This window comes from Ornithorhynchus anatinus, chromosome 7 (genome assembly GCF_004115215.2).
Source record: "Ornithorhynchus anatinus isolate Pmale09 chromosome 7, mOrnAna1.pri.v4, whole genome shotgun sequence".
Taxonomy (NCBI): domain Eukaryota; kingdom Metazoa; phylum Chordata; class Mammalia; order Monotremata; family Ornithorhynchidae; genus Ornithorhynchus; species Ornithorhynchus anatinus.
In genome coordinates this window covers 67,312,264-67,383,437 of record NC_041734.1, presented here as the reverse complement: position 1 = coordinate 67,383,437, position 71,174 = coordinate 67,312,264, and the positions used below count along the sequence as shown (strand labels likewise).

General features: G+C 50.2%; 1 protein-coding gene across 4 annotated transcripts; it reads left to right on the top strand.

Moving 5' to 3' along the window:
* Nucleotides 1-19,605: 19,605 nt before the first annotated feature.
* IP6K3 (inositol hexakisphosphate kinase 3) lies at nucleotides 19,606-70,828 on the top strand. Of its 4 annotated transcripts, none has more exons than XM_029069904.2 (9): nucleotides 19,606-19,721; nucleotides 24,054-24,131; nucleotides 27,658-27,813; nucleotides 47,104-47,189; nucleotides 47,404-47,530; nucleotides 58,539-58,749; nucleotides 62,070-62,248; nucleotides 63,961-64,136; nucleotides 69,685-70,828. In XM_029069904.2, exons 5-9 carry the CDS (start codon nucleotides 47,416-47,418, stop codon nucleotides 70,135-70,137), a joined length of 1,134 nt encoding a protein of 377 aa, XP_028925737.1. In that variant the 5' UTR covers nucleotides 19,606-19,721; nucleotides 24,054-24,131; nucleotides 27,658-27,813; nucleotides 47,104-47,189; nucleotides 47,404-47,415; the 3' UTR covers nucleotides 70,138-70,828. The 4 variants fall into 4 exon arrangements, with proteins under 4 accessions (XP_028925737.1, XP_028925735.1, XP_028925734.1 ...); XM_029069902.2 differs by having other exon boundaries at nucleotides 47,310-47,530; XM_029069901.2 differs by adding an exon at nucleotides 35,252-35,297 and having other exon boundaries at nucleotides 47,104-47,530.
* Nucleotides 70,829-71,174: the final 346 nt, after the last annotated feature.

Sequence of the window (71,174 nt, the reverse complement as noted above, 5' to 3'; positions counted from 1 at the left end):
GCAAGGCCGGGAAGGGTAGGGCAGGAAACGGCTAGACTGGGAGCTCGTTGTCTAGACTGTGAACTCGATGCGGGCAGGAAATGTGTCTATTTATTGTTAAATTGTACTCTCCCAAGCGCTTAATACAGTGCTCTGCACACCGCGAGGGCTTAATAAACACGACTGGACGAATAAATGAAAACGGCTTTATTTACCAAAACCATCTACGCTGAGCCACGTATTCCGCACACATCGTTTCGCCTTGATTTCTTGAATGGAACCTCCAGAACGGCAGCAATTCGTTGCAAACGCTTCCCCGGCTCTCGGCAGAACAGGAGAAGCGATTAGTACCCAGATGAAATGGAAACTGAGGGAATTCACCGGCAAGAATAGGAGGAGCGCATTAAGTCGAGATGATTTTCACCGACATCAGAAGGCGGCTTACGTAAGAGGCTCATAAATGTTACAGATGCATTGTTTAAAAAAGGTTAAAAATAAGATTTAGCGGAGAAAGCGATCTTAAATATTGATGGGCCGTAATGGTGTTTTACAAGCACCCCGCTCTTTATTTTACAGATTAAAAATTCACAAAGAATCCGTCTCCTTTCATCTTTCCTGGGGAAAGTGCTTGTGGTACTTGTTATGAATTTTCATAAAGATGGGGCGAATAGGAGTCGACGATAAAGAGCCCCGTTACCCCGCCGTTAGTTATGATAACCGCAATGGGGAGATATTAATATTTCAATAAACTGTTCCATTCTTCCTCTGGTTTTGGCCACTTGGAGCTTGCGAGGAAGGAGAAGGCTGGGATCATGCTTCCTCTCTGCAGAAATCCCTCCCCGTTTTAAGGGTGAGACTAAGGGTGACCACGTGTCCAGTTTTACGCTGGACAGTCCATTTCCAGGAGGCCCGTCCCCTGTCCGCTACCAATCCAGTCCCGGCCGTCTTTACGCCTGGTATTTTTATTTCTATCACCAGCCTCCCTCTCCTGTGTTCGTGGAGGCCCTGGGGAAGGTGGATGTGTCTGACGGGGGAGAGGATCAGAGGGCTCTAGGAGAAGGGCTCAAGATTCGGTGGGCTCTGAAACTGGGTCAGGGATGAGACTGGATTAGGATTTGGGTTGGATTGGGCAGGGGCAGGGTCCGGGTTAGTCCACTCTCCCTCACCGCTCCTTGTCCAGCCGCTGCCTCACCCTAGGTGGCTGGAAACGGTGGGCTTCCTTTACCCCCCTCCCACGTCCCACGGCCGGGAAGGCGCGGTTGACTTCCCTAGACTCTAAAATGGTTGTGGGCATAGTTTATTGTTATACTCTATTCTCCCAAACGCTCAGTATAGTGCCCTGAACGCGGTCAGCGCTCAGTAAATACGATGGACCGACTGAGGCAGCCAGCCGGAAGCCTGTGATCAGGGTCGGCAGCGCACGACCAACCATAAATCTAAAACTAGGGCCGTGTAATCCTAAACAAGTGCGACCGAGAGTGTTTGCCGAACACCTACTGTGTGCAAAGCACTGTTCTGAGCACTTGGAAGAGTTCAGTAAGGGAAAGGGGCATGATCCCTGTGCTCAGGAGATTATAATATGACAGGGGAATGATAGATGCAAAAAATACGTCTCTTTCTTTTTAGATACAAGCAAATCAAATTGGACACAGCCCATGTCCCGCAGCCACAATCCCCATTCTACAGATGAGCACCTGTGGCCCAGAGAAGATAAGTGACTTGCCCAAAGTCACCCAGCAGGCAAGTGGTGGATCTGGGTTTAGAACCCAGGTCCTTCTGACTCCCAGGCCCGTACTCTGCCAGACGGTGCGGTTTTTCTTTTTTTATGATGTATCTTGCTTGCTTTTGTGGACCAAGACAGGATAAGTTCATCACCTGCCTTCATTTCAAGTGTCTCACCATGACTTCTCCATGATTGCCACGCTGTCTCGTTTTCTAATATGACATCAAGGCCCCGGCTCAGAAATTCAGCGCTTAGTGCGTGGCCAGAGATTGTGAAGTTGGGCCGGGCACCTGGGGAAGGGGATGGGATTTTTTTTAACGGCATTTGTCAAGCGCTCACTATATGCCAGACACTGTACTAAGCTCTGGGGTCTTGTCTTATGCCTTTGAGTCGCCTCCGACCCACAGCGATGCCACGAACACACCTCTCCCACAACACTCCACCTCCGTCGGCAGTCGTTCCGGTAGTGGATCCATAGGGTTAAAATTACGGAAGCGGTTTCCCGTCGCCTCCTTCCGCGCAGGAAACCTGACTCTCCACCTTCGACTCTCTTCCTTGCCGCTGCTGCCCAGCACGGGTGAGTCTTGACTTGTAGCGGATTGCTTTTCACTCTCTAGCCACTGCCCCAAACCAGGAACGGAACGGACAGGCCTCTGCTTGACTCTCCTTCCCGTAGCCGGGACTGGCGGAGGACGGGAAACTCTCCAGGTGCGACCCTGAGAGGGGAAGCTCTGGGGTAGATACAAGCTAAGCAGATCCCACGTGGGGCTCACCGTCTTAATCCCCATCTCACAGATGAGGTAACAGAGGAAGTGCAGTGACTTACCCAAGGTCACACAGCAGACAAGTGGCTGAGCAGGGCTAGTGATTTAACTTCCGTGTCTCGGTTTCCTCTACTGTACAATGGGGATTCGATACTTGGTCCCCCATCCACTAAGACTGCGCACCCCCGTGTGGGACGGGAACTGTGCCCGACCAAATTAACCTGTAACTACCTCAGTGTTAAGAACAATGTGTAACACACAGTAAGCGCTTAACAAAAATCAGTCATTCATTCAATCATATTTCTTGAGCATTTACTGTGTGCAGAGCACTGTACAAAACACTTGGGAGAATACAGTATAACAATAAACAGTCACATTCCCTGCCCACGATGAGTTTACAGTCTAGAAAAGCAGACGGACATTAATATAATTGAATATATTTATGCCATCGTGGAAAGTGGAAAGAGCCCGGGCTTGGGAGTCAGAGGTCATGGGTTCGACTCCCGGCTCTGCCCCTTGTCAGCTGTGTGACTGTGGGCAAGTCACGTAACTTCTCTGTGCCTCGGTTACCTCATCTGTAAAATGGGGATGAAAACTGTGAGCTCCACGTGGGACAACCTGATCACCCTGTATCTACCGCAGCGCTTAGAACAGTGCTCTGCACATAGTAAACGCTTAACAAATACCAACATTATTATTATTATCCTTCATCATCGGCGGATCAAAACTCATTTATTTATTCATTCATTCAATTGTATCGATTGAGTGCTTACTGTGTGCAGAGCACTGGACTAAGCACTTGGGAGAGTACTATACGGCAACAAACAGTCACATTCCCTGCCCACATGGGCTTGCAGGCTAGAGTTGGGGAAACAGTCGTCAATACCAATAAATAAAATGACAGGTATGTGCCTAAGTGCTGTGGGGCTGGGAGAGGAGGGAAGATCAAAGGGAGCGCTTAGTACAGTGCTCCGCACATAGTAAGCGCTCAATAAATACTATTGAATGAGCATGTCAGGGTGATGCAGAAGGGAATGGGAGATGAGGAAAAGTGGGGTTTAGTCTGGGAAGAACAGAGGTGCCCCTGGGCTCCTATTTTTTGGGTCCCTCCGATAGTAGCTATCGGGAAGCAGAGAAATCTGCTTTTAGCCATGTGGTTTTTGTTAGAGTTCGTCACGGGATGCAATGCGTGATCAACTGAAAATCCTCGGCTCCATCCCGGCCCGTGAATCCTGGACAGGCCCACGGGGCTGAGATGGAGGGACTGCTTTCCTGCATCCTCTCTGCCTGGGCGGTTGGACCAGCCCCGCACTCCGCATCTCGCTTTCTGAGCACCGGCACCATCAACAACATTAAAAGACTAGGATGGTATTTGTCAAGCTCTTACTATGTGCCAGGCACTGTATTAAGCACTGGGGTGGATACGCACAAACCAAGTTGGACACAGCCCTTGTCCAAGTGGGGCTCACAGTTTCAATCCCCATTTTCCAGATGAGGGAACTGAGGCCTGGGGAACTGAAGTGACTTACTTAAGGTCACACAGCGGACAAGTGGCGGAGCGGGGATTAGAACCCACAATAATAATAATGATGGTATTTGTTAAGCGCTTACTACGTGCCAAGCACTGTTCTAAGCGCCGGGGGAGATACAAGGTCATCAGGTTGTCCCACGTGGGGCTCACAGTCTTCATCCCCATTTTACCCATGACCTTCTGACTCCCAGGCCCGTGCCCTACGCCACACCGCTTCTCCACTCTACTCACAGTAAGCGCTCAATAAATACGGTTGAATGAGTGAGCGCTGACTTCTCGTGGAGCAGTGTACTGAGCGCTCGGGCGGGGGGCACCCTGGAGGCATTTCCTTTTTCCAGGAAGTCGGGACTGGGGACCCCAGGCTCCTGGAGCAACCTCAGGGGACCAAGGCATGTGCGGGCACGTTGGGGGCAGGGGCAGAGCTGGACGCCCATCGGTCTGGGCCACGGAGACGGCGCTGCTGTTCCTGGAGACACCGGTTGCCCCCCTACCCCACCCAAGAAACCCACCCGCCTTCCACCCACCCCCCTCCCCCCTGCAGAGATCCAGACCTGTCATCTTCGTCATCCTCATCTTCGTCAGCATCATCAGATTGTGGTATTTGTTAAGCTCTTTCTATGTGCCAAGCACTGTACTAAGCGTTGGGATATTCATTCATTCATTCATTCATTCATTCAATAGTATTTATTGAGTGCTTACTATGTGCAGAGCACTGTACTAAGCGCTTGGGATGAACAAGTCAGCAACAGATAGAGACGGTCCCTGCCGTTTGACGGGCTTACGGTCTAATCGGGGGAGACGGACAGACAAGAACAATGGCACTAAACAGCGTCAAGGGGAAGAACATCTCGTAAAAACGATGGCGACTAAATAGAATCGAGGCGATGTACAATTCATTAACAAAATAAATAGGGTGACGAAAATATATACAGTCGAGCGGACGAGTACGGTGCCGTGGGGATGGGAAGGGAGAGGTGGAGGAGCAGAGGGAAAAGGGGAAAATGAGGCTTTAGCTGCGGAGAGGTAAAGGGGGGATGGCAGAGGGAGTAGAGGGAGAAGAGGAGCTCAGTCTGGGAACGCCTCTCGGAGGAGGTGAGTTTTAAGTAGGGTTTCGAAGAGGGAAAGAGAATCAGTTTGGCGGAGGTGAGGAGGGAGGGCGTTCCGGGACCGCGGGAGGACGCGACCCGGGGGTCGACGGCGGGATAGGCGAGACCGAGGGACGGTGAGGAGGTGGGCGGCGGAGGAGCGGAGCGTGCGGGGTGGGCGGTAGAAAGAGAGAAGGGAGGAGAGGTAGGAAGGGGCGAGGTGATGGAGAGCCTTGAAGCCTAGAGTGAGGAGTTTTTGTTTGGAGCGGAGGTCGATAGGCAACCACTGGATAGATACGGGATCAACGTGGGGCTCGCGGTCTAAATAGAAGGGCCCACGTTTTGTAGGTGATGATGACGATGATATTTGTTAAGCGCTTACCATGTGCCAAGCACCGTTCTAAGCACTGGGGGAAATACAAGGTGATCAGGTTGTCCCATGAGGGGCTCACGGTCTTCATCCCCATTTTCCAGATGAGGTAACTGAGGCACAGAGAAGTGAAGCAGTGGTGGGGTCTGAGCCCAGAAAGTCACCCAGCAGACAAGTGGAGGAGCCGGGATTAGAACCCACGACCTCTGACTCCCAAGCCTTTGCTCTTTCCTTCTCTAATGAGGGTACTGGCCCAGAGAAGTGAAGTGACTTGCCCAGGATCAGTCGTCGGACAAGTGCCCAAGCCGGAATTAGAACCCAGGGCCTCTGACTCCCAGTTCTGGGCTTTTTCTACAAGGCCACCTGCTTCCAGTAGTGGTGATGGAACATACCGAGTGCCCTTTGGGGGCCGTGCACTGTACCGGACGCTTGGGAAAGTCATAGAGGTCCACTAGACCCTTGCCAGGCTCCCAAAAAACTTCCACTCTAGTGGATTTCTGGGTTTAGACTCCACCACCGCTTGACACCATCAGAGGCTGGAACTCAGGGATTTGTAGACTACCGACTTTCAGCTCCTTGAGGGCAGGCACCTGGTCGACCGGCTCTATTACATCATCCTCTCCCAAGCACTTAGTACAGTGTTCTGCGCACAGTAAGCGCTCGATAGATATGACGGGTCGATTAATCAGAGGGGCCGGCGCATCTCCCTCCTGCCCCTGCGAGAGGAGAAAAACCTACAGTATCGCGGTTCCCGGCCACGAGGGCAGGGAGGGTTTAAGAATTCAGGGCCCAAGCAGCATGGGGTATGGAGAAGGGTTTGGGACTGAGACAATGAAACTCGGACGAATAATAATAACGGTAACGGTAATTACGAAATTACAGTAGTATCTGTGGAGTGCTTACTATTCATTCGTGCTGGGGTAGGTGTAAGATAATCAGGTGGGACACAGTCCCTGTCCCACAGGATGCTCACAGTCTCAGGAGGAGGGAGAACAAGTCTTGAATCCCCATTTTACAGATGAGGAAACTGAGGCACAGAGAAGTTGAGTGGCTTGTCCGAGATCACGGAGTGGGCAAGGGGCAGATTAGAAATCAGATCCCGTCACTTCAAATCCTGTGCTTTATTCACTAATAATTATAATAATGTTGGTCTCTGTTAAGCACTTACTATGTGCCAAGCACTGTTTGAAGCTCTGGGGTAGATATAAGGTAATCAGATTGTCCCCCATGGGGCTCACAGTCTTCATCCCCATTTTCCAGATGAGGTACCTGAGGCACAGAGACGTTCAGTGATTTGCCCAAGGTCCCACGGCTGACAAGTGGCAGAGCCGGGATTAGAACCCACGACCTCTGACTCCCAAGCCCGGGCTCTTTCCATTAAGCCGCTCTGCCTCACTAGACCGTGCTAAGCGGCGTGGCTCAGTGGAAAGAGCCCGGGCTTGGGAGTCAGAGGTCACGGGTTCGAGTCCCGGCTCTGCCACTTGTCAGCTGGGTGACTGTGGGCAAGTCACTTCGCTTCTCTGGGCCTCAGTGACCTCATCTGTCAAATGGGCCTTAAGACTGTGAGCCTCACGTGGGACAACCTGCTGACCCTGTATCTACCTCCGCGCTTAGAACGGCGCTCTGCACATAGTAAGCGTTTAACAAATACCAACGTTATTATTATTGTTATTACTTCTCAATGTGTGTGGGTGTGAAGGGGTGAGCGGGAAGGGTGGAGGGAGGAGAGAGAGAGAGATCTTCAGGAGCGGAGGATGACAAAATCGGGGGGAGACAGAAAGAAAGCTGTCAGAGACGGATCCCAGAGACACAGAAGCAGGCAGGCAGGCAAGACGGAGTTACAGAAAGAGACCCGGGCAGGTGAGAAACAGAGACACCAAGTAGTCCCAGAGAAGCACAGAGACAGTGGCCCAGAGAGATGGAGAGACCAACGCCCCCCAAAAGAGAGAGACCGTGACAATCTTCTTGATTATACTCTCCCAAGTGCTCTCGGTACAGTGCTCTGCACACACCGAGTGCTCGGTCATCACCGCTAATAATAATGTTGGTATCGGTTAAGCGCCTACTATGTGCCGAGCACCGTTCGAAGCGCCGAGATAGAGGGTGATCACGTTGTCCCACGTGAGGCTCAGAGTCTTCATCCCCATTTTACGGATGAGGTCACTGAGGCACCAAGTGACTTGCCCAAGGCCCCACAGCTGGCAGGTGGCGGAACCGGGATTAGAACCCATGAACTCTGACACCGAAGCCCGTGCTCTTTCCACTGAGCCACGCTGCTTCTCTACGAATACGGACGGAGTCAGTGAGCCGGTTCCAAAGAGGCAGCAGGGTCAGCGGTCCTGAATTCAGTTTGTAGCCTCGCCCGCGACGTGCGTAATTTAGAGATTAAAGAAGGGCCCAGGCTGGTTTGATGACAAATGGACGACATCAAACAGGAAAATGAAAACCTCAGAAAGCTGTAATTACCAAAGAATCCCAACCCAGAGTAAGACCAATTAAAATCCCGCCACTGAACAGTGACCGGGGAGCAACTGCTCTCTCCTGCTCTCACATAACGTTAATAATAACAGTGATAATAATAACTGTGGGGTATTTGTTAATCACTGACTATGTGTACCGTCCTAAGCGTTGGGGTAGATACGAGTTGAGCTTGATACAGTCCCTGGCTCACGGTCTTAGTCCCCATTTTACAGATGAGGTAACTGAGGCCCAGAGAAGTGAAATGACTTGGCCAAGGTCCCACAGCAGAAACGTGGTGGGACCGGGATTAGGACGCAGGTCTTTCTGACTCCCAGGCCCGTGCTCTATCCACTAGACCACCCTGCTCTCCCTCCAGCTCTCCTGCTCTCTCCCGTTCTCCCCTGATCTCTCCCGACCCCCTCTGTCCTTTCCTGCTTTTCCCCGCTCTCCCCTCCTCTCTCCCATTTTCCCAGCGGCCTCTGGAACTCTATGCAGCTTGGCAGTTGCACATTTTCAGGGTGAGGGTCCTTAGTGAGAAGCAGCGTGGCTCAGTGGAAAGAGCACGGGCTTTGGAGTCAGGGGTCATGAGTTCGAATCCCAGCCCTTCCACTTGTCGGCTTGCCCACGGTCACGTCACCACTTCTCTGGGCCTCAGTTACCTCATCTGTAAAATGGGGGATGACGACTGGGAGCCCCACGTGGGACAACCTGATTCCCCCGTGTCTACCCCAGCGCTTAGAACAGTGCTCTGTATATAGTAAGCGCTTAACAAATACCAACATTATCATTATTATTATCTCAACCCTCTAGTCCTGATTTTTCCACCTCTTTCCCTTCTTTCTAGGCCCCCCACCTTGGACCCCCTCACCGCAACCCCCCGCACCACCTCTCATGGCCAGCTCCCACCTACCATCAACCCCTTCCCCGACTGGTTTTCTCCCCGCCGTCCCCCAGGCTCCCGGCTGGCCCGACTCCCCCGACACTTCCTGCCCTAGCCTCCCCTCTCATCCCCATCACCTGTCCAATTCTCCCACCTACTCCCACTCCATTCCCAAATCCCTCCGTCTCTCTCTGCCCTACCAGGCCCCCCACTCATTCTCTCTTAGGGAGAAGCCAGGGCCATCCAACACCAAGGTGGGTGGAGGCGCCTGGCCCAGTCAGGCTGCAGAGCCAAAGGCCGGAGAAAATCCAGAAGGAACTGTAGCCGGGGGCCGAGGACACCACCTCAGCCCTAAGATCACCAGGATGCATTTCAGGGCAAATGGACCAAGGCTTAACAAATGGGGAAGCTGGGAGTATTTTTGATTCGTGTGGGAACAAATGGGCACTTTCTGGAACAGAGGGGAAACTAGAGAGAGCTTATAAAACCAAAATGTTTTCTTTTATGGCCCGGGCCTCTCTCCAGGAGCAGAACAATAATTGGCAATTAACAACATTTCCTGTAAAACATCTACGAAACCGGCCAAGCCAAACGGCAGCACAAACCTCGGTGGATACTGAGCAGTAGCTGACCCGTGAAAATCAAGGTACCTTTTTAATCCATCTCGGAGAGAAAACTCAAATGATCCCAGGAGAGAGAGAGAGAGATCGCCCAGAAGGAAAAGACTGCCCTGCTCCATCATTAGACCCCAAAGCTCAGAGGCCTGGAAGAGAGAGGCAGTGAGGCCCAGTGGATGGAGCACGGGCCTGGGATTCAGAAGGACCTGGATTCTAACCCCTGCTCTGCCATCTATCTCTGTGACCTTGGGCAAGTCACTTAACTTCTCTGCAACTCTGTGACCTCATTTGTAAAACGGGGATTAAGACCGTGAGCCCCATGTGGTTACTTTGTATCTATTCCAGCTCTTAGAACAATGCCAGGCACAAAAAAAAAATCTTCCTGAGGGTCTCCGCTGGGTTGAGATTTTACCTGTAGAAAATTTGGGTGATAGATCACTTTATTTGGCTAGAAACATCCTCGATGCTTTAGCAACAGGATCTGTGTGACATATCGCTTTACTGTGGGCTGGGAAGTTTTCTCCAGAGAATCCGTACGGTCGACTTCATCTTTCTGCCCTAAAACACTTGTGATGTTTTACTTATCATCATTAGGGAATTCTTGTCTATTGCTATTATGTCGTGTCTTTTTGCTATTTAAAGTTCCATAAACAGTGACTGTCTTCCATCCTGACTCCCGGATTTCGGAGAACGGGCGGGAAACCGGGAGAGTCACAAATAACAGTGTTATGTTTATTCGGGTAATGAAAGGGAAGGAGGGGCTAAGACAGGGAAGGAAAGAGGGGGAAAAGAATGAAGGTGGGGGAGGAGAAAGAGGGGGAGAGATGGAGGAAGAAGGGAGAGAGTCCTGAAGGGAGGGAGCAGGAGAGAGGGAGGCAGGGGAGGGGAGAGAAGGAGGAGAGGGAGTGAGTGAGGGGAGGGAGGAGTAGAGAAAGGAAGGGAGGTAGAGAGGGAGGTGAACTATTTGGAAAGCCCAGAATTTGGTCCTATTAATAATAATAGTTGTGGTTATTGTCAAACACTGGTTATGTGCCAAGAACTGTACTAAGTGCTGGGGTAGATATGAGATAATCAGATCCCACATGGGGCTCACGGTCTAAGCAGGAGTGAGTAAAGGTACCGAATCCCCATTTAGCAGATGAGGGAACTGAGGCCCAGAGAAGTAAAGTGATTCGTCCAAGGTCTCACGGCGGGCAAATGACCATCCTCAGGGAAAACAGGAAGGGCAGGTGAGCAGGCACTGAATGATGGCTCTGATGCACAGCTGTAAAGGTCTAGAGAACAAGAGACAGCTGGGGAAATGGCTTCAGCCAGTTGAAAGGGTTCCAGGCCCGCAGGTGATCAGCTCTGGGCAGGCTGTCTGCAAGGCTTCAGTCATCAGCTGCCAGTTTCTCCGGGGGTGGGAGGTGCTGTGTGGAAACTTCTTTCTATTTTACGGACTCCCCTCTTGCCAGGCCTTCCCATTCCTCCAGACCCAAGATGAAGATCCTCAATGGCTCCCTGGGGCTGCAGAGAGAGAAGAGATGAGGTGATTTGGGACCTGGTCTGTCCTGGGCCCAACTGTAGTAAAGATAATGATAATAATGATAATAATGGTATTTAAGCACTTACTATGTTCCAGGCACTCTTCTAAGTGCTGCGGTAGACACAAGCTAATCGTTGTTGGACACAGGGCTCGTAGTTTTAACCCTCATTTTACACTGAGGCCCAGAGAAGTGCAATGACTTGTCCAGAGTCACACAGCAAGCGGACAAGTGGTGGAGCCGGAATTAGAAGCCAGGTCCTTCGGGTTCCCGAGGCCGTGCTCTATCCAGCAGGCCACACTGCTTCTCTTTAATGGGGAGCAGCGTCAGTGGACATCTCTGGGGTGGGGAGGGGTGTTTCTGACCGGGACTTCCTTCTGGGTGGAGAATGTGACCGCTAATGCTGTTGTAAAGGACTCTCCCTAGTGCTTAGTACAGTGTTCTGCATATAGTAAGTGCTCAATAAATACCATTGATTGATTGATTGATTGACCTAGATGTGGAAGGAACTACTTCTTACTGTGGAGAGAAGGTGGGATCTGGGGGAGAGACACAGAGAGAGAGTTAGAGGGAGAGGCAGAGATACAGAGAGACAAAGACAGCAGGAAAGATACAAAGACACGGAGAGGACAGAGATAGTGAGGCAGAGAGAAACAGATACAGAGAGACAGAAAGTGAGACAGAGAGAGGGGGGTCAGAGACAGAGACAGACAGAGAGACAAAGAGAGAAGAGTCAGAGAGATTGAGATAGAGAGAGGGAGACAGAGACAAAGAAAGAGGAACAGAGAAGGAGAGATAGAAGGAAAGAGATAAATGGGGGCAGAGAAAGAGAGAGAGGTGAAGAATGTAACAATAATAATAATTCTGGTATTTGGTAAGCACTGTACTAAGCGCTGGGGTGGATAGGAAAAAATTGGGTTGGACACAGTCCCTGTCCAACATGGGGCTCACAGTCTTAATCCCCATTTTACAGATGAGGAAACTGAGGCCCGCTGAAGTGATTTGCCTAAGGTCATACAGAAGACAAGTGGTGGAGGCAGGTTTAGAACTCATGACCTTCTAACTCCCAGGTCCACGTGTTACCGACTATACCATGCTGCTTGGAGACAGGGTGCTGGAGGAAAGCCCCATTTCAAAGCAGCAGAAAAATTGTAGGGCAGGGCAGGGCTGGGGCAGGATCAGGACAGGCTCACTCTCCCTGAGAGCACAGAGATTCATTCATTCAATAGTATTTATTGAGCGCTTACTATGTGCAGAGCACTGTACTAAGCGCTTGGAATGGACAAATCGGCAACAGATAGAGACGGTCCCTGCCCTCTGACGGGCTTACGGTCTAATCGGGGGAGACGGGCGGACGAGAACAATGGCGATAAATAGAGTCGAGGGGAAGAACATCTCGTAAAAAACAATGGCAAATAGAATCAGGGTGACGTACAGCTCATGCCACCTGGAGTAGGATCAGTAGATGAAGCAAGGACGATGGGAGTCAGTCCCATCCCTAGGGCCCGGTCCAGGGGCTCAGGGGCACCAGTCCTGGCCCGGCGGCCCAGCTGATGGGGCCCCACCCTTCCGTACCAGCCCAAGGATCTGGAACCAGATCTCCAGTCCCTATCCACCACCCCAATGACCTTCCCTTCCCTTCTCTCTCCCTGCCCCGGGCCCCAGGGTGGGCTCCCCAGTTTCTGTGGGCCTGGGACTCACCCACCTGTGCTGTGAAGGTTGGGATTGATTCTAATTCTCTGTTTCCTGAAGCCTTTTGCCCCCTGCCGGAGTTCAAACGGCGGGCAATCATCAGTCTAATGAGGCTTCCAAGACCCTCCGACCCCGCCTGATGAAGCACTGGAACACGGAAAAGATCCCTTGAGTGAGTGGGCGCGGGGTGAGGGAGGGGGCGACTTGACTTTCTAATTAATTCCCCCAAACTGGCATGGAGTAAACATCCCCTTGGGTGAGGAGCTCGGAGCAGGCGGAAGAGGGGACCTTCAGAAGTAACCGAAAATGAATTGTCCTTCTTACAGATGGTCAAGAAGGCCACTGTGTGTGCGTGTGTGCATGTGGGCAGGCCCTCTTGCGAGCAGGCTTCTGTGAGAGAGCTGTTTTAGGCTGGCAGCCCCCCGAAGGCAGGAAAGCTGGCAGTGGCCGGGCCAGAACAGGCGGACTCGGCCGCTTCTACGGCGACAGCACGGGGCTGCTTGCGGTGAAGGAGAGGAAGACAAGGAGATGACTGGGCCTTCTCTCCCACATCCACTTGGCACCATGTCTACATGCCCTCAGTTTTTGGATCCCCTGCCCCTTTCCCCTACCTCCCCTGCCCTTCTCCCTTTCTTACTTTCCCTTCTTCCCTCCCTGTCTCTTCATTCCTCCCTCACTTCTCCCTCCTTTCCTCCCTCCTCCCAAGCAAAAGCAAGGTCCAGTTGGTGACCCCGCTAGACCTTTCGGGGGGACAGGGTGGTCTCTGCAACCACCGTGGCCTCTCAGGCCCCAGTTCCCAGGGGTCCCGTGCCAGGGGGTCCCACCAGGATGTCAGGAAGCTCTAGGCCCCACGGGGAACCGGACCAGGGTGGGCTCCTTCAGGTGGGCTCCCTCCCTTTGGGGTTCCTCCCTGCCTCTTAGGGGGCATCTTCACCTCCCCGTAATGGAAGGGCAGCCCTGACCCAGACATTTCAAGGCCTTTTCTGGGGGGTGCTTACTATGTGTCAAGCACTGGACTAAACACTAGGATAAATAACCAGGTCAGGCACAGTCCTTGTCCCACCCGGGACTCACAGCCCAAGGAGGAGGGGAACGGGTATTGAATCCCCAGTTTACAGAAGAGGGAACCGAGGCACAGGGAAGGGAAGTGACTTGACTGAGAAGGTACAGCAGGCAAGTGGTGGAGCCCGGAAACCCGGGTCCTCTGACTCCCAGGCCCGTGCTCTTTCTACTACTACTACTACTGATGATGGCATTTATTAAGTGCTTACTATGTGCCAAGCACCGTTCTAAGCACTGGCATAAGTACAAGGTTATCAGGTTGTCCCCGTGGGGCTCACAGTCTTAATCCCCATTTGACAGATGAGATAACTGGGGCACAGAGGAGTTAAGTCACACCGCAGGCAAGTGGCGGGGCCGGGATTAGAACCCACCACCTCCGACTCCCAAGCCCGGGCTCTTTCCACTAAGCCGCGCCGCTTCTCTGCTACTAGGCTATGCTCCTTTTCCGCAGGGGCGGTGGGGGCTGGGGAGGGACCCCAGGCCAGGGTTTGAGGAAGTTATTTTGGGGCTGGGCTGGCAGATGGGGTCAGATGGCCTATTCTGGCCAGAGGCCCGTCCCGGGGCCAAGCCGAGGGGGGCGGCAACGGATCCTGACAGATGGTCCTCCGAGGCTGAGCCGAATGGCCTCTCTGGAAGCCCGGACCCGAGTTTAGCCCCCGGCGGTCCTGACGTGCCGCCCCAGTTCAACACGCAGCTGAGCCCGTTCGGGCTTCGGGGACGAGTTTGATTTGAGAAGAGAAAACCCAGGAATAAAAAGGTCGGCTCAGTCTTTACAAAAGGTCTGGGTGGCCAACTGAAAATATTGTTATTATTATGGTATTTGTTTAGTGCTCACCATGTGCCGAGTACTGTTGTAAGCACTGGGATAGATACAAGGTTATCATGTTGTCCCATGTGGGGCTCACAATCTTCATCCCCATTTTACAGATGAGGTAACTGAGGCACAGAGAAGTGAAGTGACTTGCCCAGTCATATAGCTGAGAAGTGGCGGAGCCGGGATTAAAACCCATGACCTCTGACTCCCAAGCCCGTGCTCTTTCCATTAAACCTCGCTGCTTCTCTCAGCGGTAAATCCGGAAAGCTCCCTGAGAGTCCACTGGGCTGCCCACCCATGGGGGCATCTCATCACAGGGGTTGCCCACTTCCTAGGAGAACACTTTTTTTTTTAAGGTATTCGTTCAATCGTATTTACTGAGCGCTTACTGTGTGCAGGGCTCTGTACTAAGCTCTGGGGAGAGTACAGTATAACAATAAACAAACACATTTCCCTCCCACAACGAGCTTGTTTTAATAATGTTGGTATCTGTTAAGCGCTTACTATGTGCAGAGCACCGTTCTAAGCGCTGGGGTAGACACAGGGGAATCAGGTTGTCCCACGTGGGGCTCACAGTCTTAATCCCCATTTTACAGATGAGGGAACTGAGGCCCAGAGAAGTTAAGTGACTCGCCCACGGTCACGCAGCTGACAAGTGGCAGAGCCGGGATTCGAACCCATGACCTCTGACTCCAAAGCCCGTGCTCCTTCCACTGAGCCACGCTGCTGTCGAGTCGCCTCCGACCCATAGCGACGCCATGGACGCATCTCTCCCGCAACGCCCCGCTCTCCATCTGCAGTCTTTCTGGTAGTGGATCCGTAGAGTTTTCTTGGTAAAAATATGGAAGTGGTTTACCACGGCCTCCTTCGGCGCGGTAAACTTGAGTCTCCGCCTTCGACTCTCTCCCGTGCCGCTGCTGCCCAGCACGGGTGAGTTTTGCCTTGCGGCAGATTGCCTTCCACTCGCTAGCCACTGCCCAAGCTAGGAACGGAATGGATATGCCTCTACTTGATTCTCCCTCCCGCAGTCGAGACTGGTAGAGACCGGTAGAGCACTAGAAATTCCCCAGTTGCGATCCTGAGACGGGTCTGGAAGGGGAGACAGCCATTAATAAAAATAAATTACAGATATAAGCTCTTACTCTCTAGGGTAGGTACGAGATCATCAGGCTGGACGCAGTCCGTGTCCCACGTCTTAATGCCCGTTTTACCTACGAGGTAACTGAGGCACAGAGAAGCAAAGTCACTTGCCCACGATCACACAGCTGACACATGGCGGAGCTGGGATTAGCATCCAGGTCCTTGTGACTCCCAGGCCTGTGCCTGGATCAGAAATGACTCAAAGGCATTTGATGATGATGATGATGATGATGAACCCGGAGTTCAGTACAGTGATTGGTAAAGTAAGCCCTTAACAAATACCACAGTTATGTCCAGCGTGGCTTAGCGGAAAGGAGCCCGGGCTCGGGAGTCAGAGGTCGCGTGTTCTAATCCCGGCTTCGCTACTCGTCTGCTGTGTGACTTTGGGCGAGTCGCTTCACTTCTCTGTGCCTCAGTTCCCTCATCCTCTACCCACTAGGCCACACTATTTATTGAGCACTTTCTTTGTGCAGAGCTCTGTACTAAGCACTTGGGGAGTACAGTATAACAGAGCTGGTAGACACATTTCCCGAGGTGAGAAACTGATCAGGAAAGGCCTCCTGGAGGAGAGGTAGTCCCCTGGATGTGATGTGTATATCTGCATGATTCCGTCTATCTTGATGATGTTGTTTTGTTCCGTTTTGATTTGCTGTCTGTCTCCCCCGTTTAGACTGTGAGCCCGTCACTGGGCAGGGATTGTCTCTATCCGTTGCTGGATCGGACATTCCAAGCGGTTAGTACAGTGCTCTACATAGAGTAAGCGCTCAGTAAATACTATTGAATGTATGAATGAATGAATGAAGGGGAAAGAGCTCCAGGCACGAGCGAAAGGTCCGTGACGAGAGAGCCGAAAGCGAGGCCCCGGGAGTAGCTTGGCTTGATGGGAGACCGGTAAAGGTGGCCAGTTCATTGTGAAAAGAACCGTGATATGTTCCTCTCCATTTGGAAACAGTGTGTCCTAGTGGGATGAGCACAGGTTTGGAAGTCAGAGGACCTGACCTCTAATTCTGGCTCGGCCACTTGTCTGTTACGTGACCTCGGACAAGTCATTCGCTTCTCGGCGCCTCATCTGCAGAATGGAGATTCAGTATCTATCTTCTCTCCTACTTAAATATGAGCACCATGTAATAATGTTGGTATTTGTTAAGCGCTTACTCTGTGCAGAGCACTGTTGGAAGTCAGAGGACCTGACCTCTAATTCTGGCTCGGCCACTTGTCTGTTACGTGACCTCGGACAAGTCATTCGCTTCTCGGCGCCTCATCCGCAGAATGGAGATTCATGTTCTCCGTGGAGAATGGAGATCTATGTTCTCTCCTACTTAAATATGAGCACCATATAATAATAACAACGTTGGTATTTGTTAAGCGCTTACTCTGTGCAGAGCACTGTTCTAAGCGCTGGGGTAGACACAGAGAAGCAGCGTGGCTCAGTGGAAAGAGCACGGGCTTTGGAGTCAGAGGGCATGGGTTCGAATCCCGGCTCTGCCACTTGTCAGCGGTGTGACTGTGGGCGAGTCACTTCACTTCTCTGTGCCTCAGTTACCTCATCTGTAAAATGGGGATTAAGACCGTGAGCCCCACGTGGGACGACCGGATTCCCCTGTGTCTACCCCAGCGCTTAGAACAGTGCTCTGCACCTAGTAAGCGCTTAACAAATACCAACATTATAGATACAGGGGTAATCAGGTTGTCCCATGTGAGGCTCACAGTTAATCCCCATTTTACAGATGAAGTAACTGATTATCTTGTATCTAACCCAGAGATTCTCTCCTATGAATCAACACCTTATCGTGGCAGGAGAGTCTGTGTATGCCAGTGAAGCTTAGAACTAAGGGATTGAGAATTATTCTCTCTCCAGGGTTACCCGTAATGGAAAGGTCTAAGCCAAAGGAACAAAGTCGATTCGCCTGTGCTGGGCAGCAGCAGCATGGGAAAGAGTCGAAGGCGGATGATCAAAATGTCGATCAGAGAAAAAGGCAGAACCTTAAGTTTTTACTGCACGGAAGAAGGCAACGGTGAACCACATCTATATTTTTTACAAAGAAAACTCTATGGATACGCATGCCAGGACGACCTCAGAAGAGTAACGGTAGGGCGTTCTGGAGAAAATACACCCATAGAGTTGCTATGGATCAGAAATGACTCAACGGCATTTGACGATGGCGATGAACCCAGAGTTCATTAATAAGAATAAAATAATAACGATGGTATTTGCTAAGTGCTTACCGTGTGCAAAGCACTGTTCTAAACGCTGGGGAGGATACAAGGTGATCAGCTTGTCGCACGTGAGGCTCACAGTCTTCATCCCCATTTTACAGATGAGGCAAGTGAGGCACAGAGGAAGTGAAGTGACTTGCCCAAAGTCACACAGCAGACAAGTAGCGAAGCAAGGATTCGAACCCGTGACTTCTGACTCCCAAGCCTGGGCTCTTTCCACTGAGGCATGCAGTGATTGGTAAAGTAAGCCCTTTACAAATACCATAGTTATGCCCAGCGTGGCTCGGTGGAAAGGAGCCCGGGCTTGGGGGTCAGAGGTCGGGTGTTCTAATCCCGGCTCCGCTACTCGTCTGCTGTGTGACTTCGGGCGAGTCGCTTCACTTCTCTGTGCCTCAGTTCCCTCATCTGTAAAATGGGGATGAAGACTGTGAGCCCCATGTGGGACAACCTGACTACCTTGTATCTACCCCAGTGCTTAGAACAGTGCCCGGTGCGTAGTAAGCGCTTAACGAATGCCATCGTTATTATTCTTATGCCTGCCAGAGGTGGGACCGAAGGACATGCTCAGAAACCGCAGCGGAGGGATAGCCCTCTGAGAAGCTGGGCTGCCTAGTAGAAAGAACCCGGGCCTGGGGGTCAGGAGGACTTGGGTTTTAATCCCAGCTCTGCCATGATTTTTAATGACTTTTATTAAGCGTTTACTAGGTGCCACACACTATTCTAAGCACTGGGGTAGCTACTAATTAATCAGGTTGGACGCAGTCCAGGTCCCACATGGGGCTCACGGTCTTAGTCCCCACTTTACAGATGAGGAAACTGAAACTCAGAGAAGAGAAGTGACCTGCCCAAGGTCACACAGCAGACAAGCGGCCGAGGCGGAATTAGAACCCGAGTCCTTCAGACTCCCAGGCCCGTGCTCTATCCATTCGGCCACGCTGTTTCTTGTCTTCTCTGTGACCTTGGGCAAGTCCCGTTAGTTCCCTGTGCCTCAGTTTTCCTCCTGTAAAATGGGGGTTAAGAGTGCGAACCCCATGTGGGACAAGGACTGTCTCCTACCTGATTATCTTGTATCTACCCCGGCGCTCAGTAGAGTGGCCGGCACGAAGTAAGTGCATAACGAACGCCGTTAAAAAGAAATAAAAGAAAAAGACATTAATCAAGAGTGCCGGAAGGAGCTTCGATGTCCAGTTGGCCGTCCCACACGCCAGAAACTCTGAGGAGGAGGGGCAGGTGAGAGAGATCAGTAAACTCTCTTCTCTTGCTGGCAGCCGCCATCAGGGGGAATGCCGAAAAGACTGACAGAATCCCTGTTTCTCAGCCCATGGAAAGGGAGGACGAGGCCTTCGTAAAACAACCGTTTCCCCTTCTTTATGTGGCAGGACATTCCCCCCAGAAATCCAGGAGGCGGAAGGATGTTCGGCAAACGCTGTTCCTGGACCTTTAAACAGCTAAAAGACTTACGACTTAATAGCGGTGGACAAGAATTCCCTAACGGTGAGTTAAATATCCCAGATGTTCTAGTGTCAGAAAAACGATACAGCCCCGACAGATTCTCTAGGGAAAGATCCCACGGCCGACAACTGGGCAATGTCAGACGAAGCCCGGAGAGGGTGTGGGTGGTTCAGGGCAAACCATCCCCTTTCCTGCGGAAACAACTCCAGCCCGTGGCCTGCTGGCGATGGGGCGGACGTTTCCCCTCTGAGAAAGGCGCTGCTCCCAGAATGCCCTGGGCCCGAAGGGTACCCAACTGTATTTCCATGGGAACAACGTGCAACCGTGCAAGAGATTCTCCCAGGCCGGCTCAGGGGTGCCACCTCTCCATCTAGAAGGTTCCCGTTGCTGCTGCTCTGGCTAACAGTATAAGGTAGGTGCCGTTATCCCAGTAAAATAATGGATCTCATGGTTCCCCTAGAAGCGGAACGTTCAAGAAGGTCCTCCTTGATCGGGCAACGGAAACCGGCCTGCCTCGCCCTCCTGAGCGATCTCTCTGCCTGTCCCAACTCGGGCTCACTGGGGTTTTACTCCAAAACCGGCTCAGCCGGCCCTCAGAGATCCTTCGATCTTCCGGGGGGCGATTTCTGCTTAGCGGGTGCCATTTGGCTTCATTGGTTTGACGGGTGTTTTACAGGGGTTATTGCTTATTACCAGTTATTGCTCCATTCTCAGAGAGGGGTCATGGCTGCTTACTGGGCCTCTTAGGGAAAGCGTCCTGTTAATCTGTACGCAAATATCCCCAGACGATGGGAAGCAGCCGTGGCCTAGTGTATGGAGCAAGGGCCTGGGAGTCAGAAGAGCCTGAGTTCTAATCCCGACTCTGTCACTTGTCTGCCGTGTGACCTTGGGCTAATCCTTTCCCTTCTGTGTGCCTCATTCACCTCATCTGTAAAATGGGGATAAAGATTGTGAGCCCCATGGGGGACTGGGACTGTGTCCGGCCCGATAAGATTGTATCAACCCCAGTGCTTAGTGCAGTACCTAGAACATAGTAAGAGTTTAGCAAGTACCATAAAAAAAAACTGTTTCTGTAAACTATCCTGCCAAACCCTGGCACCAGCAATCAGTCAAGCAACCAGTGGTAGTTATTGAGCACTTATAATGTGTGCAAAACACTGTACTAAGCGCTTGAGAGAGTACAGTTTAACAGAGTCGATAGACATGCTCCCTGCCCACAACGATCTTACAGGGTAGAAGACCGTTAGCTGTTCGAAAGCACTGTGGCCCAGTGGATAGAGCATGGGCCTAGGAGTAAGAAGGACCTGGGTTCTAATCCCAGCTCCACCACTTGTCTGCTGTGACCTTGGGCAAGTCACTTCACTTCTCTGCGCCTCAGTTCCGTCACCTGAAAAATGGGGCTTGAGTCTTTGAGTCCTATGTGGGACAGGGACCGTGTCCAACCCAATTTGCTGGCATCCACCCCAGCATTTAGTACAGTGTCTGGCGCAGAGTAAGCGCTTAACAAATACCAAAATTATTGTTATTATTATGACAATTACAGGCAATAGCAATAATAATAGTAGTGGCATCTGTGCCAAGCACTCTTCTAAGCGCTAGGGTAGATATAAGGTAATCAGATTGGACACAGACCCTGTCCCACGTGGGGCTCACACTCTTAATCCTCATTTTACAGATGAGGTAACAGAAGGCCCAGAGAAGCGGTGACTTTCCCAAGGTCACACAGCAGACAAGTGATGGAGCCGGGATTGGAACCCACGTCCTCTGACTCCCAAGCCCGGGCGCTGGCCATGCTGTTTTTCGATAGCTCACCGGAGACTGTGGTGTGAAGGCAGAGCTAGAGGGAGAAGGGAGCAGGGTAGTCAGGTTGAGGTGGGGGAAATGGAAGAGTTGGGGAGGTTGGAGATGGGGCAGGGTTTTAAAAGCGGTGGCCTAGTGGGTAGAGCACGGGCCGGGGAGTCTGCCATATGTCTGTTGTGTGATCTCGGGCAAGTCACTTCACTTCTCTGTGCCTCGGTTACCTCATCTGTGAAATGGGGACAAAGACCGCGAGCCCTATGTGGGACAAGGACTGCATCCAACCCAATTAGTTTGTATTTACTCCGGCATTTAGTACAGTGCCTGGAACCTAGTAAGCACTTAACACATACCACAGTTATTATTATTTCCGCCCATAACCCAGGAGACCACCAAGAAACCAGGCAGCCAGGCAGGACCCCCCCCCCCCCCCCCACACTTAACGAGGCTGGGCCCCTTGAAAATTGTGACCTCACTGGGGGCTGAGCCGAAAGCAACCAATAGCAGCTCAGGGGGCAGTTCTGAAGAAATATAGAGGATTCGAAGGTGGCCCGAGACCTGGGTGGAAACGATCACAAAATGCTAGCCTTCGAGATCCTAAGGAACGGAAGAAACTAAGATGGCAAGAGCGAAAAAAGTGAACTTTTAGAAAAAACGATTTTGACAAGTTTAGGGCACCAGCAGGAAGGAGCCAGTGAGAAGGCAGTTCCCGATGAGATCAAGAAGCCCGGCAAGGGGGTACGGTACACCATCGTGGGGACCCAAAGACAAACTCCCCCTATAGAAATGGGGTAAAGCCTCCCGTCCTTAATGACGCTGTGACCCGGGGTGGGTTGGGAGGTGGGGGACCCCAGGTGGACCGCAGATCCGCAGGTTCTGGGTCAGCACTGGTTCTCCTGCCGTGCCCCAGGCCGCCTTTTCTCTAACTCCTTTCTCCTTCCCCGCGGCTAGGTGAAATAGCGGCACAGTGCCCGTGTCCTCAAAGGACCCAGGAGCCTCTGGGCAGATTCATTCATTCAATCGTATTTATTGAGCACTGACTACGTGCAGAGCACTCTACTAAGCGCTTGTCTGGCCTAACCTGGGCCCTGCCTGTGACCCCAAGTTCTGGGGTCCCCGGACCTCACCCTGGCAGGGGCTCTCAGTACAACTTGGCATGCTGCCTTCTGGCCTAGAACGTAAACTCCTCTGGATTGTAAGATCCCCTAGATTGTGAACTCTAGCACATCATCTGCGACTCATCTGTCATCATCTGTGACTCTTCTATATTTGATATTAGCCCTTCCCAACCCCGCTGCACTTATATACATATAGATTGTGAGCTGGTAAGATACCTTAGACTGAAAAGTCCTCTAAACTGTAAAATCAACTAGACCGTAAACTCTTCCAGATTGTAAACCCCTCTCGATTGCAAGATACACTAGATTGTGGACTCCTTTAGTTTGTAAAATCCTGTAGACCGTACAATCCTCTAGAATGTCAACTCCCCCGAATTGTAAAATCTACTAGATTATAAAATATACTAGATTGTAAGATTCACTTGACTGTAAACTTCCCCAGATGGTAAACTCCCTTAGAGAATAAAATCCCCTAGATTGTAAACTCCACTAGTTTGCTTTGTAAAACTGACTAAGTTGTAAGCGTCTCTAGAATGAAAACTCTAGATCGCAAACTCCGCTGGATTGTAAAATCCTCTAGATTGTAAATTCCACTAGATTGTAAAATCCACTGCATTGTAAAATCCACTAGGTTGTAAACTCCTCTAGAATGAAAACTCAAGATTGTAAACTCCACTGGCTTGTAAAATCCACTAGATTGTAAACTCCTTTAGGGTAGGGATCTATTAACTCTATGGGACTCTCCCAATACAAACAATATAACGGACCCATTCCCTGCCCACAACGTGCTTGCAGCCTAGAGGGGAGTAGATTCCAAGCAAACGGAGTGGGGTTGCTTGGAAGAAGGATAAGAGAGAATTCCAAGGGACCAAATCATTTAGAAAAATGGGTCATCGATTAAAGAATGTCGTTCCCATCACTGTAGTCAGCACCGTCATCCTCCCTAACCTCGGCGTTGTCCTCGACTCATCTCCCTCATTCCCCACACCTATTCAATCCATCGTCAAATCCTGTTGGTTCAACACTGCTAGAATCCGCCCTTTCCTCTCCATCCCAACCGCTACCGTGCTGATCCAAGCACTTCTCCTATCCCGCCTTGACTGCTGCATCTGCCTTCTCGCCGACCTCCCGGGCGAGAGTCTCTCCATACTCCAATCTGTATTTCACTCGGCTGCACGAATCATTTATCCACAAAAACGATCAGTTCGTGTCTCCTCACTCCTCGAGAACCTCTAATGGCTGCTCGTTCACCTCCGCGTCAAACAGAAACTCCTTCCCGTTGACTTTAAAGCACCCAATCAGCTCACCCCATCCTACCTCACCTCACTAATCACTTACTACAGCCCAGCCCGCACACTACACTCCTCTAGTGCCAGTTTACTCACTGGGCCCCGATCTCTTCAATCCCCTTTCCCCTTTCCCAGTTCCTCCCCCTCCATATACACCAGACCACCGCTCTCGCCACCTTCAAAGCATTACTCCTCTAAGAGGCCTTCCCCGATTAAGCCCTCTTTTCCCCGGCTCGCTCTTCCTTCGTCATCATCTTTGACTCTTCTATATTTGATATTAGCCCTTCCCAACGCCGCTGCACTTTTATACATACCTTTAAATTACCTATTATATATTTCTCATTTATTCATATTCATATCTGACTCCCCCCCATGTCTGTAATTTCGTCAGGGGCAGGGAATGTGTCTGCTAATTCTCTTGTACTCTCCCGAGTGCTTGTACAGTGCGGTGCCCATAGTAAGTGCTCAATAAATAGGATCGACTGAATGAAGTTCGATAAGTTAAAGGTTACTCACTTGGAGACGAAATGTCTTTCATAGATTGCAGATGTGGAAAAAAAGCCGGGCTCAAGTGACGAAGAAGAAGACCCGGCCGTCAGAGTGAACTACAAGTTGAAAGTGAGTGAGTTCTCTGGGGCCCTTACCAAAAACAGACAACGATCCTGAGGTTCAGTGAGAGGCGTCTATTATGCCATGCTTCCAGCTTACCCTGAATTGATCAGATCCTTAGAAAATAAGAATATACGTTCTGGCCTGCTTCATATTAGTATCGAATGCCTAAATGGAGCAATGCGCTACATGAAGCAGCTTGGCCTAGCGAATACAGTACGAACCTGGGAGTCAGAAGGAACTGGGTTCTAATCCTGACTCTGCCACTTGTCTGCTGTGTGACCTTGGGCAAGTTACTGCACTTCTCTGGGCCTCAGGTGCCTCATCTGTCAAATGTTAATTGAGATTATGAGCTCCATGTGGGACATGGACTGTAATCAAACTGATTAGTTTGTATTTACCCCAGTTCTTAGAACACTGCCTGGCACACAGTAAATACTAAACAGATAGCATTTAAAAAAAAATAAAACTAAATGCTCGGTAGCTACAAAATGTAACAATAGCATGTTCCTGGCCCACAAGGAGCTGATATTCTAATGGACCAAATGGTCTGTCCAGCTTTGCTTTCCCAAGAAGGCTAAAGAATTACCCTCTTGGACAGCCAATCTTGTGGATGCCCCTTGTAGACTGTGAGCTCGTTGTGAGCAGGGAATGAGTCTGATTGCTATATTTTACTCTCCCAAGCGCTTAGTACAGTGCTCTTTACACAATAAACACTCAATAAATACTAATGAATGAAGGAATGAACATTCATTTTCCCCTTCCGAGACCTACTGTCTGCTCTCTCATCCCTGAATTTAACCAAACCTTTTGGAACCGACTCTCGTCTTTTTTTGCCTGTACAACTTCCTGAGGTAATTTATTCCATACACCGAGGCTCCGGGCTGAAAGAAAAAGTCTTTGTTTCTGTTGGCTTTGAATCTACCGCTCTTGAGCTTTAGTGATTTCAAGGGATTCCGTTGTTCACAGCTCCTGTGATTTTGTAAAGCTCAGTGAGAATTAGTAATAATGGTGATACTTGCAAAGCACTTACTCTGTTCCAAGCACTGTTCTAAGCGCTGGGGGCGGATACAAGTTAATCAGATTGGACGGAGTTCAACCAATCGTGTCTCTTCTCAGCCTGTATTCCTAGACCTCCATTTCATATTTTCAGTTTGCCCACCAGAAAGAAAGCTTCTTCAGCTCCGTTGTGTCTTAAGAGAAGGCGTGTTACCTAGTGGAGAGAGCACAGGTCTGGGAATCAGAGGACGTGAGTTCTAATTCCAGTTCTGCCATGTGTCTGCTGTGTGACCTTGGGCAAGACACTGAAGTTCTCTGTGCCTTGGTACTATATCTGTAAAACAGGGATGAAGACTGAGAGCCCTATCCGGGGCAGGGATTTTCTTATATCCATCCCAGTGCCTGGCACATAGTAAGCGCTTAACAAATACCATAAAAAGAGACATGCAATGAGAACTGCACGCGGAATTCCAAAGGGAGATGAAATAAGGTCTGGTTCCATTTTCTAGAATCTACGATCAATCAGTCAATTAATCAGTGGTATTTATTGAGTGTTTATTATGTGCAGAATGCTGGACTAAGAGCTTGAGAAAGTACAGTAGAACAGAGTTGGAAGATAAATCCCTGCCCACAAGGAGCTTTCAGACTACAGTACTTTCCTGAGAATGCTCAGCATTTTGTTGGTCATTCTGCTTCCTGCCTGACACCGAACTGCAATTTGAATGAAAGTTGGTAATAATTCCCAGATCTCTTTCCTGAGTCACATGTGAAAGCTATAATGATAATAATAGCAATAGTATTAAAATGGCTTTTGGTAGGTGCTTACTATGTGCCAAGCACTCTATTAAGTGCTGGGGTAGATACAAGATCATCAGGTCCCATATAATAATAATGATGATGGTATCTGTTAAGTGCTTACTATGTGCCAAGCGCTGTTCTAAGCACTGGGATAGATACCAGGTTATAATAATAATGTTGGTATTTGTTAAGCGTTTACTATGTGCAGAGCACTGCTCTAAGCGCTGGGGTAGATACAGGGTAATCAGGTTGTCCCTCATGAGGCTCACAGTCTTAATCCCCATTTTACAGATGAGGTAACTGGGGCCCAGAGAAGTGAAGTGACTTGCCCACAGTCACACAGCTGACAAGTGGCAGAGCCGGGATTCGAGGTTATCAAGCTGTCCCATGTGGGGCTCACAGTCTTAATCCCCATTTGACAGATGAGGGAACTGAGACACAGAGATTTAAGTGACTTGCCCAAAGTCACACAGCTGACAGGTGGCGGCGCTGGGATTAGAACCCAGTTCCTCAGACTCCCAGACCCATGCTCTTTCCACTAGGCCACGCTGATTCTCCTTTTACCGGCCCCTCCCCGGATTGATATTGGGAGGCTTTGGCTCGGAAGGCCCTTGCGCAGGTGGAGTTTGGATCACCTTTCCCTAGGAAATATTTCTGATGGATGGCCCATGTTTTATTATTTGACAATTGTTTGACTTGGGCTCCCAGTATGGTTTGTTATTAAGCAGCCTCCAGGCTTCTAGGGGGCTACTTTTTACTTTTCTCTTAGCTACTCCCTGCAGCTTTATGCTCACTAAAGTTCGTAGTTAATCACGGTTATCTATTTCAAAAATGTAATATCCTTTCTTTCCCCGTAAAGAATGTGAAATGCAATTGTGTGCGATCACTACGACCAAAAGACTTTCCCGCGTAGCCTTCCCGTACCAGATGCTGCAACTGAATCAGAGTGAAATCCCGTACTTTAACTTTCCCATTAGGTTCTAGGGGCAGTTATTCCACAAAACTGAACCGGATCCCATCCACAAACCCGATCTCCCCTTTCCGTCTGACCGGCCTATTGAGCCAGTCCCCGAAAAGACATTCTGGACCTGGAGAACGAACAGATCGGTGACCTTGGGCAAGTCACTTAACTTCTCTGTGCCTCAGTTACCTCATCTGTGGAGATTAAGACTGTGAACCCCACGTGGGACAGCCTGATCCCCTTCTATCTACCGCAGCGCTTAGAACAGTGCTTGGCTCATAGTACGCGCTTAACAAATACCATCATCATTATTATTATTATTATCTATCCACTAAGCCACACAGCTTCTCAAGCTGGATTTGCCATTGATCAAATCCCCCGACACCGGGATGAGGAGGGCAGCAAGACCACCTGGAAGAAAAGCTCCGTCAGCCAGGGGTGGGAAACACCACGGCCATCGTTGCGCAGGCTGAAGACGCTGCTAGTTTCGAGGGGGGGGCTTGAGTCACTTGGGACCAGAGAGCCGGTGACTGGGGCCTGATTCACCAGCCCGCCTGGTTGTCCCCATCACCGTGGGATGGGTCTCACCTCTCTTCCCCTTCCCCCTCTGGAGGAACGAGCCGCCCCCTCAGAGAGGCCGTGGCTCGGTCCGGGTCAGACGCCTGCCCGCCCCGCCCTCCGGCAACCTCGGCTGACAGCTGAACATACCCGAGGCCTTGCCAACTATTCCCCAGAAGGTCAGGTGACGTCCCTTCTCCACCTCCCCATGTCGCCCAGCCCGCCTGGATTATCCACCCGGAGGAAAGCTACGGAGCAGAGCGCAGCCCGCAGCCCGCGCCGGAGCACGGATCGACCCGCTCCCTTCGGCCACCGGACGGGAGCACTCCTTCCCCGCCCACGGGCACCGAGCAGCCTCCGCCGGAACAAGTTGGGGTGAGTGTCGTCCCTGGCCCTCACTGGGCTGGGCATAATCAGAAGGGAGGGCAGGACGGGGGAGTCCGGCCCCTCTGGGCCTCAGACTGAGTCACCGGCCTCTGTCCGGTTGAGCGGGGGAGACCAGTCCGGCTCGCCAAAGGGACGGATCTTGTTTCTGCTCCCGGACGGTTGCCCTGCTGACACGCAGGTGGACGGGACTCAGTTGGCCTGGATGCAGGGTGCCTTGGGACCTCACCTGCAGGAGCAGAGTGATGTCACTTCTTTCTTCCCCCATGCCCCGGGTCCCTCAGGACTGCCTTTCCAATGTCCCACTACCGCCGAAGTGCTCTTAGAGCCTCGGGGGCCCCAGGCGGCAAGAAGACCCGCTGGCACTGTGCCGAATCCAAGAGATCCCCGTTGGCTCCCGATATCTAACACCCCACGGGTGCTAGAGCTGAGGGCCCGGACGTGGGAGGTGGATGGCGTGGCTGGCCCAGATGGCTTCTCCAGGGTAGTTACTGGACTTTAAAATTGCCGCGTGTTTGGGAGAAAGAGGAGGCGCCCGCTGGGACAGCGTGTCCTGTCCCCACCTTACCGCCACAGGAGGGCACAGCAGGAAGGCAGACGGACGGTCGGCGGGGTGGGCGCCAGGCGGCCGAAACGGGAGCGGCAGAGAGGGCTCTGGCCAGTTGCCCCTGGGTGCGGCCAGGCCTGCCCCGGACCCCGAGGAAAGCTGCGGGGTGTGAGTTTCAGGGCTGCCCCGGAACCTACCCAGGAAACCAGCTTTGGCCACTCAACTCCCAACCGGTGTGTGGGTAGGTTGGGGGTGTCAGCAGAGGAAGGCAGTGCCAGGCTGAGATGGTCTCTCTGTCTCCTCTCAGTCTCTGTCTCCTCTGTCTCTCTGCTTTCTCTCTGTGTGAGTGTCTCTCTGGATCCCTCACTCTGTCTCTTCCTTTTGTTTCTCTGCTTCCTCCACCTGTAGTTCTCTCCTATCTCCCTCACTCTATCTCTCTCTCCCTCTCTGTCTCCCTTTCTCTGTCTCCCTCTTTCTGTCTCTCTCTCTCTTTTCCTCCTCTCTTTCTCTCCATCTCTCTGACTCATTTTCGGTCTCTGTCTCTCTGTTCTGTCTCACTTTCTCTATGTCCCTCTCTCCTGCTTTCTGTCTCTCTCTCCCTCCCTCCCTTCCTCCCTCTCCATCTCTCTACCTCGCTCTCTATCTCTCTGTCTCTCCCTCTTTCTGTTTCTCCCTCTCTGTCGCTGTCTCTGCCTCTTATTTTTTTCCCTCTGACTGAGCAAGAGAGCTGAATAAATCATTCCCCTGCAGAGACCTGTATCTCGGGGATCTGGTTCATCAGAGGCTAGAGGACCAACAATAAACTTTAGGAACATTATATTCTTCCAAGGGAGGAAATCCAAGGAACAGCCAGGGGGGCAGGCGGGCGTGGTGGGCCCAGGATTTATGAGAGGGCACCGGGGAGCGCACGGAGCGTTTCATTCCGAGGTACTCTGCCACACGATACAATTATTCTTTGCCATCGAGCCAGATCCCGGGAAGGCGGAGAAAAGCCGCGCTTTCAAATTCACCGAGAAATAACGTGGTGCCGGCTGAGGGAGCGGAGCGTGCGGAGGTGAAAAGATGGGAGGGAGGGAGGGATAGAGGCAGGCAGGCGGGAGCGGCCGTTAGATTCATCGAGCTGGGGCTGTTTGGCCGCGAGAGGTGGGTCTCGATGGGCAGGAAGGAGTCGCAGACTGCATGAGATGGCGGGAGACCGGTGACAACTGCCTCTTTGTGGTTCTCGTCAATGGCGTCATTTTAATAATGTTGGTATTTGTTAAGCGCTTACTATGTGCAGAGCACCGTTCTAAGCGCAGGGGTAGATATAGGGTAATCAGGTTGTCCCACGTGAGGCTCCCAGTTAATCCCCATTTTACAGATGAGGTAACTGAGGTCCAGAGAAGTTAAGTGATTTGCCCACAGTCACACAGCTGACAAGTGGTAGAGCCGGGAGTCGAACCCATGACCTCTGACTCCCAAGCCCGGGCTCTTTCCACCGAGCCACGCTGCTTCCCAATAGTTCTGTGAGGCAGGAGGAGGCAGGTATCGTCATCCCCATTTTACAGATGGAAAACAGGAGGAGGCCGCTTGGCCTAATGGTAACAGCGTGGCCCAGTGGATAGAGCGCAGGCCAGGGAGTCAGAAGGACCTGAATTGTAATCCCAGCTCTGCCACTCGTTTGCCGTGTGAGCGAGTCAGTTAACTTCTCTAGGTCTCAGTTACCTCATCTGAAAAATGGGGATTAATACTGTGGGACGTGACCTGTGTCCAACTCGATTGGCTTGTATCTACCCCGGTGCCTGGTACAGTGCCTGGCGCGTTCGCTCATTCATTCAGCCAGTCATATTTAGTCATCCAGTCATATTTATTGAGTGCAGAGCACTGTACTAAGCACTTGGGAGAGTACAATACAACAATAAAGAGACACATTCCCTGCCCACAATGAGCTTGCAGTGTAAGGGGAGAAACAGACAATATAAATAAATAAATTACAGATAGGTACATAAGTGCTGGGGGGTTAGGAGGGGGCAGGAATAAAGGCACAAAGTGCTTCACAGATACCATTAAAAAAATAAATAAAGCGCCCAAGACTGGGAAACCAGAAGACCTGGCCTTAGTCTCAGCTCTGCCTCTGTCTTGACATGTGCCTTTGGGCAAGTAAGTCACTTAATGATAATGTTGGTATTTGTTAAGCGCTTACTATGTGCAGAGCACCGTTCTAAGCGCTGGGGTAGACACAGGGGAATCAGGTTGTCCCACGTGGGGCTCCCGGTCTTCATCCCCATTTTACAGATGAGGGAACTGAGGCACAGAGAAGTGAAGTGACTTGCCCACAGTCACACACAGCTGACAAGTGGCTTAACCTCTCTGGGTCTCGGTTTCCTGCTCTGTAAAATAGGAGTCAGAACGACTGCTCTCCCTCCCCCTTAGATCGTGAGCCGGGAACGGAGTCGGGACCGATTTTCTTGTATTTATCCTAGCACCGGTCTAGTCAGCGTACTTCATAAATACCACTGCTGTGGCTAATACCTGTCGCAGGGAGAGGCGGGGACCCTGCCTGGAATCAGACCGAAGCGGGGAGGCAGAGCTGGGACTGAGGCAGAGGTCGTTTCTTTCCCATCCCTGCCAGCCCAGACCTAAGGAGGATTTCTTAAATCCTACAGACCTCCGGGGACGGAGATTCCCCAGCCTCCCTAGGGATTGAACTGTGTGTCTCTTCTCCAGATTCTGCCCCTCTCTTCCGAGGGCCGGTGGTCCAGTCGGTTGAGCGGCTAGAACTGGTCAGAGCAGCCCGGTCCGCACCACCCCCTTCACACCACCCAAGGGATCTGACAGGTTGGAGCAGGTCCCGCCGCCCGCCCCCATCTCCGTTAGGTTAACCACCCCGCAGCACCGAGGCGTATCTGGGCGTAGAGAAACACAGCAAGACCGGTGACTCTGTGGCGATCTTTAACTTGGCCATCAAAGCAGGTTAGCGATGGCTCTGGCCGGTTAGCAGGAAGGCAGCGGAAAACATGTGTTGGCTCAGTGAAAGAGTCCGGGCTTGGGAGTCAGAGGTCACGGGTTCGAATCTCGCCTCTGACCCTTGTCAGCTGTGTGACTGTGGGCGAGTCACTTCACTTCTCTGTGCCTCAGTTCCCTCAGCTGTAACATGGGGATGAAGACTGTGAGCCCCACGTGGGACAACCTGATGACCCTGTATCTACCCCAGCGCTTAGAACAGTGCTCTGCACATAGCGCTTAACAAATGCCAACGTTATTATTATTATACGTCGGGCCGGGATTGTCTCTATCTGTTGCCGAATTGTACGTTCCAAGCACTTAATGATAGCGGTGGTATTTGTTAAGCGCCTACTATGTGCAAAGCAAGGTGATCAGATTGTCCCACGTGGGGCTCACAGTTTTAATCCCCATCTTACGGACGAGGTCTCTGAGGCACCGAGAAGTTAAGTGACCGGCCCCAGGTCACACCGCTGTGCTCTGCACGCAGTGAGCGCTCAGTAAATAGGATGGAATGAATGGACGGATGAATCTGGGCGACTGCAAGGAGCCCGACTGTGTCGGGAGGAAGGACTAGGCCCGAAGCCATCGATTGACCGATCGATTTGATTGACGAAATAAGGGCTCTCTTGGGGAGAAATTTTCCGCAGTGTCTGCTGCTGCTCTCTGCTGGACAGAAGCCGTCTCAGGCGTCCCCGTGGGAAACAAAACTTAGCTAGACGCCGCTCAAGCAGGGGGCACCTTAGTAGACGCCCAGAGACGTGTGTGTGTGTGTCCCCAGCTAATGGCCTTCCTCCATTAGGAAAGCCATTTCCCTCGGTAGAAACCCCTTTGTGCTCCACCTCAATAAAACTCAATACTAATAATACTAACACGAGAAGCAGGGTGGCCCAGTGGAAAGGGCTCGGGAGTCAGAGGCCGTGGGTTCTAATCCCGGCTCCGCCACTCGTCAGCCGCGTCACCTTGGGCAGGCCACTTCACTTCTCTGGGCCTCAGTTCCCTCATCTGGAAAATGGGGATATAGACGGGGACCCCCATGTGGGACAAGCTGCTTACCTCGTGTCTACCCCAGCGCTTAGAGCATTGCTTGGCAAGTGGTAAGCGCTTAACAAATACCGTAATTCATTCAACGGGACTTGGAGTCGGAGGTTCACGGGTTCTAATCCCGGCTCCGCCACTTGTCTGCTGTGCGACCCTGGGCAGGTCACTTAACGTTTCTGTGCCTCAGTCACCTCATCTGCAAATTAAGACCGTGAGCCCCATGTGGGACAGCCTAATTACCTTGTATCCCTCCCACAGCGCTTAGAACAGTGCTTGGCACGTAGTAAGTGCTTAACAAATGCCATTATTATTATTATTATTATGCGCTTATGCCAAGCACTGCCAAGCACGGGATTAGAACCCGTGACCTTCTGACTCCGAGATCTATCCACTAGGCCATGCTGCTTCATCTCTGTTCCCCGGACCCCCACTGCTAAACAGGTTGCAGTTAATATTGCCCCATGAAGTGGTCACAGGGAGTATTTTGAACCTGGTGTTTTGCAATCTCTGAGTCCTGGGATACCTTCGAGCGCTTGGCGAGGTCAGGGCACGGTTGCGAACGGGAATTCCTTCGCAGGAGGAGACTTGGGTAGGTTGGTCAGTGACACGTCCTCCCACCCCGTGTCCCCGGCCCATGCCCAGTGCTGTCTCTTCAGTTCTGCGGGAGAGGAAGGAAGAATGAAAAACCTCTCCTCGCTTGGGGTATTTAGTGTTTCACGTCATGTCCCCACTGTGGCCTTTTTTGTTTGTTGTCTTAACGGTATTTAAGTGCTTATTCCGGGCCAGCCCCCGGGGTAGTTACAAGCTAATCATTTGGGCACAGTTCATATCCCACATGGGGCTCACGGTCTTAATCCCTGTTTTACAGATGAAGTAACTGAGGCACCGAGAGGTTAGGTACTTGCCCAAGATCACTCAGCAGACAAGTGGCAGAGCCGGGATTAGAACCCAGGTCTCCGACTCCCAGAACCGATCTCTTTCCACTAGGCTGTGCCGCTCCTGGCCACTGAGGCTGTGAAGTCAGAGCCCTGCTCGCTCTCTAAATGCCTCTGTCGACTGCTGCAGGACCCCTAAACTAATAATCACCTTATTCGATCACCCGATTGATTTGTAACTACCCGAGTGCTTAGAATAATGCTTGACGCGTAGTAATCGCTTAACATGAGAGGAACACGGCCTAGTGGAGAGAGCGTGGGCCTGGGAGTCAGAAGAACTGGGTTCTAAACCCAACTCTGACAAATGCTTTCGGTGTGACCTTGGACAAGTCACTTAACTTCTCTTTGCCTCAGTTACCTCCCCTGTAAAATAATAATAATAATAATTATGTTGGTATTTGTTAAGCGCTTACTATGTGCAGAGCACTGTTGTAAGCACTGGGGTAGATACAGGGTAATCAGGTTGTCCCACGTGAGGCTCACAGTCTTCATCCCCATTTTACAGACGAGGTAACTGAGGCCCAGAGAAGTGAAGTGACTTGCCCACAGCCACACAGCTGACAAGTGGCAGAGCTGGAATTCAAACCTATGACCTCTGACTCCCAAGCCCGGGCTCTTTCCACTGAGCCACGCGGTGAGGCCCGTGAGGGACAGGGACGGTGTCCAATCTGATTAGGCTGCATCGACCCCAGTGCTTAGAACAGTGTTCGACACATAGTAAGCGTGTAACAAGCACCATTATTATTATTACTTCTCTGTGCCTCAGTTCCCTCAACTGTAAAATGGAGATTAAATGCCTGTTCTCTCTCCTACTTAGACTGCGATCCCCACGTGGGACAGGGATCGTGTCCAAACTAATTAACTTATACCTACCCCAGCGCTTAGAATAGTGTTTGACACATAGTGAGCACTTAACACATACCATAACGGAAAAAGAAAACATAAAAAAAAAATCACATTTGGACTTCAAGCTCTGTAAACATTTTTAGACTTGAAGTTTTCTATATTAAAAAAAGGAGCAACCTCCCCAATTTTCAAGGGATAGAACAACTGCGGATTACATTTCTGCCACTAAGAGATAGCGAGCGTGCCTTTACACTTCTGGAGGAGGTATGATCTTCCCAGAGAAATAAATGTGCTGCCAACTTCTTGGGGGAACCATATGTTTGAGTGCTTGGTTGGTGATGCCCAATGTAAAAGTGTTGACCCGCTGGGTATTCTGGCACTCCCTGGTGCTGGGGTGGGGTCCCCTGAAAAGGAGAAAAGTCGGGGGGCATCTGGGGGCCCTGAGGAATCTTTAGGACGTCTTGGAAAACTCGATTTTTGCGCTGAAAATTCTTCTCCTTCCCCCCGACCCCCGCAGCCCACGCCAGGATGATGCACGGGTGTGTGCTGGTTTGAGAAATTTCTGAACTCTCCTCCCCATTACGACCCAACCAGCTTTAACTGGTTTTGAGGGGGAGCTGCTGATCTCTAATAGATTAGAAATGCTCCCTTGGGCACTGCAAAGACACCGAACGGTATTTGTACGAAATCTTTGAGCCTGGAGAAGACACTGAAATGTGCATTAGCGGCTCCGTTCCGAGTGGGCAGGCCATAAAATATCCAGCTTTTGAATTTTGTAGCCTGACACATTTTATATTACAGCCTTCCTTTGCTACAAGCTGTTTTTCGGTGATTTTCCTTTACTTGGATTTATTAGGAGGACACGGTTCAGGAGGGTTCGGGGGGGACTGTCGATAACGCTGCATTCTCAGTCCGCCTTGGATGGTTTTACCAGCTTTAATTGCACGCTCCCTTAATGGAGACACTCTCATTGACTTCCCTGTATAGCAGCGAGTCCCAAGGTCTGGTGGTAAGAGAATAAGGCATCTCAGGTTCTTCTCTTCTGAGTCGGTGTCTGGTTTCTTCCCCCTCCGAGAAGGTTCACCGCTCCTCGATCCAGGCTCCAACCTCGGATGCCAAGACCGGTAAAGGAATTTTACTTATTTATATTAATAACTGTCTCCCCTATATTGTACTCTGCCGAGGGCCTCACACAGTGCTCTGCACACAGTAAGCGCTCAATAAATAGGATTGACTGACTAAAGAAAGAGGAGCAGAAAGATGATGCACTTCAAAAATGAAACCCACCATTACAGAAAGAAAATGTTGTGGTTTTTTTTAATGGCATTTGTTAAGCCTTACTATGTGCCAGGCACTGGGGTAGATACAAGATAATCAGGTTGGATACAGTCCCTGTCCCAGATGGGACTCACCGTCTTAATTCCCATTTTACAGACGAAGTAACTGAGGCAGAGAGAAGCAAATTGACTTGCCCAAGGTCACACAGACGACAAATGGCAGAGCCATTATTAGAACTCAGTTCCTCTGACTCCCAGGCCCGCGTTCTTTCTGCTAGGCCATACTTCCCAGAGGAGAGAGTTAAGGCTATTTGCAAATGCTTCAGAGGGGAAAAACCACCACTTTCTGTTCCCTCATTCATTCATTCAATCAATCGTATTTATTGAGCACTTCCTGTGTGCAGAACACTGTACTAAGCGCTTGGAAAGTATACTACAGCATTCACAGGCCACCCAGCTTTCCCTCTGACTGGCATTAGGATTTATTCTTCTAGACTGTAAGCTCGATGTGGGGAGGGAATGTGTCTGTTATACTGTACTCTCCCGAGTGCTTAGTACAGTGTTCCGCACACAGTAAGCGCTTGATAAATATGGTCGATTGATCCCTCTGTCATTTGGATATTCAGATCAAGTGCCAGTCACCTCCCCTCTAATTCCGCTAATCAATCAATCCATCAGTGGTGTTTATTGAGAGCTTTATGTGCAGAGCACTGTACTAATCTCTTGGAAGAGTACAATAAAACAGAATTTTTTTCCAGGTCTCTCCTGGAAAATTGAGCAGTTAGAGAAGGATCTAGAGAAGGTGGTAGGGATTATGTCTCCCAACTCTACTGAACCTTTCCTTCAAAACAGCAACAGTCTCTCTTTCCACACACACACACACACCCACCTCACCCATCCCACTCCCCTACCCCAGGAAGGCTGCTGCTTGTCTCCTCAATAAGAAAATCTATTTCCCTTCCAATACCCATCTTCTTGCCTTCATGAACAATCCAGGGTTTCCCGGCCGAGTCCTAGCTCTCACCCCTAAGGCTTTTTCTGCCCCTCTTGGCTCCGGCCAGTCTTCCTCCATCCTGTATTTCTCTGCTTTCGGTCCCCACGTCCACAAACTTCCACTTGTATTCCTTCTGGGGTAATTTTCTTTCTCATTTATCAAGATCAGCTAGGATTTTATTCAAAGAAATATCGTTTCTGTCGGTGTGATCAAATAAATATTGCTACTGTCGGTGATGATGCAGATGAGGGTCTCATTGTCCGAAGAAAGGACGGTGCCTCTTTCTGAAAAATGGCATAGGTTTCTGTGAAGGAGGAAGCTGCAGTTAAGAGAGAAGAGTTAGTGGGAAGGCAATTTAGTGCCTAAATTGAAAGTCCGTCCCTTCTTTTTCTCACTTTCTTCTGCCTGTTGGGCTCTTCTGGGAAAATGACGAGGAGAAAACTCCTGGAATTTTTAAGTGTCTGGACTGAGGAGAGCAATGGTGATTACTTCCTTCCCCAGCCACTGTTAGATCACGCACTGAAAGAGGAGAGCAGCTCGGCCTGAGAGTCAGAGGACCTGAGTACTAATCCTGGCTCCACTGCTAACCTGCTGTGTGACCTTAGGCAAGTCGCTTCACTTCTCTGTGCCTCAGTTTCCTCATCTGTAAAATCCCTGCTCTCCCTCCTCTTAGACACAGTCCCTGTGCCTGACTTGATTATCTTGTTTCTACCCCAATGCTCAGTACAGTGCTCGGCACAGAGTAAGCACTTAACAAATACCGTTATTATTATTATTAGAGATGGGGGCGGTGGGTTGGAAAATGCAGCCCATGTGGAGCGTGCCCGGTTGGAATGTGTGACAGATAACGGGCCTCAGGGGGATTTGAAGCAATCAGGCTTAACAGATTTGGCTAATGCTCAGATGATTCATTTTTATTATCCCCGAAGATAAGGGAAAGGGAACCGAGAAGGACACAACTGGAGACCTCAAAGTGCAGGAGCAGAAGTGACAGTAGGGATTGACACCAATTGCCCGGGGGTACAAAGAGAGTATCTTTTTTTTTTCTTTTTTTTAAATAATGGTATTTGTTAAGCATTTACCACTGCTGGAATAGGTTGGACACAGTCCGTGTCCCACGTGGGGCTCACAGTCTTAATCCCCATTTTACAGTTGAGGTAACTGAGGCCCAGAGAAGTGAAGTGACTTGCCCGAGGTCACACACCAGATGCGTGGCGGAGTCGAGATCAACTCCCAGACCCGTACTTTTTCCACTAGGCCATGCTGCTTCCTGGCTAGCAGGAGACTAAAAAATCCCGAGGGTCCAATTGCCTCCTTGTGCGAAGCTGACCCCGGGAACGACACCTCCTCAAAAACCACTAAGGGCTACCCGGCTCTTTCCACCTTACCCTGGCCTGCATTTGTTCATTAAAAAAAAATAAAGCTCGAGATATAGGATGAACAGGATAAGAGCTCAGGAACACGATAGTCGAAGGAGCCATTTTAAGTCTGCACCAGCTATCTCCTTGCTACATATCTAACTGCGGTATTTGTTAAGCGCTTACTATGTCCCAGGCACTGTACTAAGCACTGGGATGGGTACAAGGTAATCATCTTGGATGCAGTCCCTGTCCCACAGAGGGCTCACAGTCTTAATCCCCATTTTACAGATGAGGTCCCTCGAGGCACACAGAAGTTGGGGATTGAGACTGTGAGGCCCCAGGTGGGACAGGGACTGTGTCCAACCTGCTTTGCTTGTAGCTGCCCCAGCGCTTAGTACAGTGCCTGGCACATAGTAAGCACTTAACAAATACGATATTTGTTTATTTGGAGTTTCCCAAGGTCACACAGCACACAAGTAGAATGAGGATTAGAATCCGGTTCGTTCTGACTCCCAGACCCATGCTCTATCCACTAGACGACACTGCTTCCTATATCTGCTCCATTCCCCGGCTCCACCCCAGCTCCCACTCTTCACTCCCCCAAAGCTAACCTTCTAACTGTACCTCATTTTCCATTCTCCTGTCTCCGACCCACTGCTCCTACCCTTCCACCTGACTGGCTCTCTCTCCCCTTTAGATCTGCCTGACAAATTTGCCTCACCTCCAAAGACCTCCCGAAAAGCTACTTCCTCCAGGAATCAGTCTTCCACTAAATCCACTTCCTTTAATCGTACGTACCTGTTTACTTCTTCCGCTGACTGATTTATTTATTGGTACTCTTATAATTACCGATTGCATCTACGTTTCTCCTACGTCCGTCTTTCTACCTGACCATTTTCCCCATTCGGTTGAAAGTATTTCAAGGGCAAGGAGCTCATCCTCTACTGTTCTGGTATATTCCCAAATGCCTAGTATTCTACCGTGCTTTGCACACAATGAGTTCTCATCAAATACCTATTAAGTCATCAAATACCTATTACAAAAAATAATAACCGCTAGGAATGGTATGTCTAGCTAACCTAACCCCACCCCCACAGGAGGGAGGAGAGCGGGTTGTGAGTGAACCTCAAGCCTGATGAGGATCAGCGATCATTTGAGATCACAATTAGGCTATGGTTGTGGGTTTTTTTTTATGGAATCTCTCAAGCGCTTACTATATGTCAAGCTCTGTTCTAAGCGCCGGTGTAGATACAAGTTAATCAGTCCCTGTTCCACAGTCTAACTAGGAGGGGAAAAAGGTATTGAATCTCCATGGCGCAATTGAGGAAACTGAGGTACAGAGAAGTTAAGCGACTTGCCTAAAATCGCACAGCAGGCAAATGGCTGAGGCAGGATTAGAACCCACGTCCTCTGGCTCCCAGGCCCGTGCTTTATCCACTAGGCCACGCTGCTCCCCTCTAAATTGTAAGCTCACTGGGGGCAAGGAAGGTGTCTACCAATGTTGGGATGTTGTACTCTCCCAAATGCTTCGTAGAGTGCTCTGAACACAGTAAGCGCTCAATAAACACGATTGAATTCTTCCCTGTCCCCCCAGAGTTTAGCTCCCCGGGTCCTAAGCCTTCTCCGACTCAAACTCTTCCACTCTGACCTCAACCCTTTCCCCTTCCTACCTCACCTCCCTCTTCTCCTTCTATATCCCAGCTCGCTGTGGGCAAGGAAGGTGTCTACCAACGTTGTGATATTGTACTCTCCCGAATGCTTAGTAGAGTTCTCTGCGGGCAATCGGTAATTTTAAGAGTAGCCATAAATAAATAAATCAGTGGAAGAAATAAACAGGTACTTATGATTAAAGGAAGTGGGTTTAGTGGGGGAGCGAGAGGCATCTGAGAGTCCAAGCAAGATGTGGAGTCACCGCATTCCCACCTCTCTCTCTCCCCCCTGGATTTGTCACCGTTGTTGTGCTCCCGGAGGTCATTAAGGGCCTTTCTGAGCAAACAGAATCCTTATTTCCTCAGAGCCCTCCCGGCTGTGCTTACGGTGTGCTCTGTGACGCACTGCAACTGGCTGCGGCAGAAGTTATGACAACACGGGGAGGATGGACGGGAGTGAGGTCTTTGGCTCACAGATAAGCCGAGGAACCGTTCAGCCTCCGCGAACGATAGCTCTTCTTGTCACGCTGACGTTCCCAGCCAAAAAAAGACAAAACCGAGAGAAGATGAAGACAGCAAATGAGCTCTCGGTGGAACGGTCCTTAAGCAGAATACTTCTGGGTCATTTTCCTCCAGGTGTCAGGGAGTGATCCATGCTGGGGAGGCGACTGGGGGGAGACGCATCACTCGCCCCCTGGCCCATGTTGCCTCAGGGAACCCCAGAGAGGTCTTTTCAGGGGTGCCCTCGGGCTCTCCCACTCTGTAGCTTCCCCTCTGCCTGCCGGTCCTGTTTCTGAACGGCAGAGACGGGGAGGGGAGGCTGACTGGCTTATGAAACGCAGGTGGAAGAAAGATGCCTTGACCGATCCGGAGTTGGACCTGGTTTTTTCTGTTGGAAACGTTGAGAAACTTCCCCATTCTTGCCCACATACCCCATCTCTTTTAGGGATGACGAGAGTAGAATGGAGGGGGCAGAGTGGGGTCAAATCCCTCCGGCATTCTGGGGCAACAAGTATTGAATCCCCATTTTGCAAGGGAGGAAAGTGAGGGCAGGAGAAGCGAAGTGACTTGCCTGACCCGGGATTAGAAAGCAGGTCGCCTGGCTTCCAGGCCCGTGGATTAACCACTAGGCCACGCTGCTTCCCTGTAGGCTGGGGCGACCAGAGGGTTGGGGAGTTAAACTGGCCAGGTCCTAAGCCTGCTCTGACCCAAACTCTCAAACTCTGACCTCAACCCTTGCCCCTTCCTACGTCACCTCCCTTCTCTCCTTCTATATCCCCGCCCCCACACTCCGCTCCTCTGGTGCCGCTCACTTCCTCACCGTGTCTCGATCTGGCCTGTCTCGCCGCCGATCCCTGGCCCAAGTCCTACCTCTGGCCTGGAACGCCCTCCCTCCTCAAATCCGCCAGACAATCATTCTTTCCCCCTTCAAAGCCCTACTGAAGGCGCACCTCCTCCAAGAGGCCTTCCCAGACTGAGCCCCTTTTTCCTCAGCTCCCTCTCCCTTCCACATCTCCTCGACTGTTTCCCTTTCCTTTCTCCCTCCCCTCCCCATCCCGTAGCACTTACGTATATATCTGTAATTCTATTTCTTTGTATTGATGCCTGTTTACTTGTTTTGAGGTCAGTCACCCTCCCGACCCCCAACACAGTAAACCTGTTGTGGGCAGGGAATGTCACTCTTTATTGCTGTATTGTACTTTCCAAGTCCTTAATACAGGGCTCTGCACACAATAAGGGCTCAATAAATACAACCGAATGAGTGATTGAATGAAACTCAAAGGACTCAAAACGGTACTTATAAGAAGTAGCATGGCACAGTGGATAGAGCACAGGCCTGGAAGTCAGAAGGTCATGGGTTCTAATCCAGGCTCCGCCGCTTGTCTGCTGTGTGATCTTGGGCAAGTCACTTAACTGTTCTCCACCTCAGTGAACTCATCTGTTAAATGGGGATTGAGACTGTGAGCCCCACATGGGATAGGGACTGTGTCCAACTCAATTTGCTTGTATCCACCCCAGTGCTTAGAACAGTGCCTGGCACATAGTAAGCGCTTAACAAATGCCATCGTTATTATTACTGAGCGCTTACCATGTGCATGGCATCGTACTAAGCGCTTGGGAGAGAACAATACAACCGAATGAATAGACATGTTCTCGCAGCTGGGTGTTGGTGCAAGGAGAGCTGATCTGTCTAGCCTGCCTGGTCTCCATTCTAGGATCCAAACTATCCACTTCTAAAATTATCCGGGGTAATCTGCAAAAATCAGGGACTACTCCAATTTAAATTCATTCAATCGTATTTATGAGCTCTTATGATGTGCAGAGTACTGTACTAAGCGCTTGGGAAAGTACAATAAACAATGATATTTTCTGCCCACAACAAGCTCACCACCTAGAGCGGAGGAGACATGGGATCTATGGTCAGCCTCAGAGGTGGGCAGTAAGAGCATGAAAGTCATTCCATGCATTTCCAATCCGAATTCTCGTAATGTAGCATTATGACACAGTAAAACATCCCTTGCTTTTTTCACTGTGCTGGCTTTCTTTGGGCTGAGGCATTCAGAGAAGCAGCATGGCCTAATGGAAAGAGTTTAGGCCTGGGAGTCAGAGGACCTGGGTTCTAATCCCAGCTCCGCCGCTTGTCTGCTGTGTGTCCTTGGGCAAGTCACCTCATTTCTCTGTTCCTCACTGACCTCACCTGTAAAATGGGGATTCAAGCTGTGAGTCCCAAGTGGGATTTGGACTGTGTTCTACCTGATTAGCTTGTATCGACTCCAATGCTTAGTACAGTGCCCGGTACACAGTAAGTGTTTAACAAATACCATTAATCTCATGTCATGCTATGAGAACTCAGTGTGCCTTTTCAAAACTAGCTGCCAGTTTTTCTTCCAGATTTCTCTATTTCCCTTCCTCCCTACCATTACAACCATATTTTGATTCAAGCCTTCAATCAGCCAGCATTCCCTCAGCGCGCATAATAATTTTGGTATTTGTTATGTGCTTACTATGTGCCAGGCATTGCTCTGGGGTAGAGAGAAGTTAATCGAGTTGGACATAAGTCCCTGTCCCACATAGGGCTCGGTCTCTATCCCCACCGTACAGATGAAAAGCAGCGTGGCTCGGTGGAAAGAGCCCGGGCTTGGGAGTCAGATGCAACGGGTCCTAATCCCGGCTCGGCCGGTTGTCAGCTGTGTGACCTTGGGCAAGTCACTTCACTTCTCTGTGCCTCAGTTACCTCATCTGGAAAATGGGGATGAAGACTGCGAGCCCTACGTGGGATAACCTGATGACCTTGTATCTACCCCAGCGCTTGGTACAGTGCTTGACACATAGCACTTAACAGATATTCACTCATTCATTCGGTAGTATTGATTGAGCGCTTACTACGTGCAGAGCACTGTACTAAGCACTTGGAATGTACAATTCGGCAACAGTTACCAACATTATTATTAGATGAGGTAACTGAGACCCAGAGAAGTGAAGTGACTTGTCCACGGTCACACAAGGAGAGAAGTGGTAGAGCCCAGATTAGAACCCGATTCCGTCCGACTCCCAGGCCCAGGCTTGTTCCTTTAGGCCACGCACACATCTCTCCATGCCTCAGAAACCCAACGTGGTTACTTTTCTTCCTCCACATCAAGTAGAGACTCCTTACCACTGTCTTCGAAGCTTTCCAACAGCTCTCTCCAACTCACATATCGGCTCTCTTCACCCACTTCTCCCCAGCTCACGTGCCTCGCCCTTCCCCAACTCACTTGCTAAATGTCCCTGGCTCTTGATTCTCTTGCCTTTGATCTATATCTTCTGCTTCTGGAACTCCTTTCCCCGCCAAATCGCCAGAGCCCGGCTCTGCCCTCCTAAAAATCCCTCCTCCTTCAGGAGGTCTTCCTGAATTCATGTGCCTCGGAAATGTCGGACCAGATCCCACCCCGAGCACTCTCGAACTTTGAACTTAACCTCGGCATTCTTCTACATAAATGAAAACTCACATAAGTGGGTGTTCAGCAAATATTAGAGGACAAATGAATGGATGGACCCGATTTTGCGGAGGGAAGTCGAAACCACACTTCAGAAAAGCAGCTCAAATCTTGCTGGGCTAAATAGCTTAGGGCATGTGTGAAAATTGTGAAGGTGGGCCAGGGGTTCTGGCGGGAGCTAGGGGTTGCTGCCTTGGAGCTGGTGGGGGCCTGGGGCCGTCTAGACTGTAAGCTCATTGTGGGCCGGGAATGTATCTGTTTATTGTTAGAGTGTACTCTCCCAAGCGCTTAGTACCAGCGCTCAGTAAATCCGATTGAATCGAATCGCTCTGCCCACAGTAGGTGCTCAATAAATGCAATTGACTGTAGGCTCATGGTTTGCTGCAGAGATACTAGGGTGGAGGAAGAGGGCAGAGGTGACAGGTAAGATGAGTAGGCAACGAAAATAGGACACTGGCAGCCACAACCATCCTCTTTGTGTTGATGTACAGATGCCTGTTGCTACTGGTGTCCTATTTATGTTCCCTACTAGCGGGGGTTTCAGGGGAGCCAGGAAAACCCCTGATGTGGGTGCTCTTTTTTTGAGGGGCAAGGCGTGATGGAATGTCAGGTTAGGAGGCAGAAGCAAAAACAGCAACAGGGACTGAAAGCAACAAACCCGCCGGCCTGACGAAGGTCAGGTGTGGGGGGGGGGGGAGGGCCCAGGTGGTTGGGATTCTGGGTCCTGAACTGGAGTTTTGGGGCCCTCTTGGAGCCTCTGGTGAATTTCACAGCCAGCGATATTTTCTTGGAGTACCAAGAGCGGCCACATGCTGATGACGGGGGCGTTGGTTGTGGTGGTGGTGGTTTGTGGTAGTGATGATGATGATGATGCATTTTTTAAGCGCTTACTATGTGCCAAGAGCTCTTCTAAGCGCTGGGGTAATCAGGTTGTCCCACGTGGGGCTCACGGTCTTCATCCCCATTTTACAGATGAGGGAACTGAGGCCCAGAGAGGTTCAGGGACTTACCCAAAGTCGCAGAGTTGACAAGAGGCGGAGCTGGGATTAGAACCCACGACCTCTGACTCCCGAGCCCGGGCTCTTGCCACTAAGCCGCACTGCTTCTCGGGATGATAATGACGATGTATCCCACCGGGAACGATGAACTTCGGGGCTGAGGACCCTCACGGAGGAATCAACGGTCGTGTTAATAGTTCATTTAGGGGAAGCAGCACAGTTTAGTGGACAGAACATGGGCCTGGGAGTCAGGAAGTTGAGGGTTCTAATCCCGGCCCTGCCATTTGTTTGCTGTGTGACCTTGGGCTAGTCACTTCACTTCTCTGTCCCTCAGTTACCTCATCTGTAAGATCTGTAGGACTGTGAGCCCCATGCGAGACAGAGACTGTGTCCAACCTGATTCGCCTGTTTCTACCCCAGAGCTTAGTACAGTGCCCGACACATAGTAAGCACTTAACAAATGCCTCAGTTATTATTAGTTTGTGCAGCCGGGGCATACAGACACACCAATAAATACACACACACTCATACACACAACCTGACACTGTTCTCACCGCGTAACTGATTTCAAAATCCATTCCACACCACTGGGCGGGCTGCTTAACTGCTGGGCACCGCATCTACCACTGGAAAAATACTTGCTGCCAGTCAGAGGAGGTGTGAGGATCCAAGAAGGGGGGCAAAGAGATGCAAAGCTTGGAGCAATATGGAGAAAAAGTGCCTTGGCAATCGAAGGTTTCATCCTGTTTTCGCGACTCTGCTATTGATTCACATTTTTTATGGAGAGAAGCTCTCTTCTGGACACTCTGTGCTAGGAACTGGAGCCCCTGGACAGCCCTCAGCTGGGCCAGGACAGCTCCTGGAAGTCTTCGGGGGGGGGATTCCAACTTCCATCGTGCGAGCTCTCGGTCTGCTTTGTGTTCAGTAGCTGGAACCCCAGGGAACGGAAGCTGGGTCTGGCCACGAAGGGGGCTTGTGTTTCATCCGAAAGCTACAATAAATGTGTCTTTGCGCTGGGCTCTCCTTCCGTTGACTTGAGACGTCTCGACTGCTCCCACTTCTCGAGGGGAAGGGTGGCCTGGAAAGAGCGGGAGACTCAGGTTGGGTTGTGTGGGAGCCACTGGATTCCAGTGGACTTTCATTCATTCATTCAATAGTATTTATTGAGCGCTTACTATGTGCAGAGCACTGTACTAAGCGCTTGGGATGAACAAGTCGGCAACAGATAGAGACAGTCCCTGCCGTTTGACGGGCTTACAGTCTAATCGGGGGAGACGGACAGACGACTTGGCAGCAGTCAAACAAGCGGTGAGTGTCCCTGGGCAACTGCAAGGCCCCGACCGCTTAACAGCAAGTCCCGCTATTCACCTCGCTCAACGAGAAGCCTCACTTCTCACCGGCTCATTCTCCCCCAGACTTTGCCTCTCTGGACCGTCTCACCGACTCCTTTGGCTGCCCCTGAGCTCTTCTGAACAGATTAAATGGATTTCAGCAAAGTTTCAATTTATCACTGAATCTTCAGGGCCCATCCTTTCCAGACTCTGAGGCATTTGGGATTCCTGCCAGTTTTCTTGTTCGTTTAAGTTTGTCTCAGACATGTCTCTGCTAGCCATTTTGGCCTGGGTCCACCCACCCCGGCCTTCAACCCCCGCTCCCTCCGGGCATTTCAGAAGCCACGATGGTGGCTGCATTTTTAATGGCTCATCTCTGCCCGTTTTGATGCAGAGTGCACATGTCCTTCCTTGTCACCCAAACTGGAACACTTGGGCCAGCCGGGAAGGAGCTGGGAGATGTCCTAAGTGAATCTGAAAGTTTGGGACTGTTTTCAAGCTCAGCTGGGAATCAAATTACTCCACACCGGGGCTGCACCACCAAAAAAAAGCTCCAGCACAGGTTCCTTTTGGAATTTTCTAGTGGCATGGAAGAAGGGAGGAGAAAGGGAAGACGACAAGGCAGGGACTTCTGAGCTGAGGAGCATTAGAGCCCATGAGATGGGCAAACCCTCCTCTGTTTGTTTCCCAGATTGGGCATTTTCCCAACTGGGATGCCACCTCAAGGATGGGGAAGTTCACCTCACGCTGAACACTCAGCATTAATGCAATTCAATCACATCTACTGAGCGATTACTGTGTGCAAAGCAGTGTACTAAGCACTTGGGAGAGTTCAATACAACAATAAATAGACACGTTCCCTGCGCACAATAAGCTTACGGGTCTATAGGGGAAACTGTGGTATTTGTTAAGTGCTTACTATGTAACCAGGCACTGTTCTAAGCACTGGGTGGGAATACAAGCAGATTGGGTGGGACACAGTCCCTGTCCCACATCGGGCTCACAGTCCTAATCCCCATTTTACAGATGAGGTAACTGAGGCCCAGAGAAGTGAAGTGCCCCAGGTAGTGGAGCCGGGACTAGAAGCCATGACCCAGAATTGCCAGCTCCATCCTGACCCAGAGGGTCAGCGGTCTGCTCTGCAGCCCCTCTCCGCTTCCCTCCTGGGACCTGATTGAATCCTGGGGGTGGGATCCCGGTGCCAGCTCCCCACCGAGAAGACCATCCCGGGAGGCCTCCGAATTCAACTCACTTGGGGAGCGGGCCCCTTGGCTCCTGATATGTCAGAGAAATCATCCGTCCCCCTCTTCGCCTCTCAATCATTTCCCCGTTTTGTCTTTCAGAGGATGCCAGGGGAGCACCGCCAGTTCTGAAGATGCCCGGCCCGTGACAGCCGCCGAAGGGAAAGGAGACATCGTCTTCTGGAACGGCAAGTCTTCCCGGCACCCCCGCCCCACCATCAAAAACCTCGCTCTCTCACCTCCTCTCCTCCTTCGGCCTTCCAGTAGCCAAGCACCGTCCCCACCTGGATCTTGATTTTCCTGCCCAGGAAAGAATTGGACCCGGACACTATGGTCGTGCAGGACAGCATGGACCCTGGGGATCCCCGGAGAGGGGTGTTGCTGGAGCCTTTTATCCACCAGGTGGGAGGACACATGAGCATGATGAAGTATGACGAACACACGGTCTGCAAGCCCCTCGTCAGCCAGGAGCAGCGGTTCTACGAGTCGCTGCCCTCGGCCATGAAGCAGTTCACCCCTCAGTACAAAGGTAAGCCCCGGGGGATCGGAGCGCCTGGGGGCCGGGTCACCTTCTTAAACCAGGCGGGCGCTGGGCTCCTTAGGGCCGGCGGGGTGGGCAGAGATGGCGAATGCCCTTGGCAGAGTTCGAAGACAAGATGGCCTGCCCCACCCAAGCTTTTTCCCAGTTCTTCAATCCTCAAGCATCCGTTCTGTTTCGCCAGGCCCACGGGCCCACGTGGGCCCTGAGAGGAATCGGGCAAAGGGAAGTAAGAATAGAATAATAATAACAATAGTGGTATTTGTTAAGTGCTTTCTATGAGTCAAGCACTGTTCTAAGCGCTGGGGTAGGTACAAATTAATCAGATTGGACACAAACCCCGTCTCTTATGGGGCTCACAGTCTCAATCCCCATTTTACGGACGAGGTAACCGAAGCACAGAGAAGTTAAGCGATTTGCCTATGGTCACACAGTAGACAAGTGGCAGAGCAAGGATTAGAACCCAGGTCCTTCTAACTCCCAGGCCTGTGCTGCTTCCTTTGGTCATGCTGCTTCAAAATCAAATGAATCAAATTGGAAAATCCACACCTCAGTCGGTCGATCCATCGGTCAATCATTAGTATTTCCTGAAAGCCTACGGGGTTCCGAGTACAGCACCAAGAGCTTGGGAAAGTACAACAGAATTGGAAGCCATGAACGCTGCCCTCAAAGATTTTACCTTCTGGCCACAACTCCTGTTCTGAACTTATTCAGAAATTTCCTCCTGCTTGTGTTGACTAGGGTTTTGGTGACTTGGGGCAAGCCTAGTGGAGATTATTTTATGAGTGGATAGGTTTTCTACTCACCAACAGGCAATTCTGGAAGACCACCTAGTGTCGCTTGTCATTTAGGACTAATAGAATGCGTCGGTAGATTTAGGGAACACCCTTCCGATAAAGCCCTTCCGGGTGGAGACCAGGCCACGCAGCATCAGAAAAAATAGTCGGGTGTTCGTGTGAGGCACAGGTTGGGGGCTGTGATGCATTGGAGAAGCAGAGCGGCTTAATGGATAGAGCACGGGCCTGAGCGTCAGAAGGAACTGGGTTCGAATTCTGACTCCGTCACTTGCCTATTGTTTGACCTTGGGCAAATCGCTTCATTTCTCTGGACCTCTGTTCCCTCATCTGTAAAATGGGGACTAAGTCTGTGAGCCTTATGTGAGACAGGGACTGTGTCCAATCCAATTACCTTGTATTTATTCCAGCATTTAGTACAGAGCTTGGCGCATAGTAAGCACTTAACAATCACCACAATTATTATTATTACTATTGTTTTCTTTAATGTTGGGGTTCTGGGAGAATGCACACACACCATCCCCCACCCCAGGTTTTAGGAGCTGAGTGTATCCACAAGACCGGTCAGTAATTGACTCATTCATTCAATGATATTTATTGAGCTCTTGCTGTGTGCAAAGCACTGTACAATATAGCAAGAAACAGACACATTCCCTGCCCACAGTGAGCTCACAGTTTAGAGGGGGAGACAGACATTAATATACATAAACAAATAAATAAAGGATATGTACATAAGTGTAAACCTGAAGGGAATGTTTAGTGTTGGGCAAAAAGGTAGTAGAAAGAGTGAGGAAAAGGATTCTTTAGAAAGTGAAACCCAGTGAAGTCTCCAAACTCTATCAGCGAATGCATAAAATGAGAAAAAAAAAAGTGTTATGAAACACGTTCAGTTCAGGTCAAATATTCTACCAATTGAAGGAGAAGGTGAAATTTGGGGGTTTGGGAGACTTCCTCCTCCTTGTGGTGTTTGTTAAGTGCTTACTGTCACCAGACACTGTTCCAAGTGAAACTGAGTAAAGGCTCCAAAATCTATCAGGGAATGTATAAAATGAGAAAAAAAACCAAAAACGTGTTACGGAAAATGTTTAGTTCAGGTCAAATGTTCTACCAATTGAAGGAGAAGGTGAAATTTGGGGGTTTGGGGAGGGTTTCCAATTAGGCTCAGATCCCGCCTCCACCCCTCCAGGCCGTTCTCCAGGGGGATAAGCTCCCCTTCAGAGGGCACAGCTGAGGTTGAGCTGTGAGCTCTGCCCCTCCAAGAAGCCTTCCCTGACTAAGACCCCCTTTCCTCTTCTCCCACTCCCTTCTGCGTCACCCTGACTTGCTCCCTACGTTCTTCCCCGCTTCCAGCCCCACAGCACTTATCTACATATCTGCAATTTATTTATTTATATTATTTCTTCATTCAACCGTATTTATTGAGTGCTTACTGTGTGCAGATCACTGTCTATCCCCTCCCCTCATCTAGACTGTAAACTCGTGTGGGCAGGGACTGTCTATTGATATAGTGTACTCTTCTAAGCACTTAGTTCAATAAGCGCTCAATAAATATGACTGAATGACTGAATGAATGAATCCCTACCATCCCCGACCTTTGATTAGCGAGATCGGCAGGGCTTAGATGCAGGACTCTGCCAGTTATGCTTCTGCTGAGGTAAAACAACAGGTGCCTGCCAGACCCATGCGGAGCTCAGCCAGGTTTGCTCAAAAAAATGAGCTTTCTTATTTGGGAGGTGAGATTTTAAAAATAATAGCCGGGTTCAATTTTCAGCCAGAGGCATCCACGCTTGGGAGGTCTACCCTTGAAGAGCCAGGCCTCTGCTACAACAAGGAAAGGGAAAGTAGAGTCTATTAACTAGATTTCACTTAAGAAAATCCACTTTGTCCTTGTTAGGGAGTAGCAGGGGCTTTTTTTCGGGCTGGATTAACTGGATAATTACCACAATGATGGTATTTATTAACGCTTATGCTATACCAAGAACTGTGCCGATGAACACTGGGATGGAGAGAGCATAATCCGACCGCACGTTGTCCTGTCTCACGTGGGGCTCGTGATCTAAGAGATAATGGGGTGCAGATCTCTTTATCCCCATTTTACTGAAATTGAGGCACAATCAAGCAATCGGGGTTATTTACTGAGTGCTTCCATTGTGCAGAACACTGTAATAACTGCTTGGGAGAGTACAACATGGGGGACAAGAGCCTAAGTGGCTTAGCCAGGGTTACCAGCAGGCTAATGGTAATCCTGGGATTCGAACCCAGGACTCCTGTTCCCCAGTCCCGTGCTCCTCCCACTAGGCCACGCAGCCATGGACCTGGCTCTTGATTGGGACTGTGCAGGAGAGAATAGGTCTGCCCTCAAAGATCAGTCGAGAGTATTTTTTGTGTAGCTACTATTTGCAGAGCACTGTAATAACAATAATAATAATAATAATAATGCTGGTATTTGTTAAGCGCTTACTATGTACAAAGCACTGTTCTAAGCACTGGGGTGGTTACAAGGTGATCAGGTTGTCCCACATGGAGCTCCCAGTCTTAATCCCCATTTTAGAGATGAGGTAACTGAAGCACAGAGAAGCCAAGTGACCTGCCCAAAGTCACACAGCAGACAAGTGGCAGAGCTGGGATTAGAACCCCTGACCTCTGACTCCCAAACCCGGGCACTTGGGAGAATACAATAGAGTCAGGAGTTAGGATCCCTGCCTTCAAGGACATTATGATGAAATAAAGTCACCCCAACAAGGAGCTATAAATACTCTCTTCCCTTTCTTTATTTCTTTAAGGAGAATGGGCCGTAAGCTCGTTTTGGGCAGGAAATGTGTCTACCAACTCTGTTGTACTCTCCCAAGTGCTTAGTACAGTGCTCTGCACACAGTAAGGGCTCAATATGTATGATTGATAGACCGATGGGCTAGCCATCTGCTGAGGGGCCTCAGGACAGGCTTCCTGGCGGAGCGAGTCCAGTGAGGAGATCGGCGGCAGGAGGAGAGAGGGAGGGATGCTTAGGGAAAAAGCAATTTGCAGTATTTGTTAAGTGTTTTCTGCGTGCCGGGCACTGAGCTGAGCCCCGGGTGGAGACAAGAAAACCAGGTGGGACAGTCCTTACCCCACGTGGGGCTCACAGTTTTAATCCCAATTTCACAGATGAGGTAACTGAGGCCCAGAAAAGCTGAATGACTTGCCCAAAGTCACACAGCAGACAAGTGGCGGAGTCGGGATTAGGTCCTTCAGACTCCCAAGCCCATGCTCTATCCACTAGACCATGTTGTTTTTACCAAACAAATAAGTTAGTCTCCGAGCAACCCAAAATTGGTCCTAACCAGCCAGAGAAAGAATAATAGTGAAAGTGTAGTTAAACGGATTGCGAGGCCTGGAACTAATAAGACCACGCAGAGAGAAATGCAAATATTTGACCGAATGGTCAACAAATTGGGCTCTGAAAATACTCCTAATCTGAGGAGGAGATGGCACCGTGACCAGCAGTTTCACTGATATCCTGGGGATCTTTTTCAGTCAATATAATCTTGGGAGCGTCAACAAAAAAAATGTCTAAAAATGTGATAGATCTGGCTCCTGGGTTGTCTTACTCAGAAAGCAATAAAGAGAAGAGAAATGTCACTCAAACCCCGGTCCCTATTTTCCCAGAAGGAAAGAGGTTTTCTCTATGGGGTCAGCCCTCAGCTGAAAATGCCCATTCTAGTGACAATGGTGTATCTACTTTCATCGACTTGCAAGTTAAGAGCAGGACACACCTGAGGTCACCCATTAGAATGGAAACTCCTTTTGGGAAGAGAACATGTCTCTTCTTTCTACTGTACTTTTGTACAGTGTATCACACCCCGGGGAGGCTCAAAAATAAACACCTTTTTTAAAAAAATGATATTTGGTAAATGCTTACCGTGTGCCACGCACTGTACTAAGCAGCGGGGTGTATACCAGTGAAGCAGTGTGGCTTAGTGGAAAGAGCCCGGGCTTGGGAGTCAGAGGACGTGAGTTCTAATCCCGGCTCCACCATTTGTCTGCTGTGTGACCTTGGGCAAGGCACTTCACTGTGCCTCAGTTACCTCATCTGTAAAATAGGGATTAAGACTGTGAGCCCCACGTGGGACAACGTGATGACCTGCAGCGTGGCTCAGTGGAAAGAGCTCGGTCTTGGGAGTCATAGGTCATGGGTTCGAATCCCGGCTCTGCCACTTGTCAGCTGTGTGACCGTGGGCAAGTCATTTCACTTCTCTGGGCCTCAGTGACCTCACCTGTAAAGTGCGGATTAAAAGTGTGTGAGCCCCACGTGGGACAACCTGATTACCCCGTATCTCCCCCAGCGCTTAGAACAGTGCTCGGCACATAGTAAGCACTTAACAAATACCGACATTATTATTATTACCCCAGCGCTTAGAACAGTGTACTTAGTAAGTGCCTATTATTATTATTATTATTATTATTACCAGGTAATCAGGTTGAACACAGTCCATGTCCCTCAAGGGGCTCACAGTTTTAATCCCCATTTTAGAGATGAGATAACTGAGGCAGAGAGAAGGGAAGTGGCTTGACCAAGTCACACAGCAGACTTGTGGCAGAGCCAGGATTAGAACCCAGGTTCTCTGACGCCCAAGCCCATGTTCCTTCCACGAAGCCACATTGCTCCCCTCACAACCTCCACTGCAATGTGTCCTTCACAGTTTGAGGCACATTCACCCTGATGCTTTATTTTTCAAGGAACTTGCATGTCCCGGGGGGAGAGGACTCATTTTATCTGAGCAGTGTGATCTACTTGAAAGAGCACGGACCTGGGAGTCAGAGGGCCAGGGTTCTAATCCCGGCTCGGCCGCTTGTCTGCTGGGTGGTCTTGGACAAGTCACTTCACTTCTCTATGCCTCGGTTCCCTCATCTGTGGAATGGAGATTCAACGCCAGGTTCAGGGACCGCGTATGATCAGATTCACTTATATCTGTCCCAAGCTTGGAACAGCGCTTGACACATAATAAGCACTTAACAAATACTGTAATCATCATTATTATTATTATACTACTATTATTAGTATCATCTGATAGTCTCCGTCCCTGCCCCAGGACAGGTCAGATGACCTTGAGACAACAGAGATCTGCCATTTCCCCACAGAGTCTGTCTGCCTCTAAGCAGAGATTGGAGATTTACCGTTAGGCCCAGTTGGTTAACAGCTCTAGTGGATTCATATTGCAGAAGCCAGTAAGGTAAATGAACTCATAAATTTAAAAATAAATCCATGATGGAATACTCAGTGAGACCAGGCCCGTTCTACAGCTAAATAGCTCCCCCAAATTGCCGAGACGCTTTGGGGATGTTCTGCATATCTGTAAATAACTCACTGTCTGTCCCGCTGCCTCTTGGAGGGCTCACCGTGATACCGGGGAGAAGGTTACTTTTCCCAAGTCTCTGCCCCGCCCAGGTTAGGGAGAAACAGACACCCACTCATTACTTGTTCAAACACGCCACAGAATCTGCCCAAACATCATAAGCAGCATGGCCTAGTGGATAGAGCAAGGGCCGGGGAATCAGAAGGACCTGGGTGCTAATCCCGCCCCTGCCACTTACTTGTCTACTGCGTGACTTTGTGCAAATCACTTCACTTCTCTTGCCTCGGTTCCCTCATCTGTAAAATGGAGATAAAGACTGTGAGTCCCGTGAGACGGTGAGCTCCATGTGGGACAGAGACTGTGTCCAACCTGATTACTTTGTAATAATATTAATTATGGTATATTTTAAGGGTTTACTAGCTGCCAGGCACTTTAATAAGTGCTTTGGTGGATGCGAGCAAATTGGGTGGGACTCAGCCCCTGTCCCGCGTGAGGTTCACAGTCTCAATCCCCATTTTACAGATGAGGTAACTGAGGCCCAGCAAAGTGAAGTGACGTACCCAAGATCACCCAGCAGACAAGGAGTGGAGCTGGGATTAGAACCCATGACCTTCTGACTCCCGGGCCCGTGCTTTAACCACTGTGCCATGTTGCTTCTCATGCCTAGCATTTAGAACAGTGTCCGGCACATAGTAAACGCTTAACAAATGCCACAGTTATTCCACCCATCTAGACTCTCAGCTCGTTGTGGGCGAGGAACATGTCTGTTTATTGTTATATTATGCTCTCCCAAGTGCTTAGTACAGTGCTCTGCACACAGTAAGCACTCAATAAATACGATTGATTGAATGAATGAATGAAGGCTGTTAATGAAATGGATCCTCAGAGCGACCAGGATGGCTCGTGTGTTCTGAGGCATGGAGAGATGGGAAAGGGCACCTTTCAGGAGCAAGGCTGGACAAGCTCCCCTGGGGTGCCCTCGGGTCCCCTGGGGACAGCTCCCATCCTGCTGCTCTCACTTCCCCCGCCAGATCAGACCCACCAATATTCCCCCCGTCTTTTTCCTCCTTAACTTCCCCCAAAGGAGTTGAGGACTGCAATCAGCTGGGACCTCCCGATATTTCCATTTCACCTGTGACACCTGGAATTGCGATATTAGCAAATACTAATCGATCCATTAACCGATCCATTTATCGAGCGCTTACTTTGTGCAGAGCGCTGTACTAAGCAATTGGGACAGTAAAGTGTGGCTTAGTGGCAAGAGCGCGGGCTTGGGAGACAGAGGTCGGGGGTTCTAATGCCAACTAGCCACTTGGCAGCGGTGTGACTTTGGGCAAGGCACTTAACTTCTCTGTGACTCAGTTACCTCATCTGTAAAAAGGGAATCGAGACTGTGAGCCCCAGGTGGGACAACCTGATGTCCTTGTATCTACCCCAGTGCTTAGAACAGTGCTTGGCACATAGTAAGTCCCTAGCAAATACCTTTTTTTTTTTTTTACCATACAACAGAGTTAGTAGACCTGTTCCCTGCCCACGATGAACTTACAGTCTAGCTTACAATACCACAGTAGTTCCTATTATGACTGATATTATCATCCTTTCCCCTAGAAACCTGGTATCACATTTGGATTTTCGCCCTTTATTCTCCTCAGCCCCTAAGCACTTACATACATATCTGTAATTTATGTATTTATTTTAATATTTGTCTCCCCCTCTAGACTGTAAGCTCACTCTGGGCTGGGAATGTGTCTACCGGCTCTATTATATTGTACTCTCCCGAGCGCTTAGTACAGAAGCAATGTGGCCTAATGGAAAGAGCATGGGCCCGGGAGTCAGAGGACCTAGGTTGTAATTCTGGCCCCTCCACGTGTCTGCTGTGTGAACTTGGGCAAGTCACTTAACTTCTCTGTGCCTCAGTTACCTCATCTGTAAAATGGAGATTGACTGTGAGCTCCATGTGGGACAGGAACTGTGTCCAATCTGATTACCTTGTATCTACCTCAGTGCTTAGAACAGTGCTTGACACTTTGTAAGTGCTTAACAAATATCATCATCATATTATTATTATTATCGTTATTAAAGTATTTGGAATACAGTAAGCACTTAACAAATACCAGTTATTATTTCAGTGCTCTACACACAGTGAGCACTCAATAAATACCATTGATTGATTAGCAAATACCAATTATTATTGTTACTTCTCATTGTTTATTATTATTATATTATCATTCCTTCCCCTGGCTTTAAAACTGACCCCATGTTACCTTCTCTTTGAGTCTGGATTCCCGAGAGATGTTGAAAGCACCAGACTCCGAGCCTGGAAAACTCCAGTTTTTCACTTCACCCACACAGACCACATAAGACAGTGGACAACGCAGGAGCCGGGGAGGAATGACATATAGCATGACCATTTTGACTTTGAGCATTAGCAGAAGAGCACGTGGTTGAAGGTGACTTTCAGATTCTTCCAAGTCCGTAAATCGGTAACACAAGCTAGGTGATGCTCATACCTGACCCCATGGGCGGGTATGGGGGAGGTTCAGCCTTCACCCCACATTTTAAGACCATGTTACTTTCCCTCTCCATTCTGAAGCTTTGGGATTGCGGCGGAATGCCACCGATAAATCCAGCTCCGGCCAGGATCGGCAGCCCCGTGGGCTCGAAGGTGGCAGAAGACGGTTGAAAAGTCGATTTTTGAGGACTTAAGGGTCGTGGGTGGTTCAGATTTGAGACACTGCGGGGGAAACAAGATTGTGGAAGACCAGAAAGGGGTCCGCTAAAGGCCCGAGCCAATCGGAAATCCATTTTTTAGCTGCATGGTGTATGAGGTCTCCACGAGGGACCACCAGATTGTAAAAATGACCTTCCTCGATCACAAAGGAGGCTTGCACATAGGTTCCTGATTTTCAGCAGCCTGCACCGATGTTTTCCCAGGTCACTCTCCCTGCCAGGAAAGACGGAGCCACCAAACTTTCCGATTCACCCTGTACCTGACGATTACCCTCCCCACGCTTCAAAGCCTTATTGAAGGCCCATCTCCTCCAAAAGGCCTTCCCTGACTAAGCCCTCCTCTCCTCTTCTCCCACTCCCTTCTGCATCGCCCTGACCTGAATCCTTTATTCAGCCCATCTCCCAGTGCCACAGCACTTATGTCTATATCTGTAATTATTTAGAATAGACATTATTCTATTCATGTCCGCCTCCCCCACTAGACTGTAAGCTCATTGTGGGCAGGGAATGTGTCTGTTTATTGTTGAACTGTACTCTCCCAAGCTCTGCACAAAGTGTTCGGTGAATATGAGCGAATGAATGAATGAATGAAAGAAAATGGTGGCCTGGCCTGCTGCCTCAGTGCGTCGCTCTGGGAGTGGCGTCCACAGGGATTGACTGCTGGCTGACTGCTCTCCGCTCGGAGGGCTGATGCTGATGCTGTCACAGCCCTGCAGCAACGGGGTCGGTGAAGCATGCCGAGCATGAATAATAGTAGCATCGTAAGTAAGGACCGCTCTGTCCGGAGGAGGGAGAGCCCCCGGAGCATCCACTAGCTAGCCTGACACCACGGCGGCCCGGAGGACGAGGCCGGCCCGGCTTGGCACTTGGAGCCGCGTGCCTGGCTCGACAGGGGGCTCGTGGCTCTGGCATTTGGAGGTTGGGCTACTGTTGGTTCAGCTGTCGCTTAACTCGGAAAGTATGAGAGAGCAGAGGAGTCTGGGAATACGAGAACATAACGTCCGGGGCAGGTTTCATGTGAAGCATGAAGGCGGGGAGGGACGGAGGAGGGAAAGAAGAGAGGCCACGTCAAAAACTTCCAGGGTTATTTCCTCCGGGCTCCCGAGAGGCCTCCGGGCTCCAGCTGAGATGGGGTCTGGTACAAACTAAGTGCAGCCCGTCCCACCCGTGCTCCTCGTTGAGAAGATGAAGCAGCATGGTCTATTGGATAGCGCACGGACCTGGCAGTCAGAAGGACCTGGGTTCTAATCTCGGATCCACCACCTGTCTGCCGTGTGACCTTGGGCAAGCCACTTCGTTTCTCTGTGCCTCAGTTCCCTAGTCTGGAAAATGAGGGTTAAGACTGTGACCCTCATGGGGGGTTTGGACTGTGTCCAACCTGATTAGCTTGGATCTACCCCAGTGCTTAGAATGGCGTCGGGTACCTAGTAAGTGCTTAACAAATACCGTAAAGGGAACCAAAAAAAAAATTTGGCACCTTCTAAAATCTCTCATCTCCCTGTACTCTATCGCCTGCTAACACCTCACCAGCGCATTTGAGTCGGTGACCACCGGACCCCGCTGCCTGATAGCACTTAGTACCTATCTTTAAACTCTGTTGCTTCTCCTTCCTGCAATTGATTTTGGATCGGTCGCCCCCACTACAATGTAAGCTCCTTCGGGGCAGGGATTGTGTCTATTAACTCTCTTGTGCTCTCCCAAGTGCTTAGTGCAATACTCTGCACAGAGTAAGTGCTCAATAAATAGCACTGATTGTCTGAGCAACCCAGGTAAATCTGCTCCCAAGAGTGTGTCTTGGTTGGTTTCTCCTCAATTCCCGCTTCAAAACCTTATTGAAGGCCCATCTCCTCCAAGAGGCCTTCCCTGACTAAGCCCTCCTTTCCTCTTCTCCCACTCCCTTCTGCATCGCCTTGACTTGCTCCTTTTACTCACGCCCTCTCCCTCAGCACCACTTATATACATATTTGTAATTTTATTTATATTAATGTCTGTCTCCCCCTCTAGACTGAAAACTCCCTGTGGGCGGGGACTGAGTCTGTTATATCGTGTTGTACTCTCTCAAGCACTTGAGTGCTCTACACACAGTAAGCGCTCATTAAATAGGACGGATTGACTGGCTGACCACCCTCTCATCTTTCACAGGGACCATCTCCGTCCATCTGCAGAAGGATAGCAGGGGGCATCTCAGCCTCATCGCCAACCCCCTGAAAGAGAACCGAGGGCCCTACGACGCCGTCTCCCCGGACCCAGCAGTTTCCATATGGCAGAAGCTCAAGCAGACGACCAGCAGTAGCACTGACCACGCTCTCGTCCAGTGGAACCACGGTCAGCTGAAACACACTATCCAGGACAGGTAGGTTGGGTGGGCCGGCACCGAACGGGTCGAGCTTCAGAGCTGTAACTGCTCTGCTCGTTCGTTCATTCATTCAATAGTGTTTATTGAGCACTCACTGCGTGCAGAGCTCTGTACTAAGCTCTCGGGAGAGGACAATATAACAGTAAACAGACACAGTCCCTACCCACAACGAGTTTACAGTCTAGAGGGGGAGACAGACATTAATACAAATAAATCAATTATAGATATGTACATAAGTGCTGCGGGACTGGGAGGGTGGATGAGTAAAGCAGCGTGGCTCAGTGGAAAGAGCACGGGCTTGGGAGTCAGAGGTCATGAGTTCAAGTCCCAGCTCTGCCACTTGTCAGCTGTGTGACTGTGGGCAAGTCACTTCACTTCTCTGTGCCTCAGTTACCTCATCTGTAAAATGGGGATTAACTGTGAGCCTCACGTGGGACGACCCGATTACTCTGTATCTACCCCAGCGCTTAGAACAGTGCACATAGTAAGCGCTTAACAAATACCAACGTTATTATTGTTATTATTATTAAAGGGAGCAAATCAGGGTGCTGCAGAAGGGAGCGGAAGAAGAGGAAAGGAGGGCTTAGTCGGGGAAGGCCCGTTGGAGGAGATGTGCCTTCGTTAAGGCTTTGAAGCGAGGGAGAGTAATTGTCAGATTTAATAATAATAATGTTGGTATTGGTTAAGAGCTTACTATGTGCAGAGCACCGTTCTAAGGGCTGGGGTAGACACAGGGGAATCAGGTTGTCCCACGTGAGGCTCACAGTCTTAATCCCCATAAGGAATAAGGATTAGATGAGGTAACTGAGGCACAGAGAAGTGAAGTGACTTGCCCGCAGTCACACAGCTGACAAGTGGCAGAGTCGGGATTCGAACCCATGATCTCTGACTCCCAAGCCCGGGCTCTTTCCACTGAGCCACGCAGCTTGAGGGAGGGCATTCCAGGCCACAGGCAAGACGGGGGCGAGGGGTCGGCTGCGACATAGACAAGATTGAGGTACAGCGAGAAGGTTGGCATCGGAGGAGCAGAGTGTGTGGGCTGGGTTGTAATGGGAGAGTAGCGAGGTGAGGTAGAAGAGGACAAAGTGATGGCGTACTTTAAAAGTTTTCGTGTGACGCGGAGGTGGATAGGAAACCACTGTAGTTTCTTGAGGAGTGGGGAAGCACGACCTGAACGTTTTTGTAGAAAAATGATCGGGGCAGCAGAATGAAGTATGGACTGGAGTGGGGAGAGACCGGAGGCTGGGGGGTCAGCAAGGATACAGTTATCAACGGGAGATAGGATAAGTGATCGCATTAACGTTGTAGCAGTTTGAACGGAGAGGAAAGGGCGGATTTTAGCGCCGGTGGAAGGTGCTCCTGCCTGAACTCAAAATAATAATAATAATTGCCGTGTTTGTTAAGTGCTTACTAAGTGTCAAGCGTTTGGGTAGATACAACTCGTTCAGATCAGAAACAGTCCCTTGGTCCCAAAACGGAGAAGCAGCGTGGCCTAGTAGTAAAAGCACGGGCCTCAGAGGACTGGGTTCTAAATCCGGCTCCCCCACTTGTCTGCTTTTTGTCCTTGGGCAAGTCCCTTAACTTCTCTGGACCCCAGGAACCTCACCTGTAAAATGAAGATTAAGATTGCGAGCCCCACGTGGGACAGAGACCGTGTCCGGCTTGATTAGCTTGTATCTCCCGCAATGCTTAGTACAGTGCCTCGCACATAGTAGGTGCTTAGCAAGTACCATTTTCCAAAAAGGGGAATCACAGATTAAGGGGGTTGGAGAACAGGCGTTGAATCCCCATTTTACAGAAGAGGCAACTGAGGCTCAAAGAGGTTAAATGGCTCTCCCAAGGTCACCCAGCGGCCAAGTGGCGGGGCCGGGATTACAACCCAGGTCTCCCAACACCCAGTCAAGTGCTCCTTCTCAAGCAGCACAGACTGAATCCAGATGGTTGTCCCGTAGTGCTTGAGGCCCCAAATCCCAGCTGGGATTCCATCTGGGATCACAAACGTAGCCAAGAAAGAGAATAATCTGCCCCACCCCCACCCCCGCTGGCCCTTCATCAGTCCCCTTTTCCAAAATAACCTCTAGTAGACTAGATATTTTCCTAATGTGACATTTCTAGGGTGAGGGATTAAAAAACAATTTGCCTCGACACTTGATGTGTAAGGGTTTTCCTAAGATTGAAATGTACCTAACCGGAATGAGACCAAAAAAAAAAAAATCAGCTAATAGAAATGGAAAAGAAACCTATCTGAGCGAGTGAAAATTTTGGAGAAATAATCTCTTCTTAGACAGGGCATGGAACCAGAGAACAGAGGTGAATGCAGAGTTCGTTGGGTTATTACCCCCTTTTCCTGCAGGGTATGAGTTGAGGGCTTGCCCGCCTAATGCTGGAAGACCTAGAGCTGTGAAACTCTGCAAAAGTCAACTGCCTTTTTCTGGTGGAAAGGATCTTTGAGCATATTTTCCCTTAGAGGAATGAAAATATCTTTCTCCTAGGAACACCAGGAGTTAATTTCCCAAGGGTAAGGGCGGAAAGGGCTGGTATTGCCAATATCCCCATTTTCCCAAGCCGGCCTGGCTTCTGCCACCACAGCTGTTTATAGCATTTTTCTAGAGTACCATCGCCTACTAGGAAACCGCACTGGTATTAATCCTCATCAAGTGAAAAGTGAGTTTGAAAAACCCTCAATCCTGAAAGAGTTAATTTACTTTTGTGAGCTAGTCAGGTATTGAAGAATCACTCATTTTAGTCAACTAAGCCAACCCAATCCAATCTTGTTCCTAGCCATTAATCTCAGTGGTCAGTAAATAACTCACTTTGACTGTGAAGAAGGCAGGACTCCTCCAAGCACTTCTGAGGGCCAAAAGTGGGTTCTGGGTAGAAAACCGGCAAGGTCTCTTCAGGGATGAAATGACTAATGTTGGCTTTCCGAATGGCCAGGGGTGGGCCCGGTCAAGTTCTCCTTGTGATTTTTCTCCTCCAAGAGGTCTTCCCTGACTGAACCCTCATTTCTTCTCCTCCCACTCTCTTCTTCACTCTTGTACTGGAAACGCACCCTTTAGTTACCCCTCCCACGGCATTAATGTCTAGATCTGTTATTTATTTATACTAATGTCTATCTCCCCTTTCAAGACTGTAAGTTCGTTGTGGGCAGAGAACGTGTCTACCAGCTCTGTTATACTGCACTCTTCCGAGCGTTTACTACGGCGCTCCGCACAGAGCGAGCGCTCGATTCAAAAACACCGACTGATTGGGAAGTTAACGGGAGCGAGGCGGCTTTTCCCTGAATGAAACCTCCCAACTGTGCTTCATTCCCCCAGCTGTCCGAGCAAGGCACTGCTGAGAACCGAATTCCACTTCCGCGCAGATGTCGCCTCGTTCAGAGAGGATGCAAACGGGAACCAGGCGGAGAAGAAAAGCTTCAACCCCTGGGGCCTTCACTGCCACAGGGTGCATCTGACCCGCATGTACTCCGAATACCAAGAGAACAAACTGCACCGTATCCTTGCTCGACGTTTTTTTTCCTTGTCCGGAGGGAGGGAGGGAAAAGGACGGCCCGGATGGAACTGCCATGACGAAGCACGACTGGTCCGAAGCATCAGAATAGGTTCAATCGATCAATCGATCGTTTTGCTTTACGGTATTTGTTAGACACTGTTCTATGTGCTGGGATAGGTACGAGTTAATTAGGTTGGACACAGGCCCTTTCCCGCATGGGGCAATCTAAGTAGGAGGGAGAACAGGACAACCGAGGCACGCAAAAGTGACTTGCCCAAGGTCACACAGCAAGTAACTGGCAGAGCCGGGATTAATAATGGGATTAATCGATGGGATTTACTGAGCGCTCACTGTGGTCTAAAAACTTGGGGCGGTAGGACTGAGTCATTAGACCCGTTCCCTGCCGACAAGGAGCTTACAGTCCACAGGGATCGGTAGCTTCTTCGGGCTACCAGGGCTCCATCCCTGGTAGTACAGACTACCCGGAGACTGCTCGATTTTTGCTCAAGCTTCAAAAGCTGCAGGACTGAAGTTAGAGAGCACCTTCTGGTCATTTTCTCTCTTTCCCCTCCTCTCTCACCCCCTCTCCTCCCTCCCCGCGGAGGTCTAAATCCACTGTCCCTCGGTTGAGCTGAAGAAATCGGGCCAGGACGTGACAAATAGGACGAGGAGGAGGAGGAAGTCTTCACTGCCTGGTAAGGCCTCACCAGAGACATCATTATCACCAGCTTGATTGGCATGACGACCTGACAGGGGATCAGGGGGAGACGGCGAATGGGATCGCCCATCCCTTTGGCCCGGAAAACCTGGACCGGGTTGCCTTCCGAATGCCAAAATGTTCACTGCATCTGCGTAGGAGAGTGCCAACCCAGAGCTGGGCATCCAAGAAGGCTCAGAAGGGAAGGCCCTGGCTCTATCGTTACACTCCCGCAGGTTGCCGAGCAATTACAGGCTATTTTACCTAACACGATCAAGGCCACTATTCCCCGAGAAGCTGTCGTGGCCAGATAATGATTCGGGCGAAATGATGATTCCCAAAGCTACCCCAAAGCCAACCCCGACCCACTTCTCTCAACAGATATTCATCCATTTGACCTCTTTAGATTTTATCCCTCCAATCTATATGGGGGCGAAATGAAAATCGTGCCTGATCTACCGAGGACAGGTCTCCTCCGTTTAAAATTTAAACCTCGGGCCAAAGGGGAGGAAAAAGCTTCCTAAATAAATGATCTAATAAGCAGAAGCACAGCAAAGTCAATCGCCTGCATGGCCAATAATGGTGTTCTGCTTGTTCGCCGTGAAAAATGGGAGTTTAAGAATCACTGTTAGGGCAGAGATTTGATCGGGGACTGCAGAGAAGCGGGGGAGACCCTCGCTAATCATGATTACAGTGACGGTAGCACGGGCCTTTGAGTCAGAAGGACCTGGGTTCTAGTCCCAACTCCGCCACTTGTCTGTTGTGTGACCTCGGCTAGGTCACTTAACTTCTCTGTGCCTCAGTTACATCTGTAAAACGGGGATCAAGACCGTGAGCCGCATGTGGGCCGGGGATTGTCCAACTCGATTTGGTTGTATCCACCCCAGTGCTGAATCCAGTGCCTCACATATAGTGAGCCCTTAACGAAGAGCACGTTATTAGGTCTCCTGACTTCCAGTCCTATGCATTTTTCACCCTTGTTTGGGCAGGTGGTACTTCCTTAATTTCCACGCCAGGGTTCTTGTTGCTTGAAAACGTGGTGTCCAAGTACAAATACCCTTGCATTCTGGACCTGAAAATGGGGACGAGGCAGCACGGGGATGATGCCTCCGAGGAGAAGAAAGCACGCCACATAAAGAAGTGTGAACAGAGCACTTCCGCCTCCCTTGGAGTTCGCATCTGTGGAATGCAGGTAGGCCGATGTGGTCCTAGCCCCTCAGGGTCAATCGATCAGTCAGTCGTATTTATTGAGCGCTTATTGGGCGCAGAGCACCGTACTAAGCACTTGGGAGAGTACGACGCAACAATATATCAGGCGTATTTCTTGCCCACAGTGAGCATACATCTAGAGAAGCAGCGTGGCTCAGTGGAAAGAACACGGGCTTGGGAGTCAGAGGTTCAAATCCCGGCTCTGCCACTTGTCAGCTGTGTGACTGTGGGCAAGTCACTTAACTTCTCTGTGCCTCAGTTCCCTCATCTGTAAAATGGGGATTAAGACTGTGAGCCTCATGTGGGGCAAGCTGATTACCCTGTATCTACCCCAGAGCTTAGAACAGTGCTTAGTAAGCGTGGATCAGTGGAAAGATCCTGGGCTTCGGAGTCAGAGGTCATGGGTTCGACTCCCGGCTCTGCCACTTGTCAGCTGTGTGACTGTGGGCAAGTCACTTCACTTCTCTGTGCCTCAGTGACCTCATCTGTAAAATGGGGATTAACTGTGAGCCTCACGTCGGACAACCTGATCACCTTGTATCCCCCAGCGCTTAGACCAGTGCTTTGCATAGAGTAAGCGCTTAACAAATACCACAATTTATTTTTTTTAACAAATACCAACATTATTCTTATTATTAGAGGGGGAGACAGACGTTAATATAAATAAATTACGGATGCGTATACAAGTGCTCTGGGGCTCGATGGGGTGAATACAGGGAGCGAGGCAGGGTGACACAGAGGAAAGGAGGAAAAGAGGAAGGCCTCTTAGAGGAGATGTGCCTCCAATAAGGCTTTGGAGGTGAGGAGAGTCATTGTCGGGAATGAAGAGGGAGGGTGTTCCTGGCCAGAGGCGTGACGTGGGCGGGAGGTTGGCAGTGAGATAGACAAGATCGAGGTAAAGTGAGTAGGTTGGCATTTCAGGACTAAAGGGTAAGGGCTGGGCTGTAGAAAGAGAGTAGCCGGGGAGGTAGGAGGGTTGACTGAATGGAGGGTGCAGCTTCACCCCAGCTCATGCTGCCCACCCATCTATTAGATCTCTCTAAAGATCTCTCTATAGTATATATTATCTATATGCAATATATATTACATCTATATATTATGTATATACATTTATATTACTCTATATCTGTAAATATTGCATCTATAAATAATATATAGTATGTATCTATATTTTATTTGCATATTTATCTATCTACTTAGTTATTAACATTAATATCTGTCTCCCCCTCTAGGCTGTGAGCTCATTGTGAGCAAGAATGTGTCCGTTTGTTGTTATACTGTATTCTTCCCAAATGCTTAGTACAGTGTTTTGCACACAGTAAGCGCTCAATAAATACAATTGAAGGAAGAAGGATTCCTTTAGAGACCCTCCCCTCGCGGCCCCCGGCTTCACACCAGTGGGGATGAGTGCGGCTCAGTCTCTCAAAGGGAAATTCGCATCTTACTTCAGCCTGTCAAGTTGGGTTTCAGACAGAGCTACCGTTCTGGTGCTTGATCGTTCAGTCTGGATCAACACTCGGTGGTATTCATTGAGCGCCTGGGAAAATACAATATGCTGGCAAAAACTCAGAGTTAATGGAAGATTTGCCCAAGTAGACAAAAGGCCATTAGGACCAGCAAGGGTTTAGATTCTGGAAAACCGAAGGAAAAATCCTTAGCTTGACTGGACAACTTGACAAGTGATTTCTGATTCCTCTGAAATCACCAAATCAAAGCCTTCCCTCCACTCCGAATATCTGCTAAATACCACAAGATGGCTTGCCAGATGGATTCTTGTAATAAGACTCCCCTTTAGGTGTGATTTACCCCTTTTGAGAGCCAATTAATCAATCGATTCTGGGAGAGAGGTGTCCATGGAGTCGCTATGGGTTCAGAGACAACTCAGTGTCATAAAACAAGTATTTACCGAGCACCTACCGGGGTACTAAGTGTTTGGGAGAGTGCAGCGGTAGCGATACCGTCTGTGACACTTGTTAAGTGCTTATTTTGTGCCAAGTACTGTGCTAAGTGCTGAGATAGATACGATTCATCAGATCTGATACAATCCTAATCCCACATGGGCCTCACACTCTGAGCAGGAGGGAGAACAGCTATCTTATCCTCACTTTGCAGATGAGGAAACTGAGGCCCAGAGACATAGAGTCGCTTGCCCCAGGTTTCATGGCAGCCATATGACAGAGCTGGGATTAGAACCCAGGTCTCTTCAGACCCAGACCTGTTCTCTTTCCAGTAGGATACTGCTTCTCAAGACATACGCTCCCGGCGAGGCCTAGTGGATAGAGCACAGGCCTGGGAGTTCTGATCCCGGCTCGACTACTTGACTGCTGTGTGACCGTGGGCAAGTCACTCACCTTCTCTGGGTCTCATTTACCTCATCTGTAAAATGGGGATTAAGACTGTGAGCCCCATGTGGGGCAGGGACTGTATCCAACCTGATTCGCTTGTATCTACCCCAGCGCTTAGTACGGTGCCTGGCACATAGCGCCTAACGAACACCACAAGGACCTTACGCTCTAACAGATGAGCAAGTCCAGAAGGATTCACAGCAAGTAAAAGTGGGAGGGAGAACAAAGATGAAGGGGGAAGCAGCACAAACCCACCAGGACTAAACCTGTGTAAATCAAAACTGCCCTCACCTGTACACATGGGCCGAGGACCGGAATAAAATGCCCAAGGGAGAAGGGCTGACATGACTAGGGGAAGAGATGCTATGAATTAACTGGGATAGGCTTCCTGGAGGAGGTGGGATTTTAGGAGGGCTTTAAATAAGGAGAGAGCGGCAGTCTTGGGGGAGGAGAGAATTCCAGTCTGGGGAAACAGCGGGAGCAAGAGGGTCTCTTTTTCTTACTCCAAGGTTTGATCTGGATTTTTACCCTGCGTAACACAAATCTCTTTTCCCCCCCATATCCCTCTGCTCCTCCTCCTCTCCCTTCCCATCCCCTCAGCACTGTACTCATCTGCTCAACTGTATATATTTTCATCACCCTATTTATTTTGTTAATGAAATGTACATCGCCTCGATTCTATTTAGTTGCCATTGTTTTTACGAGACGTTCTTCCCCTCGACTCTATTTATCGCCATCGTTCTCGTCTGTCCGTCTCCCCCTAGACCGTAAGCCCATCGAATGGCAGGGACCGTCTCTATCTGTTGCCGACTTGTTCATTCCAAGCGCTTAGTCCAGTGCTCTGCACATAGTAAGCGCTCATTGAATGAATGAATGAAAAATCTGGGAGCTCTAACCAGCTACTTGCAGGAGAAGGGCAGCCGATTCTTTTTCATTATCTGGAAAGAACCAATCATTTCAGCCACTGGGATACGGCTTATCCTAGGACCTGAAGGAGAACGGGGGAAATAAACTTCAGTGCTCGTTCGCTCTTACAGCCTGTCGGATCAGAGCAGAAGCGGACACCGATTTGGTGGTAAACGTTATAGCTTCCCTTAATTGAAAATGCCATCCCTTGAAGCTAGAGGCTGAGACTGTAAATTTGTTTCACATATGTCCCTTAGAAGTTTTGGCATGTTACTCTCAAATGGCTGAAGGGTGATGATTTGTGGTGTCAACTGAATCTCTCCCTAGACCTCAACTTGTTTAAATTGATCTGATTTATTTAGTAAGCTATACCAGCTACGTACTGTATGTAGGCTGATTTGGCCATCACCAGTCTGCGGAGAATGGGTGCGGCTCTCTCTCTAATGATGGAAGATAAGGGCTGTTTCCTTATTTATTAGCGATTCTTGGTTTCACATGTGCAGGCCTTAGCAGTGGCATGCTGGAAGAAATCTGGGAAGTCATGCCGGTGCCTCCCTCCGCCTGGAGGAAGTGTCCCTGTCGGGCCTTTTAAGAGAAGTCAAAGCCTCAGATGGCAAAAATATGCTTTCGGTTTGCTATTTGCAGCTTTTGGGAGTGTCCTAAAGATTACTATAGGCCTGGCTTCATCTAATTGACACTATGGGTGTTTGAATTGAACGAGTGCCAGAGTGGGGCTTGTACTGGAATCTGCTGGCATTGGATATCTGGGTGTGAGGTCCCTGGCAGAGAAGCCCAGGATTTTTATCCTTTGGGTTATTATTGAGCTCCAGGAGCAAAGGGGTTGTATCGAAAATGATCGGGGACATGCATTTTTTTTCTTTAATGGTACTTGTTAAGCACTTCCTATGTGCCAAGCACTGCACTAAATGCTGGGGTAATAAGAATAATTATGGTACTTGTTAAGCGCTTACTATGTGCCAGGCATGGTACTAAGCACCGGGGTGGATACAAGCAAATCAGATTGGACACAGTCCCTGTCCCTCATAGGGCTAGCAGTCTCAATCCCCATTTTACAGATGAGGTAACTGAGGCTCAGAGAAGTGAAGTGACTTGCCCAAGGCCACACAGCAGACAAGCGGCGGAGCCGGGATTAGAACCCATGACCTGACTCCCAGGCCCGCGCTCTATCCGCTATGCCATGCTGCAAGATAAATATAATTGTGGTATTTGCTAAGCACTTACTTTGTGGCAAGCATTGTACATGCTTGCTAAGGGGTAAATACAAGATATTTAGGTTGGACCCAGTCCCTGTCCCACGTGGGGTTCCTAATCTAAATAGAAGGATTTAATTCCCATTTTACAGATGAGGAAACTGAGGCCCAGAGAAGTGAAGTGACTTGCCCAAGGTCACACAGTAGACAAGTGGCAGAGCCGAAATTAGAACCCAGGTCCTCTGACTCCCAGGCCTAGGCTCTTTCTGATAGGCCACACCGCTAATCAGGTTGGACCCAGTGCCCGTCCGACACGGGCCTCACGGTCGAGGGAGGAAGGAGTAGGATTCGATCCCTCTTTTACAGTCGTTCATTCAATAGTATTTATTGAGCTCTTACTGTGTGCAGAGCACTGTACTAAGCGCTTGGAATGTACAAATCGGTAACAGATAGAGACAGTCCCTGCCCTTTGACGGGCTTACTGTCTCATCGGGGGAGACGGACAGACGAGAACAATGGCAATAAATAGAATCAAAGGGAAGAACATCTCATTAAAGCAATAGCAAATAAATAGAATCAGGGTGATGTACATCTCATTAACAAATAGGGTAATGAAGATATATACAGCTGAGCGGACGAGTACGGTGCGGAGGGGATGGGACGGGAGAGGGGGAGGAGCAGAGGGAAAGGGGGGAGCAGAGGATTTAGCTGCAGAGAGGAGAAGGGGGGGTAGAGGGAGCAGAGGGAAAAGGGGAACTCAGTCAGGGAAGGCCTCTTGGAGGAGGTGAGCTTTAAGTAGGGTTTTGAAGAGGGGAAGAGAATGAGTTTGGCGGACGTGAGGAGGGAGGGCGTTCCGGGACCGCGGGAGGACGTGGGCCGGGGGTCGACGGCGGGATGGGCGAGAACGGGGGACGGTGAGGAGGTGGGCGGCGGAGGAGCGGAGCGTGCGGGGAGAGGCACAGGGGAGTGAAGTGACTTGCCTTGTCAGCTATCGCCCTTTTATGAAAATTCAGGGCGCAAGAACCGAAAACGCGGGGTGCATTTCTTTCTGTCCTCCTTTTGTCACCAGGTTTACCAAGCTGACACGCAGCACTTCCTCTGCAAGGATAAATATTACGGCCGGAAGCTCTCCGTCGACGGGTTCCGACAAGCCCTCTACCAGTTCCTGCACAACGGCACCTGCCTCCAGACGGCCTTCCTGCAACCCATCCTCTCGCAGCTGGAGGAGCTCCTCTCCGTCATCAAGACCCAGAGCTCTTATCGGTTCTACTCCAGCTCCCTCCTCATCATCTACGAAGGGCAGGATCCCCCCGAGAGGACCCCGCGGAGCTGTTTGCCGAAGACAAACTGCACCTCGCCCCGTGCCCCCCGCCAAGTAGACGTGCGCATGATAGACTTCGCTCACACGACCTTCAAGGGCTCCCAGTGCACCAAAACCGCCTACGACGGGCCCGACCCCGGCTACATCTTCGGCCTGGAAAACCTGATCCGGATTCTAAGGGATATCGCGGAAGGCAAATGACCAGGATGAGAAACTGGAACTCTGCTAGGGTGTCGGCACGGCCGAGGGACCCAACGGGAGCTAAATTAGGCTGTGCAACCCCTGTCAGCTTTGGAATCACCACACCCGCCCCGGAGGGAGGATTTCAAAGAGAGCGCGGGCAGCAGCAAAGGGCGGGACGCGATAAATGCCCCCGAAAAGACCCAGCGGGTGCCAAAGTGAGCTGCCGGGGCAGAGTTTAAATGGGATGAGTTGCCAGGTCTCGAGTGGCCAGGGCAGTCGTGCCCGGACCACCCCGGACCCAAACCGAAGGGGCCCATTTCCAAATGTCAACACTCTTGAACCTCAGCATGAGTCCACAACCATTCTGAACCTCGAGTCCTGAGCGGATCGGGCTGATTCTGTCAGTCACGGACGGCACACAGATTCACGCCTTGATCCGGGCGGGGCGGAGACAGGGACGTTTTTGACGTTTGGCTAGACCTTAAGTCTCTTTCTTTTCCTTTTCTGTTTATTTTTTTCTTTTGGAGAGAGGAATGCAGGGAAAACCTGGTGAAATGTTTACAAGACTGGTGGACACAGGTCAATGAAACACCAACGGTTCTAACGAATTCCTTTCTGGGCTGGGCAGAAACCGATTAAGGAATCTTTGACTCAAGACCAGAACTAGGCAAGCAAGAAATTTGTTAATAAAACTGCCCAGGTAACTCTTTTCTTGCTCTATGCGCCTTATTACCCTTCCTGATTGACCATCCAGTTAGATACGAGTGTTTGCAATTCGCGGGTGAATAGAACAGCGAGAGTTAGTTATCCACCCGGGGCAAAGAACGATTTAAGCTGGGCAAGGGATCAAGAAAGGGGATTTCACATATTATATTACCAGGTTCTGGCTTGATTCAACTCCCGCACCACCTTCCCTTCCATAAATTGGGATGCTCTTTCAGCCTATTTTTTTTCCACGGATTTTGTTAAGCCACTTACTATGTGTGTCAAACACTCTCCTAAGCGCCGGGGTAGATACATGTTAATTAGGTCAGACCCTGTCCCTGTCATGCACA

Excerpts from the sequence above, each read along its gene's own strand:
- IP6K3 (XM_029069902.2), top strand. The coding sequence starts at position 47,332 with ATGGTCGTGCAGGACAGCATGGACCCTGGGGATCCCCGGAGAGGGGTG. Across the intron at positions 58,750-62,069 it reads AAACACACTATCCAGGACAG|CTGTCCGAGCAAGGCACTGC; the intron begins GTAGGTTGGGTG and ends TCATTCCCCCAG. Across the intron at positions 64,137-69,684 it reads TTCGCATCTGTGGAATGCAG|GTTTACCAAGCTGACACGCA; the intron begins GTAGGCCGATGT and ends TTTTGTCACCAG.